Source organism: Cupressus sempervirens, chromosome 5, assembly GCF_028749045.1.
Source record: "Cupressus sempervirens isolate cs-2001-9-10 chromosome 5, ASM2874904v1, whole genome shotgun sequence".
NCBI classification, from domain to species: Eukaryota; Viridiplantae; Streptophyta; class Pinopsida; order Cupressales; family Cupressaceae; genus Cupressus; species Cupressus sempervirens.
Genome location: NC_143122.1, coordinates 232,023,511 through 232,095,599, shown reverse-complemented (window position 1 = coordinate 232,095,599; position 72,089 = coordinate 232,023,511).

Here is a 72,089-nt window from a genome sequence, read left to right as displayed (position 1 = left end):
AATTCAAAATTGGTGCAAACATGGGATAAAAACAATGAAGAAAGAAGAAAGAAAAAGTTCTGACATATAAGGAGATTGTAGCAAATAAAGAGAATGAAGCACAACGTCAACAAGAGAGAAGACAGAGAATTAGAGGCTTGAACAATGTTTCAAAGGAGAAAGACATTGAAGATACCACGATGGATGAAGAGGTCAAAGAAGAGAACCCAATACAAGAAAATTTAGGTGCACATTCTAATCATGCATTTAATACAGGTGTGTCTCCAAACCCTCAAATTTTCTCTCGTGATGAAATTGGTGATTTTTTAGAAGCAGCGTACGATTTAAACAATTTAGATTTTCTTTATGAGAAGCAATTGTCAAACAATCATGCACAAAACACTCCAATTGAAATGCCTGCCCCGAAAGAAATACCAAAAAAATTTGAAAATGATATTCAAATCCCAAATAATAGTGAAAATATTAAAGTGTCTAAAAATAAAAATTGCATGAATGTAGATATAGAAACACCAACTACTGAAAAAACATGTCAAGATGATAGTAAAGTGTCTGAACATAATTTTCATATTCCTAATGATGTGTTAGATAATCTTGAGGGATTGGTTTCATGGAGACAAATTAGGACACATGCTAATAGATTGTATAGGCATTTTTTTTATAATAAGAAATTTGGGTTTCAATGTCAGCTAATCTTGCAACTAATTAAAATGTCTAAAATGCAAAAAGTAATGAGAAGGTTGGGAATGTATGCAAAACCCAAGAATAAAAATGAGTCTTTAAAACAAGTTGTATCCACTGTTGCTAGTGCCTTTGATGTTATCGAAAAGAGAATTTGTTCTAAAGATAAGAATGTAGCATGACGAGCAATAACAACAGCTTTAGTTAACAAATCAACATCTGAAAAAAGATTGATTAGCAACATAAGTGGATATCTTAATGTGAATTGTAAGACATTAGAAAGAGCTGTAAAGAGAAGGGTTAACTTTGAATGTGATCCAACGAATATTTTATGGACTTCTAGTGGTAGACTCCCGAGATGTGATATGAAACTTACTAGTGAAGTCAAAAGTTTGATTGAAATTTTTTTGGCATGATAATACAAGAGTATCACCGAATTCAAGAGATGTTCTTAAATTGAGAATTGGGTCAAAAATATGTGATCCACATCCTAAACACCTTTTGGACATGACTCAAATTAAATTGTTTAAAAATTTTGTAGATGGTAAGGTATTAAATATTACCATTAGACAAAGATCTTTTGAAAAGTGTAAACCATGGTATGTAAGGATTAACAAGGAAAGAATCACATGTTTTTGTAAAACTCATATTCAATTTTGTTACCATTACGATGTATTTCGATCTATACATGGTACCATGCATAGTAAAGAAATGTTGCAAGAATGTGGTATAAAAATACTACCTCAAACTATAAAAGATTTCATATTAGGTTTGTTTTATAAGACACCTAATGATCAATAATTTATTTTCAATGCATGTCTTTCTAGTACATGTCATATGTGTGGCAATCTTTCTTTGTTAGATGAATGTTTGCATGAAAATGCTTTGACTACTTTTGGACAATTAGTTGAGGTAAAAAGATTCAAAACTATTGAATATCAATTGAAGGATGGGAAGATTGGAAGAAGGTGTGATCTAGTTACAGATAAAGTTAGTTGTCATGCATTTATGGATGAGTTTAAGAGTGTGATCATACCAAAATATGTTAAACACTCAATATTCTAGATGGCTTGATGGACAATTTCGCATATGTAAGAATACATTTCCAATTGGTACTATACTTTCAGTTGTTGACTTTGCAGAGAACTACACGCTTGCACCACAAGAAGAGGTAAAACCACAATATTATAATTCAGTGCAAATAACAATTTATGTTCATATAGTTTATAGGCATGCACCTGATAGTATAGAGGAGGATCAAAAAATATTGAGAGAGTACCATTTTTATATAAGTGATAATAAACTCCATTCATCTAAGTTTGTCCAATATTGTTTCAAGGTCTTTTATGATAATTTAAAAGAGAGACAAATTCAAATGACACAACATTGGATATGGTCAGATAATTGTACAAGACAATTCAAGAATGTTAGAATGTTCTATTGGTTGAGTAGGACACATAGGCAAACTAACATCCAACATGTGTGGAGTTTTTTTGAGGCTGGACATGGTAAAGAAGAACATGATGGTGCTGGTACATGCATGAAGAGAGCCCTTAGTAGAGAGCAATTAAAATTTGAGGAAAAAGCTAAATTCAAAAATGCACATGAGATTGTCGAATGGTGTAACAAATATTTATACATGGAATCAAGTCAGAACTCTACAATCAAACATTTCTTCTACCTAGTTGAAGAAAATAATATCCCTTCAAGATATGATTGTGATACAATTAGTGGTTCAGCTAAATGGCATTCATTTAGGAGTTCAGATTCTAACACTTGGACTATATGGACTAGGGAGCTTGCTTGTTTTTGTCAATTTTGTCTTGCAGGGGAATGGGAAGAATGTGAGAATACAAAATGGGTTGAAGATTGGCAACAAAGATCATTAGCACCTACTGACACACATTTTGAAGATGATATAGTAAATGAAGGCCAGAATGTTACTTTTGCATCAGAAGACTATGATCGTATTTCAGACCTCATAGAACTTGGTATGCACAATTCAATTAGATTTTTTTGTGATCTCATGCTTCAATTTATATAATTTGCATATGTACACTCATGTGATTAAAGTGTTTCTATACTTTATCTTATCTTGTAGGACATGTTTATGTTGTTATTTCACCTAGTGATAATGATGAACAGACTGAGTATTGGCTAGCTAGATGTGTGGAACCTAAGAAAAAATTGACATGTCATCAAGTAGATGATGATGGTTTTGAGTATCCAATCGGGTCTGTCGTTGTAGCTGGCACCTGGCTATGGAGATACCTAACAAGAAGAAATGGTTTCCCAGCATTTGAAGACTACCAAACCGAAAAGAATATTTTACACTATTCTCATTTGGTTGTGGCAACAAATATCAAATTAGAAAGATACAAAGGGAGATCCACCAATAAGGTATTATGGACAATTTCAATGGACGGGCATGAGACAATCATAGATGCATTGCAAAAGAGAGAGGATGCAGATGGTACAGTGGGACGACTACATTTAAATCAAACACATGTAAGTTTTTTCATTATTGTATTATTTTTATATATATGTACTTATATAATTTAATTACATGTATGTTTGTGTTGTCAATACCAATTTAGAGAACTTATAGACCTCTTATTCAGGTCTTGATTACAATTTATGCAAATTTAAATGTTAAAGTGAATCGAACATCAACATCTTGTGCAATTTTACATAGTAAATACATACAAATTACACATATATTTACATAGTTCAGATACCTTGAATATTAATTTATGTGTTTATTAACGTGTGTGTTTTTGTTTTACATTTTTATTTTACAGGACCTCATTTGAGGAGATGTGTTTGACCAATTTTATGTTTCAAATGAGTTCACTTAACTATAAATATATCATTGACATTGTCTTACATATATTGTGAAAATATGTTGTACAAACTAATTCAAAAATAATAGTTTACTTCTATTTGAAAGTTAAAGGTATGCACTTGATAAATTATAAATTAATTGTCAATTTAAGTAATGACCTCCTATTTTTTTCCATTACTTTTACATTCAAGCATGTTTAAATTAATGTTTGTTTGAAGTTTCAAATTACTATTGATTGTAATATTAAAAATAAGTCACTTGCACATGATAATTTAAAGATCATTACTCATTGTATTGATTATATGTTAGATCATTAATTATTGTATTCATTGTATTGATTATATCTTACATTACCAAACAACACATTAAGATCACTTATGATACATTGTTAGGTAAGTTATACATACATGTGTGTCTTAAGGGGACATGGAAGTGTAATAGGTCATTATGTCTATTATAGGTTATGATAGGTATTCATATGTTTACTACTACATAATAGGTCTTATTAGGTGATAATGAGTCTTACATTACCAAACAACACATTAAGATCACTTAGGATACATTGTTAGGTAAGGTATACATACATGTGTGTCTTAAGGGGACATGGAAGTGTAATAGGTCATTATGTCTATTATAGGTTATGATAGGTATTCATATGTTTACTACTACATAATAGGTCTTATTAGGTGATAATGAGTCTTACATTACCAAACAACACATTAAGATCACTTATGATACATTGTTAGGCACGTTATCCATACATGTGTATATTAAGGGGACATGGGAGTCCTAATAGGTCATCATATCTATTATAGGTTATGATAAGTATTCATATGTTTACTACCACATAATAGGTCTTATTAGGTGACAATGAGTCTTACATTACCAAACAACACATTAAGATCACTTATGATACATTGTTAGGTATGTTATCAATACATTTTTTAATCTAGTAGGTCAATTTTATTTCTATGAATCTCAATGCATAAATTTGATGTGATATTTATCCAATAATGCTCTATAGATAGTTAAAATTATTCTTCATCTTGCATATATACTTACAAAATGTGTCATATGTTCATGAATAAAATATGTCAGAATAAAGAAAATGGTTTGAATATACTTAAAACATGGTGAAACATAATAATATATACTACATACAAAAGCATGATAAGAAGTCATACAAAAATAGTACATGTTCTAACATACATCATAACATGATCTATGAAGTGAAAAAATACATGGTCTAACATACAGTTTTAACTATCCTAACACAAAGTGTATACATCATAACTAATATACATCATAAAAACACAATCTATAGGTGCCAACAAGACCTAATCTATCTGATCAAATATCCTCTTTACTCCATGCGAAGAGGACTCAGATGGATCATCATGTGTAATATGAGTCGTCTCATCATGTCGGACACCATATGAGGTAGATGTATCACCCTGTGTAACATGAGGCACATCTCATCATGTGCATGCTTAATTGAAATGGGTCTCAAAATCTAGCTTGCAAATAAATTAAATATTCCCTACATAATAAAATAAATTATACCATATGAGATGGGTTTCCCTCAGTAACGGGAGGAGGCGCATTGTCAAAACTACCAATGCAGTAGTGGTGAGGTCGTGTAATTTACAATACATACATTTTTTTAATTTGATTTTAGAGCATAATGAACTATACATTATGTACATAAATCACAATACTAACCTCAAATGACAATGTAGGTACCTCCATCTGGCTAAGTCCTATGCTCTCAGCAACACTCGTGGTGACGTAGTCCTAAAATTATGGATACATAAACATTTAGTCAAAATTAAATATACATGAATAATTACAAAGTACATAATTTGTACACTACATTTTTTATACACTATAAATTTAATATGTATATAATATATATATATATATATCATACCTAAGTGGTAGCCAATGTCATAGATGTGTCTACAGGTATGCTAGCATGATAATCATAAGATGGAGTCGAAAATAGACTATACCAAGGCTTGTATGGATGAGTATGATATGGCTCCTATTTGTAAAATCAAAACACATAAAATATATATACATGTGAGTCAAAATTGTTCAGATTATAAGTTAATAATAATGTACATACATAAAAATAATACAAATTATTTATCTTCAATCAAAAGTTCATACCGCATGTATTTGAGGTCGTGCCTCAGTGGTAACTGGAGTAGGACTTGTACTAACATCAATCTGTGTAGATGCAGACAATCCCTACAAAATCAAATTAAAAGAACATATGAGCACATGTTATTAAATTTGAATTTGAATATATATTTTTACAGTGTAATTCAAAGTGCATACCGTATAAGGGACGCCAACATCTGTAGGTCTCATAAAAAGACTATACTGCCTCCTAGGAGGAACAATATCATCCATCCTTTGTTATTTCAAAAGTACAAATTAATATAGTTAATACAATTACACATGTATGTAGAAAGTAAATAATTATGTGTACTTTATATTTATATATTGAAATTAAAATTTTACCTGCTGCTCTTGACTCTCTCCAGGCTCTCCCTGCTGCATGCGATCAATAAATGATGACACATCTATCTCATCACTACCATCACCACGGGCAGCGTATACATCATCATCAAAATCTACACCCTCAGCATAATGGCCATCGTGTGTTGCACTAGGATCACTCTGGGGGCCTATGCATATGCCTCCACAGCTAGTACAAACATGTCCAAGTGGAGGAGCATGTACCGCCTACATCCATTGCTGTACTAAATTTCTTGAAAGGGCACTCAAATGGTTAAAAGAAAATGAAATTTCTTGATGATGGTGAGGAGCATGCACAATAGGTGCAGGAAGAGGTACAAGGGGCTCAGCTTGCCTGCAATTTCTCATTCTATCACTCAGGGTTGCCCCAGGCCTATCTTGAGGCATCTGTCTACCAACCCCCTAAAATGCTTTCATATCAAAATAGTTGGGTTTCAAACCCAACTCAAACTCAGCCCATAAATTCCTAAGGAAGTACATGGGTGCCTCATGGTTAACGTGTGGTGGATGGTCAAATACCATCCACCACCGCTCCCAAAAATGTGTTGCTATACATGGATGTGTACACCACCTAATAGAAATGCAAGGCTTCTTACCACTAATTGCCTCACCTGTCTTAGGGTTTACAAAATAATGTTGAAAATTCCCTTTACCTATATGCGGGTTATAAACCTCTCTATATGATAACCTATCAAAGTAGAAGCCACACATGCTTTCCCTCCACGATCTAAATGAATCAATGTCTGAATCAAAATGATGGATGGATTCAACCATGCCTTGCATGCTATCTGCAAGACATAGTAGGTGAGGGGGGGTGCGTCTCATGTCGGATAACCTCTTTATCACGCATGAGGTCATTGAGGTTACACCTCATGGTCTCGTGGAGCTCATTTGCGGTGGGTGGTGGAGGTGTGGGTGGAGGTGGAGGTGGAGGTGGAGGTGCAGGTGGAGATGGAGGGGGTAGAGGCGAGGGTATGGGAGGGGGAGGGGGTGGCGGTGGGTCCATCAAATATAATCTGCATATATGTTTAAACAACATAAAACATAAAACATGACAAAAATACATCACAACATAAAACATGAAAAAATTACTATTTAATAAAATTTAAATCTAAAATTTATCAACTAGATCTATATAAATGTGCATATCTTTATTAAAATCATATCGATTAAATAAATAAAGTTAAACACTTAAGTCAAATTAAACATTAAATACCAAATTTTTAAGTCTAATCATAAAATAATAGTCCAAAAAAATAAATCTAGGTTAGTTCAAGGTTTCTTTTCTTAAAATAGGAGCCACCAAGCTAATTTTTCTTTCATGTACACTTATTTTGTGACACTGGGGGATTGTATGAACTCATTATGGATTATACATGTTCATCTCAAGATGAAACAAAGTTAAGATTATGACAAGGTTATGGTTTACAATTTTGTTATGTTAACGATTTTCATGATGGCTAGGCTTAAGATTATTATAATGATTATGGTCCTTTAATGTTAGGGAACTTACCTAAGATTATGGTTTTAGTTAGAATTATATTTCGGTTTCGAATATTTATTATGGTCCTATTGTTTATAGGATATATAATAGATGGCGTTAGGACGAGAGTTAAGGTTACAATTATTTAATGAAAGCTTAGAGATAGAATTACATGATTTGATTAAAAAATATTTCTGATTGAAGTTTGAATCCTAACTATTATTTTCTTTTTAATGCAAACTATAAGTGTAGATCATGTCAGGTAATGAACTAATACAAATGTTTACAAAAAAATGAACTAATGCAAAAAATCTTTCCTATGCAAAAAATGATGTAATTAGATATGTGTACAAATTTTTTTAGATTCACATGTAAATGACATGTAGATGTAGATATGATGCTCCTCTAGGATAATTTAGTTTAAATCATAAATAAGGTTACAATTTTCGGGTTTGACATAAAACCTATGTAGATGTTGGCATCTGATAATATTCTGAGTGTCTAGCATCAATCATGTCCATCAATATATCTAGATGGGCCTCATCTAGGCCCATCTCTGCATCTACACTAGCATTATTGGTGATTGGCACATGTCCTAATAATGATGAGCCAAGTGGATTGACAAGATGAGGTGACATAGAAGTAGAATCATCACGTGTCAACAAATCCATCCATCTTGTGGTTGACAAGTTGAAGTCAACGTCATCAAGGCCCATGTCTAAACTCAAAGCATGCCCTACACTAGCTGAGGGGTCTTTATTACTATGTATATGTCCCTTTGCTATAAAAGAGTGATCAATAGATGGATCGTGATGTGCACTACCACCATGACCACCACCTGAGTGATGAGAGGAATGTAGTTGAGGATGTGACCTAATACTACCCACATGAGATTGAACATCTAATATGGGTATGCCAATATGCTTAGATATGAATCTATACAAATCTAATAGATCCTCAGCCAAACTAGTCATAGTATCTTGTGCCAATACTCATGTGAGACCCTCTAAGCTGGCTAGTGAAGGGATGCTTGCTGCATTGTACAAGTCTGCTAAAGATGAAGCACCATGTGATGATCTAGAATGTTGACAAGACATCAAATACTAGCCAATCTCATTACTTGATATAGATTTGATAGTTGCAACAATCTCTCCAACTCCCTAAATCACCCCCCACAATTGGGTGCTACATAGTGGATGAGAGACCTAATATAGGGGAAATAACAAGTGTACTTTCTTTGATAATTTCCCTATGTGTCTATGGTACATGACCTAGCATCCTATTAGCCAATCTACCATGCCCCTATCCTAAATGACCTAGTAAATCAATGCAGTTCACCACCCTACCTAAGAGAACCTCTACATAAAGCTATCATGCAAATAGAGTGGAATCTGGTTGTTATTTGGATAACGACCATGAGTAGCAAGGAAGCATGGGTATATCAATCTAACCATCTATGGATGTGTACACTTGAAGGGAGAATACCCTTTCACAAACATTTTTGGAACACAATGAGGGAAACATTCCCTCTTCAGGGAATCTTTGGACACAAAGTCCTATACCTACTAAAGTGAAAGACCCAAAGAGACCTCTCATATCTTGCTATTAAGGACAACTTATATAATCTATGCTGAATATGGAGTAGCACCATGAATCTCATCTCTAATATATGTAAGGTTGCATAAAATGCTCTGGCATGCACTACTATAAACACTAGAGCATCTATCACTAGTTAGGGATTCCTGAAGTATTAGAATCTCTTGGTTGGTGCAGTCATAGAGCTCATGTGATGGAATAGGTTGTTGATCTAGGGGATCCTACGTTGATTTTGGGGCGGGGGGGGCGGGGGGGGTGGGCGGGGGGGGGGGGGGGGGGGGGGGACAAGCTTCTACTCAAGGGGAACAGGAGGCTGCTGATTTGGGGGGAACCTACACTAATCCTAGGGGGACAAGTTGCTGCTCGAGGGGGGATAGGAGGTTGTTGATCTACCATATGGACCAATGTATGTAGATAGTATGTGTATGTGTAAAACTGAAATTAAAATTAAAATACATGACATTTAATAAACCTAAAATATATTATGTAACGTACATGTGACATGTAAGAAAATAGAAATTTCCTAAACATAAAATTATACATGTATACACACACACATGCCATATATAAATTTAAGTCACACATTTACGTGTGAAACAAGTTTGCACATGTGATATATATTTAAGTCAGTTAAACATGAAATGAACACATAATACACATGAATAAAACTTATTTTTTAAAATGAATAGAGCATACACATGTATTGATAATTTACTTTTAAATATATAAGCCTTAAAACATTTAAATAAATATATACACATGTGATCAAACTTTTAAATGGGATAATTCCTAAAATCAAGCCTTAATAGGGATTGTAATTTTTTAAACTTAAATAGTCACATGTCTAGATAATTTTCATACATGTGTTAGTACATCATGGTTCTAGGATTATATAGTTAAGTAAATAATGAGCTTAGGAGCAAGGATTTAAATGGAATTAGGATTAAGATTTAAATGGGTTTGAGAGCTTTTTTAATATTAGAGTTTACTAGTTTGGATTGGAGTTTAGCAATTAGGATAATAGGATTAGGAGCTATAGTATGGTATGGGATAACATGTTTAAATAATTTAAGTATTTACCTAGAAATTCAAGATTATGTCTTTGACTTAGACCTTACGATTTTGGATTTTGTATATTATATGAATTTTTAGGATCTTGGGGTTCACTAAGTTTAACTTTACTAGGTCTAATTAGGATTTATCATTTACGATTAGGCTTATAATTTAATTTAGACATTTGATTATTCACCTTAGTAGGGTTAGGGCACACAAATTTACATCAAGTTCTAGATATCTACCTGAAATTAGAGTTAAAATTATTACATCTTAGGAGAACTCTAGAATTATATATAGTGTTAGGTTTTCGATTTAAGATCATAGGATTTAAATTTAGGGTTGATAGATTTTAATATTAAAGAGCTTGCAAGTTTGGATTAGGATTAGCTTATATATAGTATTTAAGAATGTGGTTTAACATTAAGGACTAGGGCTTAATATCAAGAAATAAAAGTTATGGTTATGGCTATGATTAGGGAACTATTTTAGATTATGGAACTAACTTAATATAGTTAGGAGTAGGGTTCAAGTATTGGGAAGTTAGTATTTAGGTTGATAGTTAGGATTCTAGTTTGAAATTTAGGGTTAGAGCTTATCAATGCTTAGGGTTTAGAATATTAGCAATTTAAGGTTATGTTTGTAGGATTAAAGTCTAGTTTGAATATCATGGATAGTTATCAAATTTATTAAAAACTAATACATATGTTTCAATTTTAACAAACATATGTGTGTGTGTGTATACATGTGTGGTTATTTAAAATTAATATATTTACTACAAACACATGTTTACATAAAATCAATTATGGATAGTAATACACATTTACATACATTAACAATATTTAAATGTAAACATGTACATGTAGTATGTGAATACATTTAAAAAGAAACACACGCACACACATGTCATACACATAAATATAAAATTAGTACTCAAGGTAAGATAGGAAAGTTATTTAATTATTTATATATTACCTAGTGTAGGTTTTAGCAAATTAAGATTAAGGTTAAGATGATAGTAAGGGTTATGATTAGAGTTAAATTCAATACAAATTGACATTATAGTTAATCCTAAATGACGCCCAGCCAAGGGATCCAAAGAACTAATCAAAAGTTTTACTAAGCAAGCAATAACATACATACAATAATTTACATTTATAAAAAACATAAGAGATTGCATTCCTTAATGAGCACATTTACATTTCATTTTTAAATAATTATAAGTACACTAAAAGTAAAATAAATAACACATCCACATGAAAGAATATTAACTACTTCAGTTCAATCCATTTAAATAATTTATATATACATTTGTTCTGAATGCCACTTGGCAAATTATTCGAAATGTACAATCATCCACTATACATGTCACAAGGTATGAAAGGTTGAAAGAATATACATTTATAAAATAGTTTACATCATCCATTTTTTACCCATGAAACAAAGTACAATACAATTTAAGTAAAATCATTTTAAATACTAGAAGTTTTTTGTTTGGATCCCTTGGCGGGCTGTTATGTGATTAAGTACTTAGTTATATATGTTTAGGGTTTTATTTATATTATTAGGTTGAGATTATAGTTTAAACAATGAATTTAGGTCGAGGTTATAGTTAAAACAAGGTCGAGGTTATATGGTTCTAGGTCGAGGTTATATTTATTTGTAAAATTACATGTTTAAACAATGAATTTACATCTAATCTAATCATTCAACATTGTAATAAATACATAAATTAAATACATTTCAAACCATCTAAATTAATAAATTTTTAAATAAACATTTACAAAACTATATTTTAATTAACAAATACAAAAATTTAAACGTCTACTCATTAACAGTGTAAATTTGTACAATTTTACGTATATTAAAAATGAAAAAAATAATAAATTAACATAAATATTAAATTGAAAATTGAAAAAAATAAAGTAAAATAGTATAAAACATATTAAAATACCTGGTGTATCAAAAACTAGCAGCAAGTGGGTGGTCGGTAGGGCTGAAAATCGGGCTCCCGTATGCATCTCTAATCAGGCTCCCATTTTTGAGGTCATGAAAATGACCTCAAAAATGCCAAAAAAGAGTTTAAATAAAGTCTTCCAAATCGAGTACCTAATTTGTAAGTAATCGGGTACCCGATTTTTAAACAGTCAGGCACCCGATATTTGAGCGCCTCGGGCACCCGATCCACTTTTAAATATTGGGTGCCCAATTTTTGAAATTTGGCTTGAGTGCCCAAAGCTTAATTTTAGAAATGGGTACCCAATTTTTTAAAAATTGAGTACCCATTTTTGAGAAGTACAATTCCGCAGATCTAACTTCCACAGAATTGCGACCCAACTTCTTAGGATCACCCTGACATATGGTGCAAAGTCATCAGGCTCTGCAAAGAGTGTAGCAAGATCCAACATAATAGGATAAGGAAAAGTATCCTCATCATCAAATTTTTTTGCCTAATTATCAAACTTAGTTTGACAATCATGTTTAGATGGACTATCAGACTCTGGTACAAATTTGTTGATTCCTAGATGAAAGGGAACTTTCTTGAATCCTAGGCTTGCAATGTCATGAAGCCATCTAGATGTAGCTTTAATTTGGTCTATCAGTCCTTTGTTGTTACATCTTATAGGACCATTACCATTATAACCAAGTTGTTTCATCAGTTTGAGACCTTGTCCATATTTTTTAAGAGTTATTTCACGAGATTGTATTGTGGGATCAATTGGGACCTCTTCTTTTTATAGCCAAGTAGGGATGACTATGGTTTCATCTTTATCTTCTAAAGGTACAGTGCCCTATAAAAAGGCACCATCGAAGATAGTCTTAGGTGATACAATAGATGGTCTCTTCATTTCAAATGGTCTCCCATAATGATGGGGACATTCTGGAAGAGATGTCAAAGACAAAAATGGTTCAATTTGATATATCCCATGCTAATTTATTTTAGTTTAAGAGTCATCTCCTTTAATTTTAGACTGTTAACATGATTTTCAGTAGACTCTCTATTGGTTGGAACAAAATTGTCAACTAACTTGAGCATGTTGCATGTGTAGTTAGTGTTAGCACACATGGTTAGCTTTGATCCATGAAATAGGAACTTTATGCATTGATGATATGTTGAAGGTACTACTTGTATTTCATGAATCCAAGGCCTTCCTAACACTATATTGTATTCCATAGGATATCAAGGACCTGATAGATGGCATCTTGTTCTATAGGTCCTACTTTGATAGGAAACAAAACAAGACCTTGGATTTTCATTCTACCTCATCATATATTTTGATACTAATCTTTTTGTGAGGATCAATAGACTCCTTATCATAACCCAATTGTATAAGCAAACTAGTAGAACAAATGTTAAGACCAACACCATTTTCTATAAGAGTACAATGGATGCATTTTTGATGGATCGTGACTTTGATATGTAACGGTTGGTTGTGAGGATAACTCAAAGAATTATCATCCTCTTCAGAGAAGGACAAGTAATGAGGTGAAATCAAATGACCTACCATAGATTGAAACTAATTGAGATCAAGATCTTTAGGCACACTCACCTTAGTGAGAGCTTTTTCAAGAGTTTTCCTATGAGTAGGCAAGATTTTAAGCAATTTGAAAATGGTTATCTAAGCATTAGTACATTGTAGTTGTTTGAGTTTTCTATAGTTTGGAGTAGTATAAGATGTTGCAAGTTTTGTATTCTTGTTTGTTGGACCAGCAATAGTCTTATCTTTGTGTTATTTAGTTTTAGGAGAAAAAGGTGCAGCGCCCTTGAACACTATCTTAGAATGAGACCGTGTGACAACAATGCATAGAAATGTGAATGTTCTTGATTAGATTTGAGATATATGTCACCTGTCAAAATGAATTGAGTCTTTGACTTTGCATTATCACATTTTCTATTGATTGTGATTAGGTCATAGTATTTAGAGTCTAAAGGTTAAACCACATTTATTACATTGTCATCATTGGTATATAGGTAGTTGACCTTGTTGTTCTTTTTTTATTTAAAATTTTGTCCCTTTTCATATGGAGTAAATGGTTCTTTAAAAGCTTTATGATCTGAGTTTTTGTTATCTCCTCCCACAACTATGCCACCATCATCAATGAGGTCTTGGATCTTATGTCTCAAATTAATACAATTGTTGGTTTTATGACCTTTCTATTTATGGTATTCATAGTATGCATTTCCATTCCACCATTTAGGTCTTTGGTGTGGATCATATGGGTGAGAATTGCCCATAGGAGTGAGAATTTGATTCTAAAGAAGATTCTTGTAGACTTCTTCAAGAGGTTGACCTAGAGGTGTGTATTTGGTTTGATTCTAGAAGCCAAAGATGTGTTCTTAGCATTGTTTTCAGATGTTTTATTGTATGTAGCAGCCTTCTTAATAGCTTTGGATGCACGTATGCTATCTTTAATATTGAATTTATCATAGGAGGCTTAGAAGTGATATTGCCCAACACTCCATCATGTACTACATCTCATTAATGTACTTGGACTTGTCTTTTTTATAGTTGGATCCATGTTTATTATCCTTTAAAAGCATTAACTCACCTTTCTTAATCATGAATTACTCTATGCAGATACCTTGTGTGATCATATCTCGAAAAGGTATGTGACCCTTGAATTTGTTGTTTGTATCCAAAATTAGGTAAGAGATTATCCATGAATATGTCAAGTTTCTTGGTTTCAAGTATATTACGTGAGTATTTGGTGTATAGTTGTCTCCATCTTTGGAGGAATGTTAAGAAAGGTTCTCCAACTCTCTGTTTGAGGTTACAAAGATCTCTTATGTTAACCAAATGTTGGATGTTGTGTGAGTTTTTTGTATGAACATGTTGACAATCTCATCAAAAAAAATTCATCCCAATAGGTAATCATGAGAACTACTTCATAGTTTGACCACTTAGACTATGTGAGAACAAGTGCATGGGGTATGTTTGATCATGTATGAAATCCATGGACAAGGCACCACACTTCCTCAAGTGATCTTGGAAATAATACGTACCTATGTACTTTTCATATTTAGGTATCTCAACTCCTCTAGTAAAATGAGACATGTACATATCCTTGCCAAAAGGAAATTAATAGATAACATCTAGTATGTATTGTCTAGCAAATTTGTCTTTTTCTTTCATCATTTGTGCCAATTATCTTGCATGGCTTGGAGTTTAATTTTTCAGTTTAAAGGTTTTGGGTTCCTCTTCTTTGATGACAATAGTTTCAATGTTATAGTCTAGGGGTAGCTTAGCTCCTTCTTGAGCTAGTTTTGAGGAAATACTTCTCTTTCTCTTCATTGAGTAATGTTTCCATCATATTTTGGAATTTTTTGTCTTTGCAACAATTTTCTATCTCTTTTGAGGGTATTTCTTCAATATCCCCATAGTCATTTGTATAGGTGTAATGACTCTTGAACTTTTTAGTTCTTCAATATTCATCTTTGTTTTCTCTCCTACTATTTTTACCAATTTCTTGGTCTTGGTTTTCCATCCTATTAGTATACAATTTTTCAGTTTGTCTAGAACATATAGGTGTCTTGTATAGAGGTTTGGTGTTTTTATTTGAAGATGTAGGTGTCATGTTTGTGTTGTCAAAATCAAGTTTAAGAGAAAACCTATCAATGTTTGGATATTCTTGAAATGGAGGGTTCCTAACTTGATTCAAATTTATGGAAAAGACTCATCTAACATAAGGTTGACCAAAAAGGGACAACGATCAATATGATCCTTCCTTAGATGTAGTAGGTGAAGGAGACCATGAGGATCCTCCACTACACTCAGATTGTGTATAAAACTAGGAGCGGCCTCTAACATGATTCCTACCTCTACCTTTACCTCTTCTAGGTTGATGGGAATGAAACATCTTTCTACTCCTAGTTACAATAGTCATAGAGAATGATGTGTGAAAAAGTTTAGACAAGGATCACACTTGGAACTTCATTTCAAAGTAGGTAAGGGACTGTAAGAGTTATGAATACCTAGGTACGAGTAGTCATAGAAGTGGCTAGAACAACCGAGAGATTGACTATCATGACACAAGGTATGAAAACATAGTAGAGCAACAAGACTAGTTCATACATGGATCACAAGTTTTTAACCTAGTAAGTTGTCTAAGTTTTAGACTTTTGAAGATAGAGAAGTGTACTGGTGTACCTAAATAGAGACCAAATTTAGATATAGTTTTGGCAAGGAAGTCAAAAATAGCTCACTATTTTTTGCAAATCCTTGATAGATGTGTGCAAGGAAATTCTCTCTGGCAGAATTTTATGGCATAGATCATGCAATTAAATTCCTTTTAAGGTGATAAAATGAACCCAACTGATAGTTTTGACAATTTTTTGACTATTTTAGGACAAAATCTTGTGTGAGGATCCAAGTAAACTTGGGTGAGGAAGTACAAAGACTAGCATGAGGAAAGGGAACAACAAATCCCAAAATCTTGACTCACGTGAGGTTTGGCAAAGAACTATGTAAGGAAGTAACCAGTTTGACCAATTTAACCAAGTTTTTGACCAATTTTGATAATATGCTTGCACAAGCTTGTGCAAGAATAAAAAACTTCTCATGCAAGAAAGTATAGAGGATGATGCAAGGAAATGAAAATTATAAGACCCTAAGATCCTAGCTCATGCAAGATTTTGTGTCAAACTAGGGAAGTAAAGGACATACTTCTCAGTTTCAACAAAATTTTGAATAGTTCAGACATATTTCAAACAAGTTTTAGACAACATTTCTAGTTTTTAGAAAAATTTGGACAGTGTTTGGAATTGACATAGTTTGGACCAATTTGCAAGTATAACAATTGATCTTTCAAACTCATTTCAAAAGTACACAATGGGACACAAGCAATAGTCGTAAACAATCCAATCGAGGAAAAAGAAACTCAAAGAGATGAGGGAGTATTAAACTTTTTTTTTGAACAGTTGGATAGTTTTTTACTCAAAAAAGATATGATTTATCCCTATAACTAAAAAATGGTAGAGGAAGAAAAACTTTGTATCACATCTTCTGTGCATGTGTTCACCTCAAACAGTTGTGTTACCCCACTAGAGGGCACCCATGTATTTGGTGTATTCCAAGGACTCAATAACATATATGTTCAAAGTTTACACTTGAGGTAGGGTTTAGTATCATATACCACCTTCCAACATCTAGGTACACACCTATGGTAAGGATCTATAGGATAGATTATTCCCCCTCCTTGCACAAAGATTATGTCCCCTTTTAGAGTTGAATCGAGTAGCAACTAACTATAAGTTTTTAATAGGATTTTGTTCACATTAGTTTCTCAATCACACCAACATCTGAAATTGTACAAAATTAGCTAGCAAGACTGGGAATGACTCTACTTAGTACAATAGATACAACCTCCTCATGATATGTGATATCAAGAATCATGAGGAAGAAGTTAACATGGCTTTGGAGTTTTTGTCTCTTCAAAGCTTCTTTATTATAGTGAGCTAGAATCACTAACGAAAGTTGTGTGCTCACTTGGTCATTCCCAAAGGTTGGATCACTCTAGAAGGCCCACTAAAGGTTGACTCAGACTTGGTTTGGATTCAAGGGTCCAAGTTTCTATTTTTCCTAAAAAAAGAAAAGAGCACACTCCTCTACCTTTTCACCTCACCTAAACACACCAAACATATTCATCATTGAGATAGTTTATCAATCAAAACTTGTCTAGAATCTTATAGATTTTTTATTTTTACAAAGGGAAAAAAGCATAATCCCATCATTAAAAGATTCACTTGGGAGAACCACTACCTTTTTTTCCTCCCATGGGTACCATCTTCCAAACGGATCTAGGTTTCTGATTTACCCTTGAGCATCATTTCCAAGTAGAAAAGAGCATAATCCTCTATTCCTTTGTCTAGATCCCTAAGAAGTTCACAAGGCCTATTTATACTATGTGAATTGAAAGCATGTAAAAGAAGACAGAATGTTTGAGTGGCTTTTAAATGTCTTCAATAATCAATTCTTTGACAAACATCCTGTAATCAAACCATTAGCAATTTTTGTGTGTTTGTTTCAAGATGTCTTCAACAAGAATCTTACAAACCACTATTATGTTGTTCGAGAAATAATAAATCATAAAAGAAATTATTCAAAAACAAAGGTTAGCAAGAAACAACAATGACAAAATGTGAAAAATGTAAGAATTTAAATGCTCTGTTGTAAAATCTCGTGCAAGGCTTTTCACAAGACCACACAAGGATTTTATTTGTGTCGTGTGAGAGAATGACCTCTTCACATGAGAATATACATTTATCCATGTGAGAAAGTACACAATACCATGAGAGTATTCAAAATTCTTGCATGAGAAAAGAACTTTTTGGGTGATTTTTTCTATGTTGTACAAAAATTGCATGCAAAATGTCAAAAATAAAGATGAATGAAGCTAGAAAATTAATTTTTTGAGGCCCATGGTGGGAACCAGAAATGTATGCATTAAATATAGACCTCTAATTCAACCACACACTTTAACATAGTCATTAATTGTCAGGTTCATCAAGGAATAAACATGAGGTTGTTTATCTTGAATGTCTGCACAATGAGACCTATTGCCTTCTATCTAGACAAGGTTTTACTATGCACTCTCAAAATCAAGAGTTCAATAACTAGATCAACTAAGAAAAAAGGATTTGATGAATGCAAATACAAGATTAAGATAAGAATGTATGCAAATTTATCTATGTTTTTTAGATTATCTATGCAAATAAATGAATTAATCTAGATGAAATGGAGATTAATCTAAGAACGAGATAAGAAAATCAAATATGGATGTATGCAATGTAAACTATTTGAGTAAGAAAATGATAATAATGGAGTCTTGAATGTAAAATCCTTAAGTGCTCAAACCGACATCAATTTGATACTCATAAATGCATCCCCCAAAATAAGAGGTAGAAGGTCTCTTTTATAGAATCTCAAAACCAATTGACAGTTGAGATTGAATTACATGAATGGTTTCAATTAGAGGAGAGTTGAGTTCAACTAGAAAGTTTCCATAATTGAAGAAGTTACCTGATTGCTTTTGGAGTGAATGATGCAAATTACTATTTTATTTCCTTTTCTAATTTAATCAACTCAATGTTTCCAATTATGAACTGAAGAGAGAATATGGGGGAAGATATTTGATTTAAAGAATTAAATATGACCTCATAATTGAATATTTTAATTAATTGAATAATTAAAATCAATAATTAGCATGATGGTATTTAATTAAATAAAATATATTTAATTCCCTTTTCATGTGTATTATATAAAGGGGTGAATTTGATTTAATTAAAGTGTCAAGACTTATAATTAAATTAATTCAATCAAAAGGATTATTTAGCCATAATAAGTTGATTTTTAGGAATTAAATTAGATATGTGTTTATTGTATTTTAGGATTTCTTTGCAATTTGATACTCAGATCGAGTAGAGACAATTTGTCAGAAGTACCTAGTAATATATGACTTAAATGATCAAGAAATTGATGTTAGAGATGTTAGAGATAGATAATACTGAGAGGGGGGGTGAATTGGTATTTTCAATCCTTTTATCCACAACTGAATTTTCTTAATTACTTTACCACATACATGAAAGAGTATACCAATAGTGCTAAACAAAATAATCAACCATACAAGAAGAGAACTCATAACACCATGTTTTTTTAACTAGGGAAAGCCTGGCCAAGGGAAAACACCAGTGGGGATGAAACCCACAAGATGATTCACTATATAAGGGATTTGGTTAAGGATATTGAACCTGTTAGGAGTTTATGAAGCATGTATAGTGTCTTTTTTCCCTATTAGGAGACTGGGCCTTGTTAGAAGCCTCAACCCTATTAGGATTTGGTAGATCATATCCAAATGTGTGCAAGAAGAGCTCACTACCCTAGCATGCAACTATACAATAAGATCTTCAAGAAATAAGTATACATACAATACTAAGATACTTTTTGTGCTTCACAAATATTTTGACCGATAATTCTTCATACAAGAGAAAATTATGCACATATTAATTTGCACAATATCTCACATAACTATGCTTTACATCATATGTCATAATATTGCATTCACTTATTACTCTCATTCGCAATCACTGATTATACCTTTCTCACTTCACACTAAATTTTCAAATGAAATCCTTTACTTATATCAAACATATTGGTAAACTCTTCCTTATTTGGCTCACATAAAATCCTTAGAGTCGGCTCATTAAAAATGGTAATTCAAAACAATAAATCAAGTTGTTTAACACATTTTGTTGATATGCTCTATTATGTGTTGTATCGTCACTGCATTACTAATTCCTTCATAACTTGGACTCAATTGATCATATGGACATGCACACAAGTATACGTCATCAATATGATGTCATGCATCCTTGGTTAACTATGCAAGAGAATATTCCAAGACAATATTTTGCTATCATCAAATCTATCATGTTGTTGTGATGTTGTCTGATACTTAGAAAATTTTCCTTCAAAAATGAACATGACTAATCTGCAAAAAAATTATGTTGCCATAAATGACAACCATGTTACTTACCTTATTTATTGATTGGCCATATTGCCAACAATCTTCACCTTTGGCATTGATGGCAACATTTTGGGAAAATTGGCTAAGTCTTAAATATGTTGTCATACCAAACAAAACAAATAATCATAACATAGTAAAAACATTGTATTCATGTTTTAAGAGTATTACATCCCTTATAACTCTGATTAAAACTTATTGCTCCCCCTTAAAAATTACAATAAAAGCTTTTATATATATATATATATATATATATATATATATATATATATATATATATATATATATATATATATATATATATATATATATATATATATATATATATATATATATCCTTATTTTTCCTCTTACAATTAATTACAATTTTCCATATATCTCCCCCTTTGACATCAGTGACAAAGGTATCACAAAAAGAAAATACTGTCAAAATTTAGTAGTTGCATCAAAACTTGGAAAATCAATCACTAAAGTTGGTTTTTAACTACACAAAGTGTTTCTTCCAACTTTCTTTTAGTGCATCAGATACACTGGTTAGCTCACATAAACCATATGTGGCTAACTCTGTTGCATTCAAGTCTATAGCCACAAACTCGTCATATGAATATTTTGCCAACAAACATTCCTCCAACTGATTCTCTAGCAATGTTACTTGTAGGAACAACTGTTCTCTTAGGAGAGTGAATCTCTTCAGATCTTTCTCTTTTTTTACTTGCATATTCCTTATGTTGTCATGAAGTGTCCACATTATGTGCTCAATGGTATCTAACTTTTGTTTCTGCTTTAAAGAGTTGTCAGTGAGAATTTGAGGCTCAATTACCTTTTCTTTGATTTGATCATCAAATTCTTGGAGATAAATGTATGCCAAGTTGCACTTAGCATAAGCCTATTTTCCTTTCCTCTATACACTGTCTCAATGCCTTAATACATATATTCAAAATTTCTATGTCATTCCTCATATTAGTGCACATGGTATTAAGAAGTTTACCATCATGCTCCATTTGTGCTTGAATTGAAGCCACATTAGAAAGTGTTGTGAATTCATTATCAAAAGCTTAGCACAAAATTGTTGCACACTATTAAATATCCACAAAGGTGTCAACAGAGCTTACTACCTTCTCTATTCTATCCAAAACTGAAGTCAAAGTCTTCTCAAAGGACTTGACTGATTTCTTTTTCTCAGGAAGTTTACTTAAAGAAAATATGAGATTCTTCACTTCATCTTCTTCATCTGATTGAACTATTGATGTTGTTGCTTGGGTATTTGGTGTGGAGGGTGTTACTGCTACTACTGTCAAGGGTACACTTGAGGTAGCTGCTTCAATGCTAGGCTCAATTTTCTTCTTAGAATGTGCATCTTCTTTCTTATGCTCTTGATTTGTTTCTTCATTAGAGCTACTATAGTCCACAATATTTCCAACAATGTTGGCACCAAACTCTTTGAGTGGGTCCTCAATTCTGTCAACTATCATATTGGTGTTATCTACTTGCATAGATTCACTACCAATGGTTATATGTGGTTAATTGCTCAAACTTGGCATTGTTGTTGATTGTTCAAAACTATAAGGAGGACTATGTGCTATAGAACTAGCTTCCTGTGTCTATGCACATTCCTCATATTCTTTAGGCACAAGACTTTCCTTTTCTATATGCACACTTTTCTCTATCATAGTGCTTTCCTTCTCTAGTTGTGCACTCTTTTCTGTCATTGGGCTTGTCTTTTCTGGCTGTGCACTCTTCTTAGGCATATTGGACATGTATGAGACTATAGCTTTTTCAGTTTCCATGTTCACTTCTTCATAATTTCCTCCCATGAGGAGAATGGATCTCTTTTTGTGTCTCAACAATGGTGCTATACCTTTTAGAATTTTTGTTATTTCTTCCTCATTATTTACAATGCATAGCTTTCTCACCATATTAATTCTTATTTGCTTATCTTCCTCTAATACTCTACTTTTTCTATTTCTTAATCTATTATACAAATCTTCAGGTATCTAAACTCTTATACTGTCAAATCTCTTACCCTTAAGAATCATATTTTTAACTACAACATTTTCTAGTTGTCTTCTATCCATATTATTGTACAAATCATAGTATTTATTTAGTTGCACAAAATTTTTATCATTAATACTTTGCATGTTTAGATTCTCTACCTTGGGTTTCCATGCTTTGTGTCCTATTGATGTCTTTGCTTCTTGATCAGTTGGCTCTACTAGTCTATCACTAGTTTCTTCCTTAAATTCAGAAGAACTAATCTACAAGATTCTTCTCTTCTTTCTTGGACCACTTGTAGTCTACTTGACTCTCTTCTTAGGAGGGGTTCTAGTCCTTTCAAGTCATGTAGACTTTTTGGATGTAGGTGCTTCCTTTTTATTGGATTCCTTTGTGGTTGCTACTATGCAACTATTGCATATGGCATATTAGGTGCTTGTGCACTTTTTTGGGAAATTATGACCTCTTCAGTAGGTCCTACAATTGCAATGGTTGTAGGGTTCAATAGCTCAGTTTGACCATTGGCCTTCATCTCCATAAATATCCCTTTCACCTCATCAAATTCTTTTCTTGTCATTCTAGATTCTTTCAATATAGAATCAATCACCTTTTCCACCTTTTTCTTAGAGTGCTTTATTATTTTACTGGTTTTGACTTCTCTAATTTTCTCAAAATATGTCCCCCATCTAGGACATTCAAAATCAACTTCTGAGTGAAGGATTTTCTGTGCATACCCTTTAATTAATTCCTCACTCATCTCATATCCCATAGGTTCAATGAACTTTACTCAAGGAACTACAACTTTCACTATTTCAATGATAAAACATAATTCATCCTTTTATTTTTCTACTAGCATAGGAGGTGTCCTATATCTTTACTTCATTTTTTCTTCGAAAGACTTCATTATTCTGTCAATGTCATTGTCTCTAAATGTTTCAAGTCTTGATCTATATGCACAAGTTATTAACTGCATTGTGCACTCACTTCCATCCCAATTCATGATTCTAGGAAACTTCTTAGATGCATAGAAGAATATGTGAGTCAGTAGGGATTCAAACCTAAAGACTGTGCTCCTAGATTTCTTGATTCTTGATATATTATCCAATAATTGCATTCAAATAATGTCACATAAATTAACATCTTCACCTCTTACCACCAAGTAGGCTACATGAAGAAATCCTACAAGGACTAAATCTATCCTATATCCATGATTAAATTTGTATCCCAAGATTTTGCAAATCAATCTTACACATTCATCTTGAATTTTATTGACCTTCATGTTTATGTCATCAAAACATGTATTGAGATTTGTCTCAACTATCTTGTGCACATTCTTGATATTTAGTGGATTACTTCCTTCATTACTTAGACCTACGACCTTGTGAATTAGATCATTATCAATACATATGATAGAGTCTCCTAACCATAAAAGATCATCATGTATTCTACTTCAAATTATCTGTGTCCATTCATGATATTTGAAGTCTGTGTAAAACATATGCTTAACTAGGTTAAGTTGTTCTAGATAACCATATTCAAGTTTCAATGAAAAATCATTTTTGCACATTTTTTCTAATTCCTTATGTATTTCCATATCACCTATGCTTACAATCTTGCAATGGATATAACTTATTATATCCTCAATGTGAAGGACATTTTCTAGAACTTGAGAAAATGCTCCAATAGGGTCATCAACCAAAGAAACAAATTGGTTTTTTTTGAAATTGTATCTAGGTCTATTGCTCACAGTAAAAACTTCTTATCTTGCATTTCTAAAATATTATGTTCAACAAGTTAGAATACCTTAATTTTGTGTATTAGGGTTCCTGGTGACGTTGCGTAATTACAAGACTCTTTAATTCTTCAAATCTTCCTTCAGTCTCACACTCAGACTTCACACAAACAAATGATGTATGCAAATCAATTTGCATCCTTTAAATCTTTAACAATTTTTACTTCACATTAAATGCATGTCTACCACTAGTTCAATTTGTTGTCTCTATACAACAAAGAGGTTATTCTTCTTTCATATCCTTATCTTAATCTTATTAGGCAATGTGCACTTCACTATAGACTTCTCTCAATTTCTACTATATACTATCAATTGTGCAACCTTTGATTCTTACTCTATCATTAGTTATCAATAACTGATACTCTATTTCACTAAGAATGCTTAATTTTGGTAAGAGGAGTCACAAACAATAAGTGACTTCATTATCTTGTCAGGTACATCTTCTATAACTATATGAGAGCTTCCTAGTTCCTTTGGCTTTATAAATGATTCCTTTATTCATTGGTCTAATCCATATCATTTCTTCTATTTTTCCTTTTGTAATTCTAATTCCTATTTAGGTCTCTTCTATCCATTCTACAAAACTTCACTATGTTTCCAAAGTTATTGCATAACTTACATACAAGAACATTTATTTTCTATTTATTCTGTTGGTCGTCATGTGCTCTGCAATTCCTTGCAATGTGTCCAAGATTGTTGCATTTTTAGCAAATGATTTGTCTTCTTTCTCCACTTTCATTACTGTGAGATCTTCTTCTCTTTCCTGCATGGTTAGTGTTCCTATATATCCTACCATTTGCATTATTACTATCAAATTTAGGTTTCTTACAATCTACTACATACTGACCATATCCATGACAATTATGGCAATAAAAAAAATAGGTTTGAAGGACTTATCTTTGTAATATACCTTAGTATCTTCAGGTTCATCATACCAGACATAAGATTCCTTTCTTTTTTTGTCCATATCATGATTAGATTCATTATCTTTCTCAAAATGAATGACATTCTCTTTATCCTTAGATGTATCATCTTTCTTGCTTAGATCCTTATTGACTTTAGGAGTATCATATTCTTTTCTCTCAATAGATTTCTTGGCGGATTGTCCAAGAAAGAATCCAAGTCCAGTCTTGTCATAACTGGATCTTTGTGTACATATTTGTTCTTCAATCTTATCACTACTAGTATATAATTTTTCAATTTGTTGTTTGGTTTGTACCAACTCACCTTTCACAATAGTGTTGTATTTCTCTAATTTTGCATGCTATAACTTAATAGATTCCAATTCAGATGTTACCTTTCTTAACTAGGATTTGAGATCTGCATTTTTAGCTTTAATTTCAGAGTAATTCTTTCCTCCATTTTTCTTAAGACTCAGCTTAAGTTCAACTATCTTTAACTCATGTTTTAGGATCTCATTTTCTTTCTTCAGATCTTCAATATCATCATCACTGGTTTGCTTGCTAGATTCTTTGTGTTTCCAGTCATCTATTTTGTCCTTTAATTCACTAATGTAGGCTTTTGCATCCTTGTATTTATCTTTAAGACCATCACTTTCATCGATAAGGAGATCAATATGTTCAAGTGCTTCTTCAAGATTCTTCTTCAATTGTTCCATATCCATAGGAATCTTATTTAAGCTATTAAGCCTCTTCTAAATAACCAATCTCTATTACCAATTGTTAGAAATAGATAATATTGAGAGGGGGGCGGGGGGAGGAAATTTTGTTAATTACTTTACCACATACATGAAAGAGAATACCAATATTTCTAAACAAAATAATCAACCATACAAGAAGAGAACTCATAACACCATGTTTTGTTAACTAGGGAAGCCTTGGCCAAGGGAAACCCCCCATGGGGATGAAATCCACTAGATGATTCACTATATAAAGGATTCGATTAAGGATATTGACCTTGTTAGGAGTCTATGAAGCATGTATAGTGTCTTGAGTCCTTGATAGGAGACTACACCTTGTTAGAAGCCTCAACCCTATTAGGAGTTAGTAGATAATATACAAATGTGTGCAAGAAGAGCCCATTGCCCTAACATGCAACTATACAATAAGATCTTCAAGAAATAAGTATACATACAATACTAAGATACTTGTTGTGCTTTGCAAATCCTCTAACTAACAATTCTTCATACAAGAGCGATTGCACACATATCAATCTACATCATATATCGCATAACAATGCTTCACATCATATGTCATAATATCACATTTACTTGTTAATCCCATTTCACAAGATCATATCAAGTTTGCAATCCCTAATTAGACCTTTCTCACTTCACACTAACTTTGCAAATGAAGTCCTTTATTTATACCAAAAATATTGGTAAATTCTTCCTTAGTTAGCTCACATAACATCCTTATAATCGGCTCATTAAGAAATGGTAATTTAAAACAATAAATCAAGTTGTTTAACACATTCTTCTGATATACTCTGTTTAGCACTGTATCATCACTGCATTACTAATTCCTTCATAACTTGGACTCGGTTGATCATATAGACATGCAAACTGGTATACATCATCAGTATGATGCCATGCATCCCTATTTGACTGTGCAAGAGAATATTCCAAGGGACTATTCTACTATCATCAAATATGTCATGCTGTTGTGATGTTATCTGATACTTAGACAATTTTCCTTCACAAATGAACATGACTAATCTGCAAAACAAATATGTTGCCATAAGTGGCAACCATGTTACTTACGTTATTTGATTGATTGGACATATTGCCAATAGAAGACTAATGCACCAAAATTGGTTCAAAATGGAAATGTGCCCATTTTGGGGTATTACAATTACAAGGGTAAAGGCAATGAGTAGGCCAAGGGGAGAACTACAGAGGAGCATAGAAGAATCCAAGGAGCGAGCAATCCCACTACTACTTCTTGGGAGAAGAACCAGAGCAAGCGGGGCTCAAGGAAAGGTTGACATAGACAGGAAAATATATAATGATAGAGAGGGTTGCAGAGGAAGGTTTCTATTAAATTCCCTATTTTAATTTCAAAGTGATTGAAAACACCCCTTATGACTAGTTTTTTAAGGTTTTCATGTGATTTTTATGGTAACATTCTAACTAGTGAGATTCCACCCTTGGTTCAATGGTAAATTGGGATGCTTCCCCATGTCACTTGTTCAACTCACATCATTCTAATATAAAAAAACTATTCTAACTAATCCTTCAATTTAGTAAACTAAAACTTATGCTTATATTCGCACCCTTGAAGTTCCATGACATTTTAAGCATCTTCATCAAAATGTCTTACTACCATAGTTTACTTATTTTCACATATCTTTTAACATTGATAAAGAGAAATTTATAATATTATAAATATGTTTTAAAATGTTAGCAAAGAAGCTTTTAAGATAGTTATACTAAAACTATATTTTTTACTATACTCAAATTATAGTGTACTAAAATATTAATTTACTCATTCAATTAATTTTTTAAAAATATTTAAAAAGATAGCATAAGCATATAAACTCATTTTATGTTGATGGGCTCGAAGTAACCCAAGATATAATTGTAATAATATATTGTCTATCAAAAGAATTTTTATTTTCTAATCAAACATATTGAATAAAATTACCTAATAATTTTATTTTTTTAAATAACATAAAAGAAAAAAAAATTATGATAAATTAACTTAAAATAGAAAAAAATTAATAATCAATATTATAAATTAATCTTTAACTAAATTATAAAATAAACATATATACATAAATTAGCTATTATTTTGTAATGTTCATATTTTGTGTGGCCTAATAGCTTTGAAATTATAGATTGTAGGTGATGCAAGAGCATGCTCAATGTAAGGGAAATCTTGCATCACCCAAAAATATTTACGTTTCTATATTTTCAATAAAGGTTTTTTGAGTTCAAAGTTTCTATTTTTGGAAACTTATCATTTTTAGTAATTAAATCATACAAGCATTAAATATTTTGATTTCATAAGTGGAGGTTCATTCTCATCTTTCCAAGTTAGTTTCATTGCTATATCATATGCATTGGTGAATTTATTGAGGATTTTCAATATAAATTTTTGGTATAAAAACTTTGAGCTCAATTTTGAAGGCCTTAAAGGCTCTTAAACAAGTTCAAACCTGAACTGACAAAGGCTTGTGTAGTTAGATATTATAGATCAAGAGTTTTCATTTCTAGAAAATGGTTATAATATCCAACCGGGTCTAAGGTTAAAAAGTTATGGCCTCCGGAAGTTGGGCTACTTGAAACTATAATCTCAAATTATTTTGAGTCAACTCTATGTAATAAATATGAAAAATAAAGTAATTTTAGGGTTGATCAACCTCAAGGATTAAGCTTAAGTCTAGAACCTTCTCGTGCAACGGAAAATTGCCTATATAAGAAAGGCATGTAGAGTTTTCTAGTGCAATTCTATTTGGTTGATCTTGACTTTGTCATAGAGAAAATTGTAAGGAGAACAACCATGTGGCTTTGCATGTTGTATTTCTGATATTTGTGATTCCATGCTTTTTGAGATAATAAGAAGTCCATTTTTTGTTCTTGTAGATTATTGTTGTTTCTCTATTTATGTTATGTGTTTGTGATATTAAGGAGAGTACCCTTCATCAAGTCGTATCAAAGTAGGAGTTTCAGAGTGTGTAGACAAATTGTTGATTGTGAGGCAGTCTACACTAAGATCGTGGTTTAGGCTTTCAATAATAAGTGAAAAAATGCCTCCACAAAGGGAACATGGAAAAAGAGTCGATGGTGTGACACCTAAGGTTAGGGCCCTTAAGAGATAGGTGTGAGCATTGTGAGAAGGATTTACAAAGGCATGAATCTTGTAGTAAGAGATAAAAGTGAGGATCGATTTGAGGAAGAACGAAATGTTGATCACGAAGAAGAAGGTGGAGTTATGAACCAAGAGGAAGAGATACTTTTTAGGGTCATTTCAAAGATTAGGAAAAGACCTAAAATTGTTGTCCCCACATTTTTGGTAAATCTTAACCTAAGGGAATTGATTGACTAGATTAATAAAGTAGAAGAATATTTTGAGTATGAAGATATCAAGGATCTTGATAAGGTCAAATTTGTGAAGGCTAGACTGAAGGTTCATGCAAAGATCTAGTGGAAGGAGATTCAGTCATAGCAAAACAAAAAGAAATCACAAGCTGGGATTAGATTGTAGATAAATTGGAGCAACAATTCATTTATGTTGATTATAAGAAGAAAATCACAACATTGGATCAAACGGTACATAAATTAAAGAGACAATTAATTTATGTTGATTATAAACTTGATATTTTGAAGAAAATGCAAGGGTTGAAGCCAAACATTTAGGAAGATGATAAGGGGAAAGTAGGTTGTTACTTTAATAGCTTAAGGCCAAGTATTATGGAAGACTTAAGACTAGTTAGAATGACCAATATTGAAGAGGCATACTAGTTTTCCATAAGAGTAGAGTAAAAAATGAACAAGAAGTTTGAGAGAAAGAAAAGTGGAAGAGGTCATGGTGGAAGATCCAGTGGGTAGTCCTATGGAGGTTGAAATGAAGATCAAAAGAAGAAGGATAAGGCCAATAGTAGCCAAAATAAGAGTGAAAATACTTTCAATTTTTTTCGTGATCAAAATAATATGAATTGAAGAGGAAGAGGAAGAGGACAAGGACTTGGAAGATGAGGTTTTCATGGAACATGATTTCACTATAGAGAAGAATGGCGTAGGGCTTATGAATTTCCTCAATACTAAGTATGGATAGGAGAACTAAATGTCAAGACAAAGTTGCACATGTGGATGAAGATTCTAGGTCATCACATTTTGAAGATGCTAAAAGAGGAAAATGTATAGTTAACTAAAGAGTCTTGCTAAGTGGTGAGAATGAACATGAGAAAAGGAGGAGCTTATTTTGCATCAGGTGCAAGTAAAAAATTAAGTATTTTGATTTCATTATCAATAGTAGAAGCACTAACAATTTGGTGTCATAGGAAATGGTCACGAAGTTAAAGCTCAATGGAAAGAAACACCCATGTCCATACCAAATTGTCTATGTGTAGGATGACCATAATGTCACAGTTAATGAATAGTGCCTAGTGAAGTTCAACATCGGATATCATGATGAAGTACTATGTGATATCATACCTATGGATGCATGTCATATGTTGTTAGGTAGGTCATGGAAGTTTGATATGTGTGTTGTACATGATGGTGTTGTAAATACCTATTCATTGACAAAGGATGTAAGATAAAGTCATTGAAGGACATAGAAGAAAAAGTATGCAGTAATGCAAGAATTTTTTTTTTGATGGAATAAAGTTCCTAGAAGGTATGATCCATGAGCATATGTGTTTTTCTATAATTCCAAAAAAAAGTAAAGAATAAGTAGAAGATGTACATGCAAAAGATATAGATTTGTTGAATGACTTTCAAGATATTATATCCAATAATTTTCATAAAGGATTTCCATGAATAAGGAAGATCAACCATCAAATGGGCTTGATTCCAGTAGTCAATATTCCAAATAAAGTAGTGCACATAATGACACCTACAAAAAGTGAAGAGTTGAACATATAAGTTCAAGAGTTGTTGCAAAAGGGGTTGATTCAAGAGATTGTAAGTCCATGCATTGTATAAGTAGTATTAGAAACAAAGAAGAATGAAGAATGGAGGAGTTGTATAGATTCTATTTTTATCAATAGAATCACAAACAATTAAAAATTTCCCTTGCTCAAGATGGATGATATTATAGACTATTTGAGAAAAGTTGTGTATTTCACAAAGATGGATCTAAAGAGTGAATACCACCAAATTGAAATCAAAGAAGGAGATGAATGGAAGATTTCCTTCAAGAAAAAAGAATGATTTTATGAGTGGTTATTCATGCATTTTAGGCTAATCAATGCACTAAACACTTTCATGTGACTTATAAATGTGGTACTAGAAGAATTTATGGGCAACTTTGTCATTGCTTACCTAGATGGTATTTTGATCTTCAGTAAAACATTAGAGGAGCATATAATACATATTCATATGGTATTTGAGAAGTTAAGGGAAAAGAAATTGTTGACTAATTTGAAAAATTATACTATTTCAAAGGAGTTAGTGCACCTGGGATTTAAATTTTAAGTAGAAGGTCTAAAAATGAGCCTATAGAAAGTGATGTCTATACTTGAATGGCCTACTCCAAAGAGTGCTACTGAGGTAATACCTTTTCATGGTATGGTTATCTTTTCAAGAAATTTTATCAAGAGTCTTTGTAGTATTTGTGGACCCTTGATTGAAAAAATGAGAGGGGATAGGAAGAAGTTTAGTGGCCTCTAAGAGCATATAAAAGTTTTGAATTGTTAAAATAGAAAGTCATAGAACAACCTATTTTAAAAATTTTGGATTTTAAGAAGATGTTTCAAGTACATTGTAATGCTAGTGGTACTATAGTAGGATTTATTTTGAGCCAAGTAGGTAGTCTTGTTTCTTATTTCAGTGATAAGTTAAATGATGCCAAAAGAAAATATATTATTTATGATCAAGAATTTTATCTTTAAAGTTCAGGCATTGAAGAGGTCAAGACACTATCTTCTTCCCAAGGAGTTTTTTTTCATACTAATCATCAAGATTTGCAAGATTTGAACGGTCAAGGAAAGTTAAATCAGAGGCATTTGAAATGGGTTGATTTTGTGTAGAGTTATAAATTTGTTTTGAAACACACTAGTCAGAAGTCTAACATGGTTGCAGATGCTCTTACGAGAAAAACTCTACATAGTGGAAGCACATTACCAAGATGAATACACAATACATGGCTAAGGCAAATGAGAAAATGAGGCATGAGGGATTTCGGATTAGGGATGAAGTCATGGTTCATTCAAGGAAGGAGTGATTTCCACTAGGAATATATAATAAGTTGAAAATGAAAAAGATTGGACCTATAAGATACTCAAAAAGAATGATTCAAAAAATGCCTATGAAGTAGAGTTTCCCATCGAACTAAATATTTCATTAGTATTTAACATTTCAGATTAGACATAGTACCATGAAGGGGGTGTTGAGATGAGGTCACAGAAATGCAATGGAGTATTCTAGCAACTACTTTAGCTACAAAAGAAATTGAGGATATACTAGATAGTCATGTTGGAAGAAGCACAAGGAATAAGGTATATGAAGAATCTCTGGTCCAAAGGAAAGGATGATTTGTACAAGATTCACTATGGCTAACAAGGAAGGATCACCTAAAAATATATGTGTCTTTTCAATAAGGGTTTTTTTAGTGCAAAGTTGATAGTTGTGCAAAATTACTATTTTTAGTAATTTGATCATACGAACTCAAAATATTATAATTTCATAAGCTCAAAATATTCTAATTTCATAAGTGGAAGTTCATCTTAGATATATCTTACTATTGATTGAGTTTCATTTCCATGTCATATATATTTGTGAAGCTATTGGGGATTATTGGTATACAATCTTTGAGCTAAATCTAGAAGGCCTTAGAGGCTCATAAACAAGGTCAAATCCCAACTAATAGAAAATTGTGTTGGCACATGTTGTAGATTGGGAGATGTCATTTTTGAAATGTGGTTATAATGGCCATTTGGGTCTATGGTTAAGAAGTTAAGCCCTCCAGAAGTTGGGCTACCTAAAAATATAATTTAATTTTTTTTGAGCTGACTCTATGTAATAAATATGAAAATTTAAGTAATTTTAGGGTTGGTCAACCTCAAGGGTTTGGCTTAAGTCTAAAACTTTCCTAGGCAGTGGAAAATTGTCTATATTGTTAAGTAACTTGGATCTTTTCTGCAAATGTACTAATGTGGCCATTATTATTGATGATTTTCAAATACAGATTTGGATCTCATAGAAATATGAGAGGAGGATACATGTCTCTTCAAGAGACATGTCCCTATATTTAATCATCATTTAGTTAGTAAATAACTATATGTATAACTCACCTTTAACCATATATATAATATTAACATACTAACCATATATGTAATACATTATTATATAATAATATATAATGTATAATGTATATTATATATATAAGATAATTATCTTAAAGATGATTTACCATCATGTTGGACGAATCAATTTAACATAACTAATCATCGTTGGTCTATGGTAAAATAATTACATTCAGGAACTAAATAACATAATAGTCTCTTCTGATAATAAGAACCATATTAGTTAAGTAAAGTTATATATATATATATATATATATATATATATATATATATATATATATATATATATATATATATATATATAATTATTATCAATAATATAAGACATAAAATAATGTTCATATAGATCATGAATACAAATACTCAATGTAATGAGTATATCACTTTGACCGATGTCATACTTTAACACTCCCTCTTAGAAAGGGAGAGGTGACAAAAACATTTTATGAGATATCAATATCAAGGATATCTATATGCAACATATTCTCTGACTTTAACACTATGAAATAGTCACTTGTCAAATAACTACAATCACAATGTTATGAACGTTATCATAACATATATTATGATTTCTAATTATCTAAAACAATATCTTGAGTAATCATAATTCTTTCGTTATCAATGACTTCCAACGTATTTGGAACAAAACCATCATAATAACAGGCCTATCATTTGCAAGATCGTCACCTTACAAAGATTACCTTTTGAATGTTTTTTATCATGGTCTACCATTTATAAGATTGCCATCTTATAATGGTTACCTTCTATTTATATATGTCAATGAAAGATCATCACCTTTTATTACATATCATATGTGAAATAGTAATCACCATGAACCTAGTCATAGGGTGGTACAAAGTTTTTCCACCTTATATTTGTCTCTCCTAGAGGAGAGCACATTATAAAGAATTTGTCTTAGAAATTTTCTCCATAGAGAAGATATCATCCACAAATGATTTCATCTCAAAATTTTCTCCCTCTAAATATCGATCGTGGGAAGTCAGGTCCTCTAGTTACTTCCTAAGAAATTCTCTTCACCCAAGGATACCTGTTGAACTCACTCTGAATCAATTATCTAATTTTATGGTGATAACTCATTACTTCCTCATGATACACCATCACATCATGGATTCACCCACATGTATTTCTAGACTCCCTCTGAGTATCAATCTTCTAAGCTCTTGTGATGTCTTAGAAGAAGTGTCATACTCCCTCCTAATGTAGAAGAATATCATAATCTCAATCATCAAGGATGTTTGCTTCAAGAGCCTTAGTTTATCTATATTGATCATTAGGATCTTTGGAGCTACTATCATTAGATTGAGTCTACACAATATTTGGTAGCATATGTAAAGTACCAACCTTCTTTTCCTGTCAGAATATCCTCAAACACAAAGGAAAAGATAAAAGAGAATAACCCTTATAGTATGTATAGAATTACAAATAAATGAATAGATAAATGTAAAAGATGCAAGTACTTATCTAGCCATGAGGGTGATGGAATATCTCCTTTTCTAAGGATGGTTCAAGTGGGAATAAAATATTTCCTATTATTCCCCCACCCCCACCCACAATGTAAAATTCTCACTCTTATATCGTTGAAGACTTTTACATCACATCAAATCTGATGACTTATTTCTAAGTTCCAACTTGCTCTTTTCATCCATTGAAGCTCCAAAGATTCATTAAGCTTAATAGTAGAAGCTAACACAAAATCATCCACAATACGCCAATATCTTGATTGAGTATGATTGTGTCACTTGAATGACTCTACAACTCATATGTCAAGTTTCATTTATCAAAGAGAGACTCGTGGATAGTTTAATTAAAGATTCCATCACAACATTGGTTTATTACCTCTGAATCAATATGATCAATATCACAAATGGTTGAAAAAACTATATCCTCTATCTATTCCCTTTGACAAATGTGTCAAAATTCCTCTGAACATAAATCTTCTAAGCTTCTAAAATAAACTTCACTTTAACAAAGTATTAGACTCTCTTTGAATCTAATATTAATCCTCCTTTTCCTACAAGGACATATATATATATATATATATATAAGATATAAAAAAATGTTCATATAAATCATGAATACAAATACTCAATGTAATAAGTAGGCTTATCTAAGGTAGTTTCAGGTGTACTCATGATTATGTCTTATAAAATATTGTAAGGAAAATGCCCATGTGGATTTGCATATTGTATTCTTTGAATGTGTAATTCCATTCTTTTGGAGATAATTGTTAGAGTAAATAATTAATATTTAATTATTTATTCTATTGCTTAAGTTTACTTAGGTCATGCATTCATTTAATATTTCATATTTAATGCATGTAGTGGTTAGTTGTTGACAACTCGGGAGTTTTCTCCTTTTTTAGCATATTCCACTTTTTGTGGATATGTGCTGAGTTGTCATTTTTGTCCTCTACCTCCTTCCAGCTTGTTCTACAAGCTTCCTGGAGCTCTTTATATTCGGGCTCTCTCTCATTGTAAAATATTGATCATCATATCATTTCATTGTAAATACATTTCTTCTTGTGTTTGCATTATGATGGCTCTCATGTCCGTTTAGGGTTTTGCCCATGCTCCATGCTCTTCCCCTTCTATGGCTTCTCTTTGACAGGTTCGCATGCAGGTGATCTTGGCGTCTTCGGAGTTGGCTTTCCTCAACTCCAACATGGTATCAGAGCCTTCCTGCTGCTGCTTCGTTGAAGAAATTTTGAAGCCATGATTTGAAGTCACAAACCCTAGTTTGTTTGTGCATTTTTTCTTCAAATCAGGGGATCAGCAATTTTCGGAGCACTTTCAGCCCAAACGGACATCACCATTGGATCCGGAAGGCCGTTTGCAGTCAGGATTCATATAAAACTTTTCGATTTCGGACACAGGGCAATTTTGGCAAATTTTTGAGGCCTCCAGGAGTCTTCCGTACGGTCGTACGGACGCTGCGACGATTTTTTTTTTTTAAAAATATATATTCGGCAGCGCCGCCGCCGCGCCACCGCGGGGCTGCCACCGCGCCACCCGTGCGCTGCCCGTAGCGGCCGCCCGCTCCCCGGCCTCCTCCCGGCCGCCACCCGTCCGCCGCCCTCCGCCGGCGGCTCCTCTGCCTCCGCCGCCCTGCGGCCACCTCCGCCGGCGGCTCCTCCCGGTTTTGCCGCCCTGCGGCCGCCTCAGCCAACTCTGCAGCACCGTCAGCCGCGCAGGCCACTGCGGGGGTGACACGTGGCATGGGCGCCACGTGGCACCTTGCCACGTGGACCCGCCACGTCACCCCTGCCACGTCAGCTCTGCCACGTGGCACTCTTTTTTTGCTTTAATCGCATGACTTGCTGACATCAGCGCGATGTCATCAACCTGCCTTGCACCTCTCCTGATTTGGTTTTGGACCTACTTGTGGTTTTTTGGCCATAACTCTTGCATACGGAGGTATTTTTCCGATCCGAAAGAAGCGCCGAAAAGCTGGTTCCAAGACGGAGATTTTGGTGCAGGTATTTTTAGGTTTTGATGCTTTTTTTTGCCTATTTTTTCTGTTGAAGTCCGAAGTCCTATTTTTGACTCCGGCATGCATATCTTTTGCGTCCCATGTCAGTTTTTTGAAAACTTTATATTTCTGGAAAGCTGGTTCTGTGTATTTTTCAGAACTGTAGTCCTTTTTCTTTGCTTTTGGCCTCTTCTCTTTCTATCATAGTTTTGGCGTTTTTGCTCTACGATTGATATTTTGAGTGTTTTAGGCCCGAGGATCGTTTTCCTAGCATGGTTTGCTTTCTTTTCGGCTGTACTTTCTTTTGGTTCAGCTCTTTCTCAGTTCTAATCATTGTAGCTATCCTTTTGAAGCATTTTTTATTTTTGTACTGAGATAAACTGTCACTTTTGTATTCTAGGAGTCATGAACGTTGTTTTGAGTCAGGTGTACTTGCACTATTTCATAAAGCACCATGGGGGGGATCTTTGTTTGCTTTTTTAGGCATTCTCCCTTTGTCAAGTGAGTGTCCCTTCCACGACATTAGCCCATGCAGAGTCAATTAGACCGTGTCTTTATCGGTGTCTGTACTTCTTTTCCTCTCTCCTCGTTCTTGGTTCGGTTGCAGAAGATTTGGCTCACCTTCTCAGTTGCCTGTCATCACACCCCGTCTGCATTAAGGGGGGATTATGCTGTGTTCTAATGCATCCGTGGTTCGATGGTTCGATAGTGTGAACTATGTATTCAGTGGTTGATCCTACATACAAGGCGATTGCAGTGGCTGGCTACCTATGCATTTCGGTGAGATGGATCATCTACCATATAGACATGCTCGGCTCGTGCCTTCTTCTTCCATGGAGGTTTCTTCAAATCAGCAGTTTGACAGATTTGCGGCTCTTCATGCTTCAGTGATGCTGCTTCTTCATGATCACTCATTGTTCCTGTTTTAGGGGACATTTTCCCTAGTTGGAGACTTCTTCAGCTCTTCACTGGGTTCTTACCTCTTTTTGGGGGAGGGTTTTTCCCATGTGGTTTTCTCTCTTTCCCTGCTTATAGAGGTTTCATCTTCTTGCATTGTACTTGGGTACCTAAAATGGCCTCGTTGCCGGGACCCATTATGCATTCATCTTAGCTTTGTGAGCTTAAGGCATTTCCCTAAGTTGCACTTAAGGGGGGGTGTTAGAGTAAATAGTTAATATTTAATTATTTATTCTATTGCTTAAGTTTACTTAGGTCATGCATTCATTTAATATTTCATATTTAATGCATGTAGTGGTTAGTTGTTGACAACTCGGAAGTTTTCTCCTTTTTTAGCATATTCCACTTTTTGTGGATATGTGCTGAGTTGTCATTTTTGTCCTCTACCTCCTTCCAGCTTGTTCTACAAGCTTCCTGGAGCTCTTTATATTCGGGCTCTCTCTCATTGTAAAATATTGATCATCATATCATTTCATTGTAAATACATTTCTTCTTGTGTTTGCATTATGATGGCTCTCATGTCCGTTTAGGGTTTTGCCCATGCTCCATGCTCTTCCCCTTCTATGGCTTCTCTTTGACAGGTTCGCATGCAGGTGATCTTGGCGTCTTCGGAGTTGGCTTTCCTCAACTCCAACAATAATAAGTAGTTCATTTTTTGTTGATTCTCTATTTATGTTATGCATTTTTCACATTAAGGGCAGTACATTTCATACATAGGTGGGTATGATACAATCTGAATTGCATGCACATGCACAAGGTCTATGCATATGAGATGAATTTTTATAACTCATAGTCATTGTCTAAACAAGAAATATTCTCAAGGAAGCTTCACAAAATTATTGTATTTAACGAGAATTGCTTTCACATTTCATGATATTCGTGCAACAAATTTGATTGCTTAACCTTTTTTCTAATTTTAATTTTGAAAATTATTATTTTCCTTGCCTCATTTTGTTACAACCAACATAAAATTAAACAAATAGCATTTATTCAATTTCAAAAATATGTCCAATTAAATTATATATTTCAAGACTTCAAAATTATTAAATTTCATTGGTCAAATTAATTGTATACAAAAATATAATTTTTATATTAGTTAAAATATTAGTGAAACAATGTATAATTAAATTAATCCTAATTATTTTATTAGTATTTATCAATAAAAGTAGAGGCCATGTACAAAAAAATATTTCTTGAAATAAACCCAAATTAAATGACCTCAACCATTGTAAGGGACACCAACATGAATATTAGAGCATAAGCATTGTCAAGATAAAGCAGATTTGATAGCTTGTAGATATTGTTCCTATAAACAAATTCATAGACATGTATGCAAAATGTGTAGACATCAAACAACATGCAAAACTAGTATGATATCATAGGTTGTTATTTCATAGAATACAATTATTTTATGATAGAACATTTATAATTGATTAAAAGAGATTTTAGAAAACCTCAATCAAACTAGAATCTTTCAAGAAAATACAATGTGTATAAACCTGAAATTAAAGAGGATGAATGAAATTAAACCACAACCATGGTTTTTTATCAAGAGTGAGAGATTTTAATATCATAAGTTCCCCTAATCAATCCTCGCATGCAATGATTAATTCCATTCCTCAAAGTTTGCAAATTATGGAGAGAGTAAGGCTAGATGAATGCCTATCTATTTATGGTCCAATAAAGAATGAAAGTTGTCAACTACAATATTATCTACTATCCATTCAATATTTTAACAAATTAGAATTAATGGTCCTCAAAATTATCAAAAATCATCAATAAGGATATGAAAGTTTAATTTAAAAGTTTACCAAAAGAACAAAATTGTGTATAATGTTCTAAAACAAAAAACAAAAGGCTATTGATACCTTATCAAAATTGTGATTCATTAATGCATGTCTAATCCACTTCTAAGATGCATATTGAATACTCAAATTCTTGTTTATTTCTATCATAATTCAAAAAAAAAGAAAGTAATATTTATAAAGATAAAAGAAATATTTATGTTTTAAAAATAATAAAAAGAATAGTGCTAAATACATAATGATATTATTGAAAATATAAAAATACAAAGGCATTTTTGATGGAGGGTATGCAATTTTAATTATTGTTTTAAAGACAATAAACATGATTAGTGTTGTTTATGTGAATTTCAAATAATTATTTTAAAAGAAAGATAACACGAGAAACATTTTTTATTTTGTTCATTTCTTAATTGATTCAAATATCCCTTGTTAGTATTTATCTTCTCTAAAAAAATGCATATTAAAAAGATAGATTCATAAAAGAAAATATTCAAAGGCATTCTTATAAATAGAAGATAATAATAAAATATAAATTGACATTTTTTTCTTAGTAATGATATATATGTATAATTTTTTAACCAATACAAAATTATTACAATCTTATTTGTCAACATTCAAAAGAGTTTTTTTATTAAATCTATGATACTACATGTCTTGGATGCATTTTGCACCAAAGGGTTTGTTGATGTTTTGTAGCTTTACTCGAATAAATACATCAAGCTCTATGTGTGCGTGTGTGTGTGTGTGTGTGTGTGTGTGTGTGTGTGTGTGTGTGTGTGTGTGTGTGTGTGTGTGTGTGTGTGTGTGTGTGTGTAAGTATGATATTTTTATATAATTGATGATATTTGATAAATTTGACATCATTAAATTAATGTGCAGATCAATATTTATTATCCTTGAGTATTTTATCTAATCAGATGTGGTCTCTGTTATTTCTATTTGTACTCTAAGAGTTATTTGGCTTGATCTTTCTTTCCAAGAATGTTATTGCAAAAAGAGGGAGATTAAGATTTAGAGGGAGCCTGACATTTCATTAGAGGCAACCTTGAAAGAGAGAGAGTCTGAAAAAAATTTGATGGTAAAGGAGGACTGATATCAAATATAGAGGGAGTCAAAAACTCCATCAGAAGCATCATTAGATGAGGAGCTCAAATGATTGATATTCAGAGGGATTTTGAAAGTCCTTATGTGTGACTATATGACTTTAATGAACCTACCTCCTATGTACATCATGAGGGAGTGATGACTTCCAAATGATGTCACTTGTATTTGCAAAAGTTATTAAAAGATGATGATCTTACAATAATTTATTTTTCTACTATGATGAATATCTTACGATATCTATGTAGATCATGCTAGATTATACCTTGCATGGTGGATGTTCAGATGCAAGATATTCAAGAGACCATTACTCATAGTAATTGGTGAATATCTTGCATCTCAACATTCTAAAGGTCATTACTCAACAAGTATTTGTTGAATATCATCTATTATTATTCTAGATCCAATACTCAAATGTGATATCAAACTAGTGAATATCATATGTTGATATTTTGCAAACCATTACCTTATTGAGTACATGGTGAATACCAAATGTTGATATTCTGGAGACCATTACTCTAAGTTTTGGTGAATATAAGGTATGCCCCCGATGAAGACCTAGGTACAAAGGCAAGAAACAAGAAGGCGAAAAACATGGGATTTGAAATGAGAGAGTGAACAAAAGAGTGCTTTAGATCCATATTGATAAATTTGCAAAAAAGAAAATATTACAATAAATACAATGTTATGATTGAAGGATGAAATGGTTTTCTCTATCATGCCCATTGTTCTATATCATTTACCATAGAACTTGGGGTAAAACTTTAGATGTCTCACTTACTGTCATCAAAACTTCTAGTGAACTTAAAGTTAAACATGCACTTCCTTGGATTACCTCCATGAAAGTTATAGTCCCTCATGTCCATAAGTGTTCAAAGTTTCCTCATAATGGAGAAATCATAATTGTTAATCATAGTCTTTATCATTCTTTAGTACCTTGAGAATCTATTGACATTGACTTCTTTGGCCTTCTATGACTCACTGAACTCAATCCCATAGAGATAATCTCTTTCAATAATATTAAAAAATATATCCAAAAGATCTTAGACCTTAAAAATCCTAAGGATGTTTCATCTACTTGTCCTAGACCTAGACTTCTCTCTACACTACCTATACCACTTATGTATGCTTTTGTTTCATCGCCTATATCTTAAGCTAGTGAATTTTCTTTCATTCTTCATCTAAACGAAGAAAACGGCCTAAAGTTCACTAATCCTAAACCAAACCAAATTTCTAGAAAAACTAAGTGTAATCATCACACAAGTGATTTTTTTTTAAACAACATTCTAGAGATCATCAATATGCTCCCTAAAATAATTCAATTTTATTCATGCTTTGATTCCCTTTTACTCATTCTTGACATACAAGATGGAATTAATTTCAAAAAGATACAATTGAGAAAATGTGATAATTCAATTTGTATCTTAGATTCTATTAAAACTGATTTGGATGGAAATGATGTAAGGAAACTTGCAAGAAAGAATATAATCATTTCCACATAACCCATAATATATTTTAAATAAATACAAAATTAATAATCCACATGCAAGATAATAGACAACATAACCACAAAAATTGTGACACGAGATATACCTTGGGAAACCCTCATTGAGGAAAAAAACCAGCCTCCAAATGCATCTATCACCATTTATTATTCAACAAAAATTACCATTGCAATACAACCATGGAAGCCTTCAAAGCCATAGCCACAACCAAGAAATCCATGTGAACAAGCATGAATCCACACATCACATGCCATGCTTCCAACCTTCACAAATGCTCCCTTGGCTAACCTATCAAGCCTTGTCCCACTTGACTCTTTCCTAGTTTGTCTTCTATCTTTCTCACACGAACAACTACCCTTGTGGTTGTTTATATAGTAGCAAGTCCCACAAAACTATCAAGTGGTATTACATAAACCATGTGCTACTTAACACCTTGACCCCACATTTAATATTGGAAATTTAATTCTTTTCTCCAATATTAAATAATTACATGAAATATTATCACAATGCTATAATGCAACTTATCAAGTATATCCCATGAGAATCTTTACATGTTGCACGTCCATCTAGGTGCAAAATTACATAATAAAATAAAAATAATACAATATAAACAATATTATGCAATGTGTGCAACACCCATTATCTCAACAATCTCCCACTTGTTGTATACATTGCATAGGGTCAATCTATAGACGCATAAACAAACAAGGAAACAATCCCTCCCAACACATCCACCATCATGGATCAAAGTACACCATGTGCTCCATCCTAGTACCCACAACAAAATCAAAGTATCCAAAATCTCAAACATGAATGATCTCACCTATTATGCCACTACCACCAAACATACATAGAAGTTTGCCAAAGAGAAAGCCACACAACCTATAGCATTATAAGATCATAAAATAATGTACCAACTAAAATGCCAAACACAAAAACCTAACCCAAAGGTAATCACATGTATTTGTAGTTCTCAAAATATTCATAACTAAAATAAAACCCACATCAAGTGTCAAACCCATCCAACTATTCATACCTCCAAAAGTATACCAAGTGAATCTCACATCATTAACATATCCAATCTCTAACTTGCAATCACAAGCCTCAAAAGCAATACCTACTACATATATACCAAGAAGCTTCAATTGTAAAAGATATTTTCAAATCTATAACCAATTCACTCACGACATCTCAAAGAAGTGAATCCATGTAGTATCAAGGACATCCACAATACATAAACCAATAACTTAAAAGAACAACTCTCATAACAAATCTCCAATAGTCTCCCAACTTCTCCACAACCAACAGAGGAAAGAGATAAAGGAATAACCATGTCATCTCTCACATGACATGCATGAGCACAAATTAGTGATTACAATCTCCAACCAATCTCAAATCCAATGTAAGAAAAACAAAACATCTAGTAAGATAACCAAGACCAAATGGAAACCATGCAAATCATAACATGTATCATGTCCTTCTACACACACCTCTAGATGTAAATTGTGCAAGTATAATCTCCTCCACAAAATCACAACCAAGAATCCTCAACAACACCCAAACCATACCATATAACTAATCATGGATGTACACCTCTCACAAGAAGATCAAACTCATAAACCATTCCTAAACCAAGGAATATGACCAATATAAAACCATCTCTCAAACTCAATCAGCATAACAACATATGAAAATAGAGATAACCAATGCTAAACCATCTCTCAAATGAACCATCCAGAACTAACTCATGTACCATAGCTCAAGATCCATATCCATGAAAGACAAGCATAAACATAATGCACCTAAGAGAAACAATGGGTTATACCTCTCAAGTAGCAAATTTCTGAGTAGACCGAGAGTGAGGAATGAGAATTCTCATCAAGATATCCAAGTCTCCAACCAAGACTCATCTAAGAACAATCTCCTCTCAAGTCCATATTAAGTGAATGCCCTCGAACTCTCCTATTGAAATGATCAACTTTCCAAACAAATACTTCCCTAATCCAAGAGAAATCAAAATCACCACTGTCTCTAAGTATCCATGAGCACCTATAACTAATCAATCCATGCCAACTCGCTTATGATCAATGTACTCAATACCAAGAAACTAAACCAAGATCATTGTCAAAGTTCCAACCATGGCCTTAGGAACATAAATATGACAACATGATCTTACCATCTCAACCAAAGAGATAACATGCTCCATATGAACATACTATAACGTGTCAAAACTCTAAACCTATATCAAGAGTATATCAAGACATAAAAAATAAAAAAATTCTAACACTAAGGATAACATGTCAAATGAAAGCATAAACCACACCTTTATGAATAACCTTGTAAGTCCTCAAGATAAAACCATCTCCACACACCATGAAGATAACCAAGAAACCCATGAGTCCTCAAGATCTAACCATCTTCACACACCATGAAGATAACAAGTGCACCATGCAAATGTCAAAGACACTTCTACAGCAAAGGATCTAAGAAAAACCTCCAACATTTGCAAACACTCTATATGTATATGTATATGTATATGTGTATGTATGTATGTATGTATGTATATATGTATGTGTGTGTGTGTGTGTGTATCAATGCCAATAACTCCCACTCAACCATGGTGCCAAGTCACCTATCACTTCATAAAATTCATATCCTACATGAAGATCCTCCAAGTCTATACACACAACCAAAGTGTCAATACCAAGCAAAACCAAGAAGATACAAACCAAACTAGGAACTAATCTTGCAATGTCACCCCATCACTACCACAAGCTCCCAATAAACCATGCATCCAAGCTATCCATGATATATGATGAAAAAACAATCCTCTAACCATGACAATCAACCAAGCCATGAAACCATCAAAGAACTCAAATTGCGCATCATGAACTCCTCAAAATAAAACAAATAACCATGATTCTCAACCAAGAAGATATACCACCATACCAAATCAAGAATTCAAACCAATGAACATCAGGGATGTGCCTATATATCCAACCATGTCATGCCAAAATCTATAGCACCATGATCACATCCATAAATTGAGCATCTAGCTCTTGATGTGTCCAACCTATCTGCATAAAATAGTCAACCACAATCCTCCACCATGACTATACCTGGTAACAACATCTAATCCATTATACATGAATAATAAATTAGCAAATCATGTGACTAAGGAAATAGGCAATCCAGATCCAAGCCACCAATTTGAATATGCATCAATAATGAAAGATCAACGGGCAAAGACAACCCATATCCAAGCTATAAATGCAACTTGTAAGTATAGACTAATTACAACACTACACAAATTATAGACCCAACAAGTCATCATACATATCCAAATTAAACATTGATAACCATATCATCATGAGACCAATCTGAAATATGAACTGAGTATACAATGACATCAAATTTTAAATCTTCAAACATACAATTTCATAAACTCACAATGCTACCATAGTCAATATATACAATAAATTGTTCAGATTAATATATCACCAAGTAAAGTATGACAAACCTACACCAAATCTGAACCAATGTGTAGAGCTCTCCAAGAGCTTTCCATTGACTATTCAAAGTCCAAAATCTAACTCCATATGCCCAAGTTGTGCCCTAATTTGTGCTCAAAATAAACAAGATCTGACTTTTGGGCTCTTAAAACCTGACAAAATGTCAAAAATCATAGAACCAAAAGTACACCAAGTTGTAGTGCTCTAAATTAGTTTTCCAACAACTATAAGAAATTTGAAATCCAATATCCTAAAAGAAAGTTATGGGCCTTTTACTAAGAGAGTCTTTTTACCATTTTTATTGTGAACTTTTTTTTGTGACAAAAAATATGACGAGGTTAAATTTGACGGCCATGACAGGCTGAAACTAAAAAGCTCTTTCATTTCCTCTGAACATGGCCAAACCAGGGCATATTATATATCAAAATTTATGGAAATGTTGACCCAAATCCAATGGTGAGGTTTGATTTTACCCAAGAGGTCATTTCTGCAAGCTCCCCCTAAAACTCTCATTTAAATAAAACATCCAAAAAAATTGGTTTGTCCAACAATTTCCTATGCCCAAAATCTACCAATATCACATAATAACAGCAAACCCAAAACCCTCATATCTGCAATCAAAAAACTCATATATCTTTCCCTTTCTTTTATCCTCTCATGCATTCCCATGGATTCAATCTAGGGTTACAATAATAAAACCATAGCTCTGATACCACTTGAAAGGAAACTTGCAAGAAAGAATATAATTGTTTTCACATAACCCATAAATATTTTAAATAAATACATAATTAATAATCCACATGCAAGAGAATAGACAACATACCCAAAAAAATTGTGACACAAGATATACCCTGGGAAATCCTCATTGAGAGAAAAACCTAGCCTCCAAAAGCATCCATCACCATGTATTATCCAGCAAAAAATTTAATTGTAATACAACTATGGAAGCCTTCAAAACCATAGCCAAAACCAAGAAATCCATATGAACAAGCATGAATCCACACATCCCATGCCATGCTTCAAACCTTCACAAATGCTCCCTTGGCTAACCTGTCAAGCATTGTCCTGCTCAATTGTTTCCTATTTTTGTCTTCTCTCTTTCTCACACCAACAACTACCCTTGTGGCTGCTTTTATATTAGCAAGTCCCACAAAACTACCAAGTTGTATTACATAAACCATATGCTACCTAACCCCTTGACCCCACATTATTGAAAAATTAATTCTTTTCTCCAATATTAAATAATTACATGAAATATTATCACAATGCTACAATACAACTCATCAAGTATATCCCATGGGAATTTTTACATGTTTCATGTCCATCTAGGTGCAACATTACATAATAAAATAAAATAATACAATATAAACAATATTATGCATTGTGTGCAACACCCATTATCTCAACAAATGATACACTTCATGATGATGCTTTTGATGTTCCTAATGTAACTAATGATGATATCCATGGTAGTGATTTAAACGACATTAATGAGCTTATTTATGTTAATCATGATATACTAACTATATTTTAACAATAATTATCTATTAGTCCTACTAACAACCAAATTGACACATCTTTACAACATGGTCCTTGTTTGGAACTAGGTCTTGTTCCATATATTATGCTTGATGTTTCTATTAGCAATAATTCTAGTGATAATCCTATGGGGGAGCATATTAGCATTGTTGAAGACCAAACTCAAACCTTATGTGTTGCATTCATGATTGTGTTTGTCATTGATGTCAATATATTGGTTATTCTGTGAAGATTGGCAGAGTTATAGAGGTAGAAGCATTTGATGTGGTCCAAGGATCAAAGATCAATGTATGCACACTTGAGTTTATGTTGTATAGTATGTCTAGATGCTACAACTAAGAGAGCATATGGAATTTTGAAGACTAGATAGAGCTATGAGGATTTTAGTGAAGGCATCTTTCGAACAATATTTATCAAAAGTGGCTACTATTGTTTTTATTCTAGCTCCTCACGGAGATGGAATTGACTTAAGTGGATTGAGTCAATGGTTAAAAATATTATTATTGTATAATGGGAAAGCCTCAAAATTGACTCAATACTTATTCTTTTGGACTTCATATAAAGGAAAGGTGTTTTCTTTTGTCGCAAAGTGTGATATGCAATCATATCTATGTAATATGTAATGTGTGAGCTTGATATGAAAACTTGTGAGGATCAAAGAAGAGTTTGTTGTGGTTAAGGCACGATGAGCTTACAAGGAACTGTATTTGGAAAAATACATTGTTGGTTGGATAGTTGTTGTTTCATACTTATATAATTTAGGAAGAATAGTACTAAGGCTATTTGGATAGTGGATTTATTTGTGCCTCTACCAACTCCTAACAGGTTGGTATAACTCCTAACAGGGTCAGAATCTCCTAATAGAGACTCATACATATTGATTGTATTTCATTGACTCCTAACCGTGTCCATCCTTTTACAAGGATCCTTTATATTAGTACATAAATTAGTGGGTACCATTTCCATCAATATTTTACCTCTAATCAATAGTTTCCCTAGTTAGCATGTATGCTGTTATTGTATATGGTTATTTATATGTGGTTGTTGCATCTATTATTTACATGTTTTAGAGTTAATAAAGATATTGAGAGTTGTTTTAAATGCATAGCTAATTCCCCCACCCCCCCTCCCCCCTCTCAGCTATCATGTTGGACTTTACTTTCTAACAATTGGTATTAGAGCCTTAGGTTCTTGAAGGAAAAGCTTAACAACTTAAGGAGATCTATGATATATTTCAAGAAAGATAGTCTGAAAGATAGTTTGAAGTTTGATATAGTTAACTATGATAGTTGGAAAGAAAATATGAATAATACCTACTATGCTTGGGTCTAGAATTTTGGTTGGTTAGTACAAAGAGTAAAATTGTAATTGAAGAAGACAAGCTTAAGGATTATGAGGAAGTAGAAAAAAATCTATTCATGCATACTATGCTTGCTATAGAAGTGTTGTAATCAACTCTTCTTGAAAGTGGATATGGAGAGGTAAAATCTTTAAGACTTGCTAATGAGATTTGGAATGCTTTAAAAAGTACATATGAGGGTGATAGACATGCTAAGAAGACAAGATTATAGAGTTGGGTATATTTATTTCAAGATGCTAAGATGATGGAAGATGAAGCTACAAGAGGATATTTTGCTAGAATATTAGAGATTGTCACAAGAATAAAGAATTGTGGAGGAGAAAAGTCAAAAGATGAAGTTGTATAGAATATATTGAAGACCTTGACACCTACTTATAAATAGACAACATGGATTATTGAACAAGTTATTCATTTCATACCTAACTTTACAGGAGAGACTCTTCTTACGATATTGTAGACATCTAAAATGTGGATGAAACAAAGTGGAAAATTTCCTAGAGTAAAGACTTCTTTTAATGTACAAAAAGACGGACCTATGTTGATAAGAAGTGTGAGTACAAGTGGAGACTATGTTAGTAGAAGCCAAACAAAAGACGAAGAAGACAAGAAGATTGAATGACTTCCCTATTTATGAAAAGATAACCTAAAGGTAACAAAAATCTTATTTTTTGGGCATGTAAATAATTTGGTTATTATTCTTTTAAATGTCCTAACAAAAAAAAGAATTTTAAGTCCAAAAGGCCCCATAAATCAAGAGTACCTAAGGATTGCTTTTATGTTAATGATGATGATGAAGTTGACTTCAAAATGGTAGATTTCTTGAATGATAGTGATGATGAAGATGATGAAATTGGATTTGTTGCTATTAAAGAAGAGAACCCTGAAAGAGAATAAATAAAAGAAGAAAAAGAATTAGTATCACAAGTTGAAAGAAAAAAAGTCTCATTAGATTATAGATAGTGGTTGTCCCCATCATATGATAGGAGACATCGACAAATTTGTTGAATTCAATAGTTATGATGGTGGAATAGTTAGAGTTGGAAATAAAAAGGAAAAGGATGTATTACACTTCATGGAAAGACTAAAACTGAAGATGTTTACTTTGTGGAAGATTTGAAACATAATATTTTGAGTGTTGGATAGCTTGTTAATAAGGGATATCAGTTGCATTTCACATAGAAGACTTGTGTTGTCAAGGATAAGAATGGTACATTGATTAGGACTGGTACAAGAATGAGAAGTAATCTATTTCAATTGGATCTTATTGATACAACATGTTTAGTTGCTAAGGTGGATGGCAGTTGGTTATGGAATAAGAGATTTTCTCATATCAACTTTGATAACATTGTGAAGGTTAGTACTACATTTGTAGTTAGAGACTTTCCTAAGATTGTGAAAACTACCAACATGATGTGTAAAGAATGTGCATTGGCAAAACAAAGAAAAGTTCTTTTCTAAGAAAAAATTTCACTACTTCAACAAAGTTGGAGATTGTTCATACATATTTGAGTGGTCCTACAAAAACTAGAGTGTTTTGTGATGAAAGGTAATTTATGATTCTTGTTGATGATTTCACTAGAATGATGTGGGTTGCATTTCTTAGAGAAAAGATTGGACCTTTTGAGAAATTCAAGATATTTAAGAGTAGAGTTAAGAATGAATCTGATCTAAAGATCAAATATTTTAGATCTGATATGTTATGGTTTCACAATGCATGACCTATTTTTCCCAAGAAATGGGGACCCCCTAGTCCAGGGTCTGAGTCTTTTTAGGGCTCTATCTGGTTTCTGAGTCTAGCCTAGCCCTCTACCTAAAAAACCCAATGGCTAGAAATTAAAGAATTTGGATGAAGTGTGATTTTTTTTAGTGAAAGGGGTGCACTAGCACACCCTTCAAGGTGTGCTAGTGTGCTAGTCACACTAGTGTGGAACACTTCCCTTTGGGAGTGCACATCTATGCATGTGCGCACCCCCAAAGGGCACACTCCATCCCAGGGCTCCTAGGATGCCCCCTTCTCTTATTCATTATCTCTTATGCTCAAGCATCAAGTGCACCTCCACACCTATTGAGGTGTGCCTTTTCTCCAAGTCTTGCACATAAACACAAAAATCTAAGACAATAGGTGTGAAACTATGCACCTTTTATCTACAGCATTAAAAACCTTACAAAGCACTTAACATAGATAATACACTAATGGCGTGCAATTACATACCTTCTTGGGGTGTGCAATTGTGCACCATTTGAATAACTAAATCATTTTCACAAATAAGAGTGCGCACATGTGCACCCAACAAGGTGTGCATGTGTGCACCCTTTGGGTGTAAGAATTGTTTAGTGTTAAGGGTGCACCTAACGCACCTTCAAGGTGCACAAGGTGTGCCAAACACTTGTGTAATTGAGCTAAAAATAAGGTTTTAGAGTGTTTTGTGGGTTTTTAGGGTTCTGGGTAATATTTTTTCTAGCAATCAAGCTTTGTTTAAAATTGATTTTTCCACCTTTCAGATTAATGTGATTCTATATTGTGTAGATATAATGGCTTCTTCTTCATTATTGCTTGTAGCAAAGATTTCTCCTAAGCTAGTGATTTTCAAGTTTCAAGGTGTGCCATCCAAATCTCATTTCATGCACATTCAGAGATTTGAGATATAGAAATGGATCGCATTGACTAGAATGTATTCCTAGTTCTCTACAAAAAACCAAATGAGAGGTCCCCAATGGTTTCTACACTTATAAGATTGGGATTAGTAAAGGCAACTTCACACCCAATTATCCGAGTTGATCACGGCTTTGGCTGAGAATTATGTTTTAGAATAGAGTTTGGTCAAAAGCCTAATAGGAGAGATCATTCTCAATTTAAGACCTAAAAACATCGAGAAAGTATTCCATCTTCTAAAGGTAGATCAGTACATTAGGTTGACATATCATCAAGCAGAAAGGTGGTATAGGGACAATGAGTGGAAGGTTGTTGAAATCATTCAATCATCATATCTAATGGATAGAACACCTATTGGACAAAGAGAGGGAAAAGTTGACATGACAAGAGGTTATAGGAAGGATGATATTGGGTAACCCATAGTGCTCCTAAGAAAGATAATGGGATTACCAATAGCAAGGCACTTGCACATCTGGATGGTACATTTCATCAAGACCATAAGAATAGCTAAAATGTCAATTGATTGGGCCACAATTCTCAATGAGAATTTAGATGAACAACTCGTGGCATTCAAAAATTATCTAAGGTTTTATATGACATCTTATTCCATGTATCTATTAGCAACAAGGACTATGGACTACCCGGTGTTGTTTAAGAGGGGAAACATGCAAGATGTTGATGCATGGTCTTATGTGGTATGCTCCAACTAGTGAAGAAAAAGATCTCGGAACACAAAAAAGAATATAGAATAGTGAATGATGCTTTCATTTTTGTAATCATCTAGTTTGTTGAGGGAGACTATGAAGAAAGAATGGCAAAAGAGGCAGCAACAAGAATTACAGAAATATGCACCTACTACATCAAGTTTAAGACATTCACATACCTAAGGGTAGGAAGTATGATTGTAAATCCTAAGAAGCTCCCTAGGCATCCATGTGATAGACTCGTTTGTTGGAGATTACATGAAGACTCACATCTACATATGACAGAGTGAGAAAATAGCATAAGAAGACCCTTGTATGGCCCATTACTGTAGGTTTGTTTGGAGTCAAGTAGAAGCAGGATATCATGACTTTTGAGTCATTATAAGATCAGTAACCCTTGGAGGATTATAACTCCCCTTGTCCATGTTTTGATAATATTGGCAGAGTTCAATATTTGGTAGGAAAACAATTTAAACATCAAGATGCCATAGAGGATCATTGGACGAATGTAGTAGATGACTACAATATATGAATAAGGGATTATTGTAGGATGACTCTTTATTTGGTAGGCAGTGCCTTGAAAATAAAGGTCTCATTAAAGTTTGTTCAACAAGACACTTTAGATGTCTTGGATCCCCTATACAATCGAGATAAGATATGCAATCGGTTGATCATGAATGCAAAAATTGATTGAGAAGAAAATATAGATATCAATCATAGGGGAAGGCATATCATCTAGTTAACCAAGGAATGGATTAAGAGACCATTCAAGTTGGATCCAGTTACTCAAATAGTAGTCTTATAGGCCATAGCTTACCCTATAAAGCAAAGAGGGACAAAATTTATAGTACCAACATTCACAACCCAATCTCCAATAAGGCCAAAAATGATGTATCAACATGATAGGGAAGTTGGATACTTCAAGGCATAGAAAGGAAATAATAAAAGGAAAAGAGTTTCTCTACAACAAGCTGAGCCCAAAGTTTAAGGGACTCAAGCCCAGGAGGCAACTCAAGCCCAAGAAGCTACTCAAGCTCAAGATAATCCACAAGTGCCACCACCAGAATAGGGACAGGGACCTGAAGAGGAAGCACAAGAGGTGTCCCCATAGGTTTAAGAAGAAGAAGAAGCCTCTCCATCAACTTCTAAGAGAAAAAAGGCTAAGACTCCAATTAAAAGGACTAGAAGACAAAAAGTGCAAAGTAAGGTTATTCCTATTCCTTTAGTCTTGGAAACCATTCTCGAAAAAGATGAAGAGGATAACCTCCCCTTGAGTAAGAGGGCTCATCTGGCCAAGTCTACTAAGGTAGAATGAAGAAGGTGTTCCATTGTAACACTGCCATCCATTCTCACACAACCTATTCAAGTTACAACCTCAAAGGATGAGCTACAATAATGCATTGATGAACAAGAGGACCAAGGGACTAATGTCTTTAAAATATCAGATTTTGACTTCATGCCTGTAGGTACTAAAATTGTAGGTGATACGATAAGGGATACATTAACGAATCAGCCTTTGGGAGAAGATTAGAGTCAATTACCTCCTTCTTCACAAGGACCTCTAGGTGCCTCGCCATCACCAGGTCAAGATTTATCTTTCTTGGATAAAGGTTCAGCTACTCCTCTCCCTCCTATTAATGAAGAGCAAGTACAAGTTGTGCATGAAGAGGAGCCACAACAAAGACCCACCGATGAAGCATCAAAGAAGGGGAAAATATATGAAGAACCCTAGAAAACTTCTCAAGATACAAAGGTAAGGATTGTGGACTCAATAGACACAGGGATGCCTAATGTAGATCCCTCACAAAAAGAAAGGACTCTAGAGAGGTGCGATAAGGGAAAGGGTCTAACAGAAAAAACCCCTTCTTCATCTAAGTATAAGTCTTCGATGGAAACTATTCCAAGATGGTTAAGTAAAGTGGTGATGTTAGGCATAAAAGGAAATTGTATAATAGTGAGGAGGAGGGAATGAGAGAATTAGTTAAAGCCCTCAAGAAGATAGTTACTTAAGGGTGATGCAAGTATATTGGCCTTTATTATGATGAATCAAAATCAAGACTTGTTTGCTCACATTACTATCCCTCCTCTACATGTAGCTACTAAAGATCTGACCACAAATGATTATTAGATTAAAGAAGTCTTGCTTGGAAAGCCAACTATGGACACAACTAAATTGATGGTCACTGCAGTAATTATAGAAGTGTTTAACAAATTGGAAAAAGATGAGGTTTAATTGGTAAAATTGAGAAAGTAGAATGAAATCATGAGGGGATTTTTGCATGACTTAGTCAGTCCTATTGACCCAGATAATCTGGAGGTCACCCTTGAAGAAACTTTAGAGAAGAAAGATAAAGAGAGGACAGTTATATAAGTGTATCTATTTTTGAAGGCTTGTCAGTTATGATGAGAAAGTTTTGAGGAAAAGGGTGTATAAATAATTCAAGGGAACCTTAAATTATTGCACCATATGTAGAATAATGCAAAGAAACTAGTTTCTATTTTGAGCCAGGATTTTGGATTGATAGACAAGGTATATACTTGGGGAAAATACCTTCAAGTGTTGCAATCAATAAAAGGTCAAAGGTATCTTATGTTGATGGATGTATATACGAGAGATGAGTTAGATAAGATAAATGATTGGATTGAGAAGATTGTGTCTTGTAATAAAGTAATGGAGACATTACATGTGGATATTCATAGGCTCAAGGATCAAACCCAAGAGTAGATTTTGGAAGCTAAGAAGTATTACAATGATGCTTGCCTTGACATTTTTGAAGATGAGTCAAGGGATAAACTCATGTCTGTACAAACAATTCTTAAATAGTTTCAGATGGTCTTTGAAGAAGCTTCAACTGGTGAAGACATTAGACAAGAATTTAAGATAAAGGAGGCATTGCTAGAATTAGATGCAAAGCTCGAAGACTTTGTGGAGACTCACATAGAAGTAGGAAACTACATGAAAATAGTAAAGGATAAGTATGATGCTTTGGATTTACTAGATGCAGCTCAAGTAATGGAGATTATAGAGAAATTCAAGAGTAAAAATCTAGACATAGCTCTAGTATGAAGAGGAAGAAAACCCAGAAGCTAGAATTTTAGTTCTAACACTTGGGAAAACTTTTACCTTTTTTCGACCTATCACTAAGGTGTGCAAGGTGCACTTCTCCCAAGGTGTGCGAGGTGCACAAGGTCTGCTTCTCCAAAGGTGTGCTAGAAGTTTTTGAAGAAGTCAAAGGTGCACCAACAATTAACTGCCAATTCCAAATTTAGAGCTTTCCATGCACTGAAAATGCATTCTAATGGCAGTCCAACTCCTACAAACATCCAAAGAAAGTTGAGCTTCTAATTTTGGCATCTCCAAACACTCCTACATCATCTATTGGCTTCCTTCTTTTTATTTTCTCATTCTTTTTTTTTTTTAAGACATGTAAAGGCTCATGCACCCATTAAATGATATAAACAAGGGTGAAGTCCTACTTGGCACCTCCTAGAGAGTCAGTTTGTATATATTTAGATTTATTTTATTAGTTTTAAGCATATATTTGCATGAAGGAATTTCTCACTCTCAACACAAATTGAGTAGAAGATTACCTATAAATTGAGGAATTAAATATGTATTCCAGGTCATTATTTTGATGCAATAATATATGTTATTGATGCTTTCATTCTGAGTATAGTTATTCTTGTCAGAGTGTGTTATATTTTGTGGATGTATGTTCATGGAGTGTAATGGAGCTAATGGTTTTTGTTGTATTATTTTGATTGAGTGATCTTTTAATTCTAGTGTTTTTGTCACGTGTTTACAAATTTTGCTAACATATTTAAGTGGAGAAGAGATCACCTATTGTTCCTACATAGCTTTTTGTCTCTCATGAGTGCACTTTTCATGGTCTTGTGATTTGATTAGAAGTGAAACATCTTACAATTACCAAATTCCCATCGATGATTGCATTGGTAGAATTAAGGAAGTGTTGCTCCTAATTTCATTAGTTACCTACCAATATTTTCAAAGGCTTAACCCACAAACATGTTATTTTTGTGGCTTATGTCTGTTAGGGATTTACTTTCAAGTCATTTTCTTAAACTTCTTGTTACCCTATCTTCATTTTTTGCTTTACAAACACTTGGTTATTTTAGGAATTCATATAGTTGTATAGTTAAAATTGCATTCATTATAAATAGAAAAAATACAAAAAAATATTTATTTTTGTTTGGTTACTTTTTGAGATAGCAAGAAGATTCAATATCTTATCCAAAATTGGTCAAACCAGCAAAGGCCTCCTCGTGATCACTCACATTTATCTTCTACTGAGCGGATTCTAGTAGGTCACAAGATCACGCAGAATTGGAGTTGATCCCAAATTATCTTTTCAAGAGAGGAGTTAAAAAGGATTCATGTCATTAAGCATCATGCAAAAATGACATCTCAACATGATAGAGGAGGAGAATTTATTCCAAATGAGTTTAACATTTTTTGTGAAGATAATGGTATAAAGAGACATCTTTTAGCCGCTAAGACACCAGCACATAATAGGATAGTAGAGAGGAGAAATAGCTCAATTACTAAAGTAGAAAGAGAAATGATGTTAGAAATCAATATATTACATATCTTTTGGAGAGAAGTAGTCAATAGAACAATATATAGTATGAATAGAGTGCAAATCGGACAAGGCACTGGTAAGACCCCTTTATGAACTTTGGTTTGGACATACACCTAGAGTGCAGTACTTTAGAATCTTTGGAAGTAAATATTGTTAAAAGAGATGATGATATTGCAAAGTTTCATTCTACAAGTGTTGAAGGAATCTTTCTTGGTTATTCACTAAAAATCAAAGCATATATATGTTTTAATTAGAGGTTGAAGACTTTAGTTGAGAGTGCTAATGTGAGAGTTGATGAAAAGTTTAGAACTCAAGAAAGGATACTTGATTATAATTCTGATGAGCAAACTAATCAAAGAACCAAGAAAAATGTTGAGCAAGAATTATTTAATGAAACTAACACTAATTTGCAAAAAGAATTACAAAGAGAAGAATCTAGATCTAAACCTAGAGTAGAAATTAAAATTAAAAAATTGACACGTAACATAAATGTGGAAAAGAACCACCCTACTGAACAAATCATTAGGAGTAAGGGAAAAGGAGTTATGACAAGGAACAGGGTGTATGAAGAATTGTGTTTAATTTCTCAAGTTAAACCTAAGAATGCTAATGAAGCTTCTAAAATGATTATTGGATAAAATATATGAAAGAGGAATTAGATCATATTCAAAAGAACAAGACTTGGGAATTCCTATACCTAAAGATAAGAATTTCATTGGAACTAAATGGATATTCTAAAAGAAGATGAATGAACAAAGTGATGTTGTGAGAAACAAAACAAGATTGGTATCCAAAGGATATTCTTAGAAAGAGGGAATTTATTTTGAAGAAACTTTTGCACATGTTGCTAGATTAGAAGCAGTAAGAATTTTTTTGGCACATGTAGCTAAAAAGAACTTTAAAGTTTATCAAATGGATGTCAAATCTGCTTTTTTAAATGGAGAACTAGAAGAATGGGCATACATTGAAAAACCTGATGCCTTTCCTTTGATAGAGAGAGAGGATATAGTTTATGGATTGAAAAAGGGATTTTATGGACGGAAACAAGCACCTAGAGCTTGGTATGCAAGATTGGATAAACACTTGACAAATTTTGGGATTGTGAAAGGTAATGCTAATAGTAGCTTGTATCTAAGAAAGAATGGCAAAGGCTTTTTGATTGTTGCAGTATTTGTGGATGACATTATTTTTGGAGGTAATGATGAAGAAAGTGAGGCATTTTTAGAAGAAATGTAGAACGAATTTGAGATGAGTATGATTGGAGAGATTAAATACTTCTTGGTGTTGTAGATTGCACAAAACAAAGATGGAACTTTTATATCACAAATGAAGTATCAAAAAGATTTTCCGAAAAGATTTGGATTGGAAAGTTTGAAACCTATTGGAAAGCCTATGATAACTCGATGTAAGTTATCTAACCAAGATTAATCCCCTACTATTCAATACAAAAGGTACAGATATGTGATTGGAAGAATACATTCCACAGAGTACTGCATAAGAAAAGTATGTAGTAGCAGCAAATAATTGTAATCAAATAATTTGGATGAAGCGGATGTTGTAAGACATTGGGATAAAACTCACTAAGCTTTTTATCACACATTGTGATAACACAAGTACTATAAGTATGTCAAAGAATCCACTATGGCATTCAAAGAAAAACCATATATCTATTAAGTATCATTTTTGAGAGAGAAAGTTGCCAAAAAAGAGATCAAATTGGAATATGTTAGCACTAAGGAGCAAATAGCAGATATATTCAAAAAACCTTTGGATAACATACTTTTGAGTAATTGATGTAGAAATTGCATTGGTCTAGCCAGTAGCAAAGAACTATTATTATTTGGATTGGATTCCTGATGCTTCTCTTATGCTGGAGTATCTATGTTTGAGCTGAGTCATTGAGGACTCTCAAAATTGGTATTCAAATTGGACCTTAAACAAATTGTTTTGAAAATGGTTGAACATTGAAAATTGACATAATGATACCTTTAGTATTGACGTCAATGCAGGAGGGGGGAGATGTGTACATGAAAAACATCCTTTAAGGAAGATTTTTGTCCTTTGGGGGGAGAGATTATCCTTTGGGGAGGTGTATTGATGTATGGGGGATATTAATACCTTCCTTGTGATATTTATTGTTGATTACTGTATGGTTGTGATTTTAACATCAAAAACTATTTAAAATATGTCTGAGGCTGATGTTTACATTCATGGGAAGCATGAATGTAGGAGAAAAGGCAGATGAGGAAGAAGTATATTTGGTATTCATGGAACTTGATGTTTTTCATCTATGTTGCCATCAATGCCAAAGGGAGAGATTCTCAACATGAATGTTGGTGATAATCCTATGGGGGACCATATTATCATTCTTGAAGACTCGATTTAGAGCATATGCATTGCATTCATGACTATGTTTCCATTGATGTCAATATATTGGTTATTAAGTGAAGACTAGTATAGTTATAGAGGTAGAAGAATTTGGTATGATTCAAGGATCAAAGATCAGCTTATCTGCACTTGAGGTTATGTTCTACAATATTTCTAGATTCTACAGCTAAGAGAGCATATGGAAATTTGAAGAATGCATAGAGTTATGAGGATTTTAGTGAAGGCATATTTTAGACAATATTTCTAGAAAGTGGCTATTGTTGATTTCATTCTATCTCCTCGTAGAGATGGAATTGGCTTAAGTAGACTTAAACAGAGCTTGAAGATATTATTATTGTGAATTGGGAAAGTCTCAAGGCCAACTCAATACTTATTCTTTTGGACTTTGTATAAAGGAAAGATGTTTCCCTTTGTGGCAAAGTGTGATATGAAATCATATCTATGTAATATGTATTGTGTGAGCTTAATATGCCAACTTGTGAGGATCAAAGAAGAGTTTGGTGTGATTCAGGCACAGTGAGCTTGCAAGGAATTATAATTGGCAAAAAAGTTGCTAGTTGGATAGTTGTTGTTTCATACTTGTATTATTCAGAAAGAATAGTATGAAGGCTATTTGAACAATAAGTTCAATTGTGCTCCTATCAACTTGTAACAGGGTTGGAATCTCCTAATAGGGACTCATATGTATTGATTGTATTTCATTGACTCTTAACAGGGCATATCCTTTCAATAGGAACCTTTATATTAGTACATCATTTTGTGGATACCATCCCCATTAAGGGTTTTCCTCTGATCAAGGGTTTCACTAGCTAACATCTCAGGCATAATTATGTGTGGTTATCTTTCTATGATTTTTGCATCTATTGTTTACATGTTTCAGAGTTAATAAAGATATTGAGAGTTGTTTTAAATGTACTTCCCCCCACCGCTCTCAGTTATCTTGGTGGACTTTACTTTCTTACAGTTTTTTCTCTTACCTATTAGCCACCTTACTTAAATACTAAAGATTGAGATGAGGCAAAATGAAATATGTTTTATGAGCTCCTATTGTACAATGAATTCTTTGTGTTTTCTTCTCATAGTGTACTTCTCCCATGATATCTATCTTGATACATATTTTGCTTAGATTTGTCTAAATGACCTTTGTTGCTTTCTTGGTGAAAGGTGATAAAGGAATTGATCTTGTTAGCATGAATGTTGATGGTATTCCTTTCAAGGAGTATCTGAAGCATCAGAGACAATATGGTAGTATTGATATGTTGCATTCATAACTTTTTTTATCATTAATGTCAACATATTAGTAATTTTTTGAAGACTAGCAAAGTAGTAGACAAAGATCATGGTTGTACAAATAGAATTTTGATGTTTAAGTAACACAAAGTTAAGGACATGTTCCAAACTATTTCTTGATGATGAGGTTAAGTATGCATAGCATAAGTCAGAGAGATACTAAAAATATACGTGACTTACAGAGCAACATAGAAACAAAGTACCTAAAAAGAAATTTTTGATGATTATATTTTATCTCTTAACAAAGATATAATCAGGATACGTGAAGTTATTCAATTACAGAGTACACCCTGATAATGATGCCAGTGAGTGCGCAAGTCCTAAAGTTTCACATGTGAGAAGATGTGTAGATTGTGAACCAACAGTACTATGTGGTTACAAAATAATTAATTATCTTATTGTGGTCCTATTATAATTAATTGGGAAAACCTCAAGGCTAACTCAAGGACTTGTTTTAAGGACTCGGTATAAAGGAAAGTGTTTTCCTTGCTTTTAAAGAGTATGAGTATGTGAAGTGTTCAAGGAAGTGTGAACAAGAGAAGAGTGTTTGGTAAATGTGGGTGAGCAATCCAAGGGATTATTAGATGTGAAGTTTATGATCTGGTAACAAGATCATAAGGAGTAGAGTTTTTGTTGACAAGACAGAGAAAGAGGAAGGAGAAGTAAAGGCTCAATCCTATTATTCTACAAGGAATAATATAGAAATCATTTGGATAGTGGGTTCATTGGTATTGCCTCTTAAGTTGTTTGGACAGTGGGTCCATCTGCCTTCTACAATTCCTAACAGGGATGGAATCTCCTAACACGGATTCAAAGTCTCCTAACATGGACTAATATGGATTGAATGTTTTCATAGACTCTTAATAGGGTTCATCCTCTAACGAGGAATATTTATATTAGTCTAGCATCCTATGGATACCATCCTTATCAGGGATGTCCCTTTGAACAAGGGTTTCCCTAGTTAACATATCTAGTGTTATTGTGCATGAGTATCTTGTTGTGTTTCTTGATTATATTTTTCATATGGTTAATGTTTAATATGGTTGATAATTGTAATAATAGTTGGATAACTAATTCACCCCTCCCCCTCTCAGTTATATTGGTGGACTATATATTCTAAAAGATCTATCATGACATTCCTTTATTTGTATATGATTCCTTCTATATGTTGTTGCATGTTAGATACTACTTCCTACTACCTCTCTGACATAATTAATATACCAGTGCCTTGTCATACATGATATGCCAATTTAGTGATAAAATGGAAGAGGGGAAATTATGCTAGGCCTCCCACTTTACACACTAAAGCATTAAATTTCAATGTGGGTATGTGGAAAGAAGGAAAATTTCCATGCACAATGCCTTTTGATTTTGAACTAGTTTAGCAAGACCCAAATAAAGGAAGGGATGTCAATATTGAATTTGAATTAATAAAAGGAATGTGATGTAAAGTACTCTTTATTACATTTGATATGTTTAAATGCAAATTGAACTAATTAATTAAGATGTGAAATGTAAATCTAGATGCCAGATATATGCAAACAACCCAATTAATGTATGCAATTAGGTTTAAACTAAAAATTGAAATGAAAGCTAAAATGATTGATTTCTCTTAAAGCTAAAAATCTAGTTTTGATTCTAAAATATCTTTTGCTAATCCCTAAATAAAATAGAAAAACCCAAAAATCTCTTTTTTCTTTTCGAGGCTCAGGAACAAGTCGACATAGATGAAAAGTGTTTGGACATTGTTCCATGAAGTCACTATCTTCCCAAGACCTTGTAACTAGATCAACCTAGAGTTTTTTGAAAGCTTTAAAGAAGTTAATTCTATATCCACAACCATAAATTTTCTAGCTTGTTCATGTGCACTGTAAATATGAACTTTTTTGTTTATAGGTGGATGAGGGATTTCCTTGGTCAAGCTCTAGATTGAGGAATCAACCTTGGAATGAAATGTAAATTTTTGTAAAGGAAATAAGATAAATGTAGAAATTCATCTTGCTTATAAAAACCCTTTTTAATAAGGATTTGTGTTGTATGTATGTTGGAGATTTTGAATTTGGTATGTAGAATATATCCACAATTGCAATGGATCTACCAAGACCACATCATGGAGCCATTGATGTAAATGTGGGTCAATGAAGAAGATGATGAATACCTTGATGTATAACTCCTCTGTTGATGGCAATCAAAGCATAAGATCTTGAAAAGGAATTCTCACAAAGGATTCTTGAAACTTTAAAAGTCTTGAATGCTTGATGACAACTTTCTTTCTCAAATGCCTTGAGCTTGCACATGGTTAGCTTGATAATGTCTAGATCTTGTGAATGAAAATTGTAGGTTAGGTTTCAAAAATCAAGATCCAAAGCCTTTTTTATACTATTTTTTGAGTAGGAAAATAGTACAAGCTGACCAAGAATAAAAATAAAATTATCATAAACCCCAAGTCAACTTTGACCCCATGCTCCCAAATCCATGAGAAGAGGTTGACCTATTCTCGAGGAAGAGATCCAATAGGGCTTGAATGAAGTGCAAATAGAATAAGGAAAATCAAAAAGATAAAGGAGAAAGGGTGCATTGAGCACATGTTCATCCATGGTCTAAGAGGTCATTATGGGACAGCTGTTGAAAGGTCTTAAATCATGGCTGCTTCCATTTTGAGATAGTACAATAACTATAGTGGTACATCGTATTCTTTTGGGACAATCCTTAGAGATCACATATGAAATTGTATGTCATTTAATAGCTCATCCCACCTTAACCCATAGTCATCATCCACGTGTCTCATAATCCTTTTATCCCTTAATATGTATATCCCTATCACTCATTCATTAATCCCTCCTATTGCCTCATTCTCTCTCTGTCTCAAAACCCACAGAGAGTTCCTAATCCATTAATCCCTAAAATCTACCTCACACTCTAATGTTGCAAGCTTTTTCAAAATGATTAGTTGGTAGAGGCATTCATGTTGTCATTATTGTGAATGTGTTTATGTTGTCATTAGTGACTAATTGTTGTATATGTTATTTTTATGTGCAATGATGCTAAGAGATGTGTCTTGTGTTTTATTTGTGTTTTAAATATATTCATGCAATTTGGATATATCATTAAGTAATGTGTGGAGGTATAAGATTTAAGTTTTTGTGTTTTGGAACTCAATTCATAAGAATTAGTGTTTATCTAAGAGTGATAGTGTTTGACAAAGTTTCTTATGTTAAATCACACTCCTCATTTCTTTGCATTTTTGTCTCTATTGTTGAGGATTTGAAATTGTGCTTATGTCTTTTTAATCTTTGTTTAGTACATTTAGTGCATGTTTTTGGGGTTTCAAAGAATAGGTGTAAAGTTTGACAATTTTTACTCCATTTTTGGTTGAGCTCAGGTATTTATACTATCATATTATTCTTTGGCAAATGCAAGATAAAGACTAAGGAGTATGATGTATATTTTTGTTCCAATTAAAATGTGTTGGCTAATTATAGGTTGGTCTACTAACATTAGCAGATGGATTAATGATGTAAAAAGATGGTTTGATGATGTGTCAATACACAAGCAACAAATAAAAACATTATTAAAAAAAGTGATGTCAATCGAAGTAATATTTTGATCAATGACAAAATATTATCTCAATCACTACCATAGATAAAATATTATTCACTTCAATAAAATTTATCATGTCAAAGTATTATCAATGCTAAGGAATATTTGACTTGTTGATTTGGTTGATTCGTCAAACAAAAAATTTGTAACTAATGCAAGTCATAGTGAGTTTGTTTAAGGTTAGGTGGAATACCTTAGTGCTACCACATGGCACTTGAAAAATTGTATGGTATCTCATCGTGCATGGTCTATAGCACCTTGCATATGTCTAGAATAGTAAATTGTAACCCTTTACAATTTCACACTAAATTTTTGGGATCTTTCTCATACATCATTTAATCCTATTTGAGCCATATCCTACTCTATAATTTAATTTTTAAACATGAAACTTCATTATTATCAATGTTAATTTTGAGATTAGGTCCTATATTTTGGATCATATTACTCTATCACTCCTTTTGTCAATCCATGTTTTAGTGGATTACACACGCAACACACTAGTTCCTCTAAAACAGACCCAAGTATCAAATGTGTTCAAGTGGCAACGTTCATCATTAGTGATCCAATCCTAATTTTATCAATTAAGCATTAGTTTTCAACCTACATTTAAAGATACATTGTTAACCCTCTAAGAAATCCTTTATTATTCATAAGGTATAACATAGTCTAATTTACACTCTAGGTAGTCTACAATCTATTGGAGTTCTTTCTGTTAAGGAACATATTAGGTTGATTTAAACCCAATACTAGGATGTACAAGACAGAGACCAAGCCTAAGGAATAGCTAAAACCTACATTTAGTTGGGTTTATCTTAACATTGGGCGAACTTCAACAGAGTCACTAGGACTCCCTTCACTTTTAGGCTCAGTAGGGCCAAGGTGGGAAAACCTTAGGGATATAAATGTGATAGGTTATTTGACCTTCTTCTTTAAAACACTTGCTCACTGATATTTCTTCTTTCAAACCTTATCCCTTATAATAGAAAATGGTCAATGTTCTTCTATAATTTGTTCATAAACTTCCTAATCACAGTAGCTAACTATAATGAAGTAGAAGCAAATAAGTAACAACTAGCAATTTTGGTTCTTCATTATATAAAAATGGTAAATTTATTTTGATTGATATATATATATATATATATATATATATATATATATATATATATATATATATTGCAATTGTATAAACCATCTACTTACAACTAAAATTAGTTGATCGGTGCCTTATCCATTGTCATATAGAGTCAAAACTAGTAATATTTAGACCTATTCAATTGACTTGCAATTGAATTTGTCAATGGTGGACTCTAAATCTCATTCTTATCATATCCTCCTTATATACCCAAAAACCTACCACTTACTGAAAGCAGTTACTGAATTCTTTGAACCAAAAGTAATCAATAAGAGATATAAAACTTATCCAAACTATATTAATTGAAAGAACATTGTTCATTTCAATCTCAAGATAATAGATATGCAAGGGAGGAGACAAAATTTAGATATATAGAATTTCCTTTTGTATTATTTTCTTTGAAAAAGAACACAATATGGATATAGAGTCACTATATAGCTCAAAACTTGGCAGTTTGATCATTCATTTTTATTGTATTCTCAAGTATACAAGACCAAACACATTCATACAATCACAAAACTAGGCACATAATAAAATAACATAAGACTAAAAATTATATAGACTTCCAACCTCAACTTCACATCCTAGAAATCCTTATATAGGATTGAAAACAAGCTACAGATGGGAGGAGGACACATGTCATTACCTTAGTGGAAAAGAAAAAGGCAAGACATAAACAAAAAGACATCCAAAAACATTCTCCTACGCTTGATCCAAAATCAGGAAGGTAGTTGAAAAGTCAGCAAGTGGCACTTTATTGCAATAACTTTTGCTTTAATCCATTTTGTCTTCTTTTGGCATTTGCTTCCTCAAAAGTTTCAAAATTTAATATGAATATCTATGAGAGTTTTATCATTCTAATGAAGTGCTCAGTGTAAATGATCTTATCCTTTAATCTCTCATTTTCCTTTAAACTTAATAATTTCTCAGTTGTTTCCAGCTAGTAAGGCCTTTATTTCTCCCACCACCTCCCACACATAGATCTCTTGCTCGGTGGGCCACTCTATGGTTTTGACCTCTTCTAGGTCCTTCATAGCCTTTGCCCACCTAGCATTAGTTATGGCTTTAGACTCAACTGTGAATTTTTTCAAGTCTTATTTTGCTATGAATAGGGAGTCAATCAAATTATGGAAAGGGGCATCATTGATGTCTTCAAAAATTGCCACTATGGCCTCCTAAGTCAATATTGCACTAAATGCATCGAACCAGTTATTCCATTTCTTCACCACATTACTATTATCGAAAATTGGTGGTATGCAGGGCTCAATTCCCTGAGATAAAACCGTTATCTTACATTGAATAATTTACAATTTCCCAGTGAAGAAACCAATTAAATCTTTAACTATTTCTAGGCTTTCCTTCACTTTGATTATCTTATCAGGAAAATATGGCTTTTTTTCCATCATCATAATAAGCCTCTCTAAAAACTAAGTATATGGCCCCCACAGATTGAATGTAGGTGATAGCCATGAAAGTTCCTCATTGCAAAATTGCTCAGCACTTTATAAAGCAACATATAATGTATGGGCCTATTGAGATATACTCTTTAGAATTTCAACCCTATGGCCAACCATATGCTTAAGGAAAAATTTCCTTACCTCATTTCCTTACTGAGTTGGTGGAGCATCAAGCTCATTCTACTAGGTTCTAATGTATCCTCTGCCTACATCTCATTTGTTTGTGTTGGGGCCATAGATGTGTCCTTAGCTAGTTTCTTTGGATTGTCTTGCTCTTGGCTCTACTCTATAATAACCACTTGCTTTGCATTTGCAAGTTACTCATTGAGAGATGCAACCTCATCTTCTAGTACTTGGACCTTAGCCTCAAGCTCCTCAATCATCTCTTTATAGACATGGCTCTTTTTGAGATCATCTTCATAGAGCTTAATCACATCAATATAGTCATGCACAAACTCGGCAAGCCTTGTCTCTATCTCTTCTACCTTGGCCTCATTCATGAATGAAAAATGCTCCATGGCATTTGAAACCTCTATGCCTGAAGTGCCCTATAATGTCCACACAACCATGTTTCCCTGTTATGTGCTCTACACATCCATCATCTTAGGTTTATTTGATGAAGGAGCCATAGTCCAAACTACTAGAGACTTGGTGTCAATGTTGAACCCTATTCCTCATTGTAGTCCATTAGCACCATATGCCTCATATGAAATGGCATTATCCTATCTTCTAATCTAATTAAACATAAATGCTTGCTCCAAATCCCATCTAGGCACCAACAACATCCCACTTCTTTAAGCGAGGTCTCTTTCTACCTCCAAAGTCATGACTTCACTCTCAGGATCATAGGCTTGCAAATTCTCAACTAATTTTAGCTTTTGTTCATCTGATTCTCCTAGTTCCATCTTGAGCATTAATACACTGTATTTTATCTTATACAAAAAGCTTTTGAACTCTACTAATTTGATGAATTCATCATCTTCTATAAATTGTTGGGATTGGATGATCATATCATTCAGCCTTGTTGCAACTAGTTCTAGATCAGTAAGTGTGCTCTCAATTGCATTGATCCTATCTTGTAGATAGCTTTGTCTTAAGTCAGCAAAGTACTAACTCTTTCTTGGTAGAATTTGCAATGTCCTCTATGTAACCTTTGTAGGGATATGGAAAATTTTTTGTCTCTTGTTTCCCTTGATGACCCATGATGCCTCAACATGATCATCTTCCTCTTCTTCATCATTTGGAGTTACATCAGGTTCAGGGCTATCTGGGCATACCCTATCTTCTTCTCTCATGGGTTCCTCTGGCATTTTGGCCATAATTTTTGAAGGTCAATGACCATCTTCCCAATCCTATGAGGATAGGGGATATCCATATAAAATCCCATGAAATTGGGATCTACTCTCCGAAACATCTACATAAAAATATCTCCTATGAACCTTAGGGCCTAAATACTCCCTATTAATCGGAAATAATTGCCACATAAATTTCCCAGACTAAGAGGGATGAATTTTGGCAATATGTGGGGTGGCTAGGGACAACCATACACTCTTATCAAAGAAAAGGTTTGAAATAGGAAGATATCTACCCAATTATGGTCTAATCTCTTACTCTCTAGGAGTAGGGCTAGTCTCAAAAGACTCTTTAGGATTTCAGGTACTTGAAAGTATCTTGAGTCTAGCATTTTCATAATAACAGTACTGAAATTATTGAAGAAAGAAACAAAATTAGAAAAATGGTAAGAACTATTCCATACCCATGTCCACAGATGAACTGGCAGCTCTCTATTTACATCAATGGTATGATCAATGAAATCAGGGCTTATGTACCCCACATTTTTGTACAAGATTAAGTACATTGACAATGAGTAGTGAGTACTGGTGGAACTTGAAATCTTTCATTTCTCCACTCTAAGCTAGTGCAATATTTCCCATCATCACCTCCAGGATATATTTAACATAGTCATTTTTCCCTCCATGGAATGAATCTTGCACATTTCTGGCTATGATAAACTCTGCTCCATACACCATATCTGTCCCACCCTTTCCAACCACCTTGTCAACACCATATACTATTTTTACAAAGTAATTTTAAACTTCTCTAAAGGCATCATTTTATCCACATTCTTAGGATAATCACTCACACCCTTTCAGTCCATAGGGATATGTTGTAGCATAGACTTCCGTATATAAGCTTTTGTATTTCTCCCAGATTTCTTCTATAGATCCTCCAAGTCTACAGGCTAGCCCATGGCATCATCTAATCCAAAAGCTTCAATGAATGAAGCATAGTCCAGTGTACAAAGAATGGTTTCATCTCTCTTATGGAATGATTTGCAGGGATAACTTTAAGAAACCCCTCCTGAAAAAAAAGCCTAAAATGTTGGCGAATCCAACATCTTAGGGGCAGGAAAATTTTAATATCGAGGGCAATTTTTTTCTTCCATATAGGGAAATAAAATATTATATGTTGGCGATTTGTTTCTTTCCCTAGCAAAAATTATTTTAAATGTGGCGAATTAATATTTTTTTCACTGACAAATATATAAATAATGGCTATTTTTTCCCTTGCCAAAAATGAATTAATAATGTCAAAGGTGAATTACTTGTTTTGTAGGAAAATGAATAATAATGGTCTTGGCTAATCTTTAGTGGTAAACTGAAAAATTGTTTAATCTGAAAGCGAAATTTGCACATGTATTGGTTAGTGACTATACTGACTATTGAGTAGTCACTTTCAAGTTTCAACTTGTGTACTATGTTAGGTGTGTTATTAATAATGTTGTAACATTGTTACATCAGTGTCACAATTACCAAGTCAAATATTGTCACTTTTGTTACATTAATAGTAAATACAATAGTTTTATTGACCATTGATTAGTTAGAGATCAACGATAGTAGATGCATCTCAAGGCCACTCGCTTGAAAATACTTGGAGTCACACGTAATTTTCTAGAATGGAGACACATGGAAAATTTTACATGGAAATCATTAATCATGTCAGGCACTATTGACTGTCCGACATTGATGTCAGCACATTTTGGCATTTCACAAACTTGAAAATTAATAGGAATACGAAAAGATAAGATATGGAAGATTGTGAACGCCAAAGAATTAGATGCAACTGTAGTCTGCCATTAAATAGGCTCTTCAATTCTTCTTTCAATATCATTTCTCATATTCTAATTTCTTCAATCTAAATTTGGTTTGTAGTTGCACTTTGCAGAGTTTTTAGTTTCTTGAATTGTAGTCATGGATATGCCAATTTGCCTGAAATGCACTAATATGGCTCTACAAAAGCCCTTTCTAGGAAAAAATTCCTAATGATGTCCTTGCCATGGTTTGCAAGGTAGATGGTCAAAGTCCTTTTATCTGCCATGCTATATGCATGGTACTCGGCCATGAATTCTTGAGAAATGATAAGAGGTATCGTGTGTCCACGGATATTACCTCCTGCTTCCTCATGTCTCTTCTCGACTTTAGAGTTAGGAAAATAGACATGTTGATGCTTCTACGTAACATTTTTAGAAGATGATGTCAAAATTATTGTATTGGCCGAGCAGGTACCAGGGCCAAGTATTGGCATCCCTTTTGCAAATGTAGTAGACAAGTGTTGGGAGGAAGGCATAGGGTGCATTATACATAAGCATCCTTTCTTACTCAACATGAATGAACGACAACTGACTCGCCATCAAAAGTGGGTGTGGCTCGAAAGGGATTTTTTGCAAAAATGGTTATTGTTGGACGATGACATTAGCGAGATGGACTTCACATGGCTAGACAAGTTTAGTGACATCATCTTCTCCAATAGATTCCTTGCGGATGAAATTGAAGACCTTTCTGATTAAAGGCATCAATCCCTCGACCCCTCAACCTGCTCATGCTTCTAGTCTCCCTGGTTCCCTATTCAGTGTTCCCTGTTCCCTTGGCCCTTTAGGGAAAAAAAAATGTTTTGATTAGGGAAAAAGTTTGCCAAAAAAATGTTTTCAACATATCTTTATTTTTCTTTGGATTGGGCCTTGCCCTTTTTTGTAAATTACGAAATAGTAAAACCAGGTTGATTAGTGATTTAATCAGCTATTTTGAATATGTAAGCTATGAATCAGTATTATGTGTATATGCTACTTTAGTATGTTATAAACACCAAATTAAAACAATCAAAAGCATTTGCATACTAATTTAACATAACTTCATGAGAGACAAAGTAAAGTCCTCAAATGAGAATATGAGCCATGGATAGGCTCTCTCAATGAGGATGATCACTTGATGTAGAGGTGTGTCTAATAGCTAAGATGGCTTGATTATGTATGTATGCTCAAATGCTCAAATGGGCTTCAATGGAGGATTTTTGATAGATTGTGGTGAATGGATTTGATGTAAAAAAATGGCTTCTCAAAATGGCATTATGGCTTTACTTTTTAGATTGTGTTGTTTTTGCAAAGAGGAAGGATCCAATTTATAGGCAAGAGGCTTGAGGGATGGAGGGATAAGATGGAAGGAAAGGAGAAATCTTATGGAGGGCTCAGATTGAATGAGAGGAGAGCACATGGATTGTGCTTCTTTACAGCCAATCAGGGAGTGACGCATGTCATAGGGTGAGAGGATGGAGGAAAGGGCAAGGATGAGTCAACAAAGGAGGCTCCAGGGATAATATCTTCATAAAGACCCTTCATAAGTGCTTTGTAAGAGCATTGAAGGAGAGTGTAAGAGATATTTGAGGGTCATTTATGTTGGAGGGTGAGGAATTTTGACTTGGGTTGGATTAGGAAGGTTTTAAGCTTGCTTAGGATTGTGCAAATGATTAGAGGATGGATTAGGATGGTTTAGGATTAGCTTAGGGATAGGCAAGTGGATGGAAATAAATGAGGGTGGGTGAAGGAGGAGATATTTGTTAACTTTGGCTTGGGTTAGCAAGTCTTAACCCATGTCTAGGGAATGTGACAAGGTTAGGAGGGGATTAGGATTAAAGATAAGGATTGACATCTTCTAGAAGAGTCTAGGCTTTGGATGAGGATGAAGACTTTCTAGAAGAGTCTAGAACTTCTTAGGATGAGCATAAATAAAGTTTTTAGGAAAAAAATAAAGTTTTATTTATTTCAAGGGTTTGGGTTGAGGAGATATTTATTAAACTATTTTTAATAAACATGAGGATTAATATTTAATCTTAATTAAATATTTTGAGTTGGGATTAGGGGTAGGAAATGATGGGATTAACCTTTAATCAAAATTAAAGAAGGATTAGAAGATTTTGGAAGAGGTTAGTGGTCTTAAGAAAATTGGCCAAGGTTTGGGCAAAAAATAAATAAATAATTTATTTTGGAATTTTTGGTCAATTTATTAATTAAATAATTAATAAATAAATAAATAATGTTTAAATAAGATTTAAACATTTTTGGGAGGGATTCCTTAATTAAATATTTTTAATTAAGATAAAGGGATTTAATAGCATAAAAATAAATTAATTAATAAATGATGATGTCATCAGGGACTTTTTCATAAAATAAAAATATTTTATTTTCTAGAGGATTTTTAGGTGTCTACATTTTGCCTCTCTTTGAT